We start from the raw sequence: 72,089 nt of genomic DNA on the forward strand, positions 1-72,089 counted from the left end.
CTTGTACATGGGGGCGGTATTATAGTAGTTATATTCTTGTAAACAGGAGGCAGTATTATACTTCTATCTTTCTACATGGGGTGTTTTGATATCGTTTATCCTCACCTCTTCTGACAGTGAATCTATTTGGTTGTGCTGCAGCTTCAGCATTTTCAGCCTCTCCAGCCCCGTGAAGGCGTTGTCCTCGATGGTGGAGATCTGGTTGTTGGAGAGTTGCAGTGTAGTTAGTGCTGGCAGCAGTGACACCTTTGGCAGTTTTCTCAGTGAGTTGTTGGCCAGGTTGAGATCTTCTATCATTATTGGTATGTCTATGTCAAAGTTGGTCATCCCATTATCAGTAACTTCCAGCTCTGTCAAATCCTTAAAGCCTTTAAACATGGAGGTGGAGAGAGACTGGAAGTGGTTGTAGGACAGGAGGAGGATGGCGGTGTTCTTTGGAATGTCGGTCACGGGGAGGACGGACAAGCCAAGATTAGTACAAGACGTTTCTTCCATATTTTTGCTATTCTTCTCTGAGGAGCAAGAAGGTTTAGAAAATACTTTACTAACTACGACGAGACCGAAGAGGCCGACGTGAAGGAGGAAATTCATGAGGAAGTTGAAGAAAAGTCTGTGACCTGGAAGACAAAGATGGAGAACAGTAAATACATCAGTCTCATCTTACAACATCATCTCTGCATTCTACCCTAAGCCAACCACCATCTCCTCCACAGCTTTCATCTTCTTTCATGATGTCTTCTCCTGGCCATGATGAAAGCCAAGACTGGCTCTCCAGATATCAGTTATATTATACAGCATTGACATCACCGCTCTCCAGATATCAGTTATATTATACAGCGGTGACATCACCGCTCTCCAGATATCAGTTATATTATACAGCAGTGACATCACCACTCTCCAGATATCAGTTATATTATACAGCAGTGACATCACCGCTCCCCAGATATCAGTTATATTATACAGCAGTGACACCACCGCTCCCCAGATATCAGTTATATTATACAGCAGAGACATCACCGCTCTCCAGATATCAGTTATATTATACAGCAGTGACATCACCGCTCTCCAGATATCAGTTATATTATACAGCAGTGACATCACCGCTCTCCAGATATCAGTTATATTATACAGCGATGACATCACCGCTCTCCAGATATCAGTTATATTATACAGCAGTGACATCACCGCTCTCCAGATATCAGTTATATTATACAGCAGTGACATCACCGCTCTCCAGATATCAGTTATATTATACAGCGATGACATCACCGCTCTCCAGATATCAGTTATATTATACAGCAGTGACATCACCGCTCTCCAGATATCAGTTATATTATACAGCAGTGACATCACCGCTCTCCAGATATCAGTTATATTATACAGCAGTGACATCACCGCTCTCCAGATATCAGTTATATTATACAGCAGTGACATCACCGCTCCCAGATATCAGTTATATTATACAGCAGTGACATCACCGCTCTCCAGATATCAGTTATATTATACAGCGATGACATCACCGCTCTCCAGATATCAGTTATATTATACAGCAGTGACATCACCGCTCTCCAGATATCAGTTATATTATACAGCAGTGACATCACCGCTCTCCAGATATCAGTTATATTATACAGCAGTGACATCACCGCTCTCCAGATATCAGTTATATTATACAGCAGTGACATCACCACTCTCCAGATATCAGTTATATTATACAGCAGAGACATCACCGCTCTCCAGATATCAGTTATATTATACAGCGGTGACATCACCGCTCTCCAGATATCAGTTATATTATACAGCGGTGACATTACCGCTCTCCAGATATCAGTTATATTATACAGCAGTGACATCACCGCTCTCCAGATATCAGTTATATTATACAGCAGTGACATCACCGCTCTCCAGATATCAGTTATATTATACAGCAGTGACATCACCGCTCTCCAGATATCAGTTATATTATACAGCAGTGACATCACCGCTCTCCAGATATCAGTTATATTATACAGCAGTGACATCACCGCTCTCCAGATATCAGTTATATTATACAGCAGTGACATCACCGCTCTCCAGATATCAGTTATATTATACAGCGGTGACATCACCGCTCTCCAGATATCAGTTATATTATACAGCAGTGACATCACCGCTCTCCAGATATCAGTTATATTATACAGCGATGACATCACCGCTCTCCAGATATCAGTTATATTATACAGCGGTGACATCACCGCTCTCCAGATATCAGTTATATTACACAGCAGTGACATCACCACTCTCCAGATATCAGTTATATTACACAGCAGTGACATCACCGCTCTCCAGATATCAGTTATATTATACAGCAGTGACATCACCGCTCTCCAGATATCAGTTATATTATACAGCAGTGACATCACCGCTCTCCAGATATCAGTTATATTATACAGCAGAGACATCACCACTCTCCAGATATCAGTTATATTATACATCAGTGACATCACCGCTCTCCAGATATCAGTTATATTATACAGCAGTGACATCACCGCTCTCCAGATATCAGTGATATTATACAGCAGAGACATCACCGCTCTCCAGATATCAGTTTTATTATACAGCAGTGACATCACCACTCTCCAGATATCAGTTATATTATACAGCAGAGACATCACCGCTCTCCAGATATCAGTTATATTATACAGCGGTGACATCACCGCTCTCCAGATATCAGTTATATTACACAGCAGTGACATCACCGCTCTCCAGATATCAGTTATATTATACAGCAGTGACATCACCGCTCTCCAGATATCAGTTATATTATACAGCAGAGACATCACCACTCTCCAGATATCAGTTATATTATACAGCAGAGACATCACCGCTCTCCAGATATCAGTTATATTATACAGCAGTGACATCACCGCTCTCCAGATATCAGTTATATTATACAGCAGAGACATCACCGCTCTCCAGATATCAGTTATATTATACAGCAGTGACCTCACCGCTCTCCAGATATCAGTTATATTATACAGCAGTGACATCACCGCTCTCCAGATATCAGTTATATTATACAGCAGAGACATCACCGCTCTCCAGATATCAGTTATATTATACAGCAGTGACATCACCGCTCTCCAGATATCAGTTATATTATACAGCAGTGACATCACCGCTCTCCAGATATCAGTTATATTATACAGCAGTGACATCACCGCTCTCCAGATATCAGTTATATTATACAGCAGTGACATCACCGCTCTCCAGATATCAGTTATATTATACAGCAGTGACATCACCGCTCTCCAGATATCAGTTATATTATACAGCAGAGACATCACCGCTCTCCAGATATCAGTTATATTATACAGCGGTGACATCACCGCTCTCCAGATATCAGTTATATTATACAGCAGAGACATCACCGCTCTCCAGATATCAGTTATATTATACAGCAGAGACATCACCGCTCTCCAGATATCAGTTATATTATACAGCAGAGACATCACCGCTCTCCAGATATCAGTTATATTATACAGCAGAGACATCACCACTCTCCAGATATCAGTTATATTATACAGCAGAGACATCACCGCTCTCCAGATATCAGTTATATTATACAGCAGAGACATCACCGCTCTCCAGATATCAGTTATATTATACAGCAGTGACATCACCGCTCTCCAGATATCAGTTATATTATACAGCAGAGACATCACCGCTCTCCAGATATCAGTTATATTATACAGCAGAGACATCACCGCTCTCCAGATATCAGTTATATTATACAGCAGAGACATCACCGCTCTCCAGATATCAGTTATATTATACAGCAGTGACATCACCGCTCTCCAGATATCAGTTATATTATACAGCGATGACATCACCACTCTCCAGATATCAGTTATATTATACAGCGATGACATCACCGCTCTCCAGATATCAGTTATATTATACAGCAGAGACATCACCGCTCTCCAGATATCAGTTATATTATACAGCAGTGACATCACCGCTCTCCAGATATCAGTTATATTATACAGCAGTGACCTCACCGCTCTCCAGATATCAGTTATATTATACAGCGGTGACATCACCGCTCTCCAGATATCAGTTATATTATACAGCAGTGACATCACCGCTCTCCAGATATCAGTGATATTATACAGCAGAGACATCACCACTCTCCAGATATCAGTTATATTATACAGCAGTGACCTCACCGCTCTCCAGATATCAGTTATATTATACAGCAGAGACATCACCGCTCTCCAGATATCAGTTATATTATACAGCAGTGACATCACCGCTCTCCAGATATCAGTTATATTATACAGCAGTGACATCACCGCTCTCCAGATATCAGTTATATTATACAGCAGTGACATCACCGCTCTCCAGATATCAGTTATATTATACAGCGGTGACATCACCGCTCTCCAGATATCAGTTATATTATACAGCAGTGACATCACCGCTCTCCAGATATCAGTGATATTATACAGCAGAGACATCACCGCTCTCCAGATATCAGTTATATTATACAGCAGTGACATCACCGCTCTCCAGATATCAGTTATATTATACAGCAGTGACATCACCGCTCTCCAGATATCAGTTATATTATACAGCAGTGACCTCACCGCTCTCCAGATATCAGTTATATTATACAGCGGTGACATCACCGCTCCCCAGATATCAGTTATATTATACAGCAGTGACATCACCGCTCTCCAGATATCAGTTATATTATACAGCAGTGACCTCACCGCTCTCCAGATATCAGTTATATTATACAGCAGTGACATCACCGCTCTCCAGATATCAGTTATATTATACAGCGGTGACATCACCGCTCTCCAGATATCAGTTATATTATACAGCAGAGACATCACCGCTCTCCAGATATCAGTTATATTATACAGCAGAGACATCACCGCTCTCCAGATATCAGTTATATTATACAGCGGTGACATCACCGCTCTCCAGATATCAGTTATATTATACAGCGGTGACATCACCGCTCTCCAGATATCAGTTATATTATACAGCGGTGACATCACCGCTCTCCAGATATCAGTTATATTATACAGCAGTGACATCACCGCTCTCCAGATATCAGTTATATTATACAGCAGTGACATCACCGCTCTCCAGATATCAGTTATATTATACAGCAGTGACATCACCGCTCTCCAGATATCAGTTATATTATACAGCAGTGACATCACCGCTCTCCAGATATCAGTTATATTATACAGCAGTGACATCACCGCTCTCCAGATATCAGTTATATTATACAGCAGAGACATCACCGCTCTCCAGATATCAGTTATATTATACAGCAGTGACACCACCGCTCTCCAGATATCAGTTATATTATACAGCAGTGACATCACCGCTCTCCAGATATCAGTTATATTATACAGCAGTGACATCACCGCTCTCCAGATATCAGTTATATTATACAGCAGAGACATCACCGCTCTCCAGATATCAGTTATATTATACAGCAGTGACACCACCGCTCTCCAGATATCAGTTATATTATACAGCAGTGACATCACCGCTCTCCAGATATCAGTTATATTATACAGCGGTGACATCACCGCTCTCCAGATATCAGTTATATTATACAGCAGTGACATCACCGCTCTCCAGATATCAGTTATATTATACAGCAGTGACATCACCGCTCTCCAGATATCAGTTATATTATACAGCAGTGACATCACCGCTCTCCAGATATCAGTTATATTATACAGCAGTGACATCACCGCTCTCCAGATATCAGTTATATTATACAGCAGTGACATCACCGCTCTCCAGATATCAGTTATATTATACAGCAGTGACATCACCGCTCTCCAGATATCAGTTATATTATACAGCAGAGACATCACCGCTCTCCAGATATCAGTTATATTATACAGCAGTGACATCACCGCTCTCCAGATATCAGTTATATTATACAGCAGAGACATCACCGCTCTCCAGATATCAGTTATATTATACAGCAGTGACACCACCGCTCTCCAGATATCAGTTATATTATACAGCAGTGACATCACCGCTCTCCAGATATCAGTTATATTATACAGCAGTGACATCACCGCTCTCCAGATATCAGTTATATTATACAGCAGTGACATCACCGCTCTCCAGATATCAGTTATATTATACAGCAGAGACATCACCGCTCTCCAGATATCAGTTATATTATACAGCAGTGACATCACCGCTCTCCAGATATCAGTTATATTATACAGCAGAGACATCACCGCTCTCCAGATATCAGTTATATTATACAGCAGTGACATCACCGCTCTCCAGATATCAGTTATATTATACAGCAGAGACATCACCGCTCTCCAGATATCAGTTATATTATACAGCAGAGACATCACCGCTCTCCAGATATCAGTTATATTATACAGCAGAGACATCACCGCTCTCCAGATATCAGTTATATTATACAGCAGTGACATCACCGCTCTCCAGATATCAGTTATATTATACAGCAGAGACATCACCGCTCTCCAGATATCAGTTATATTATACAGCAGTGACACCACCGCTCTCCAGATATCAGTTATATTATACAGCAGTGACATCACCGCTCTCCAGATATCAGTTATATTATACAGCAGTGACATCACCGCTCTCCAGATATCAGTTATATTATACAGCAGAGACATCACCGCTCTCCAGATATCAGTTATATTATACAGCAGTGACATCACCGCTCTCCAGATATCAGTTATATTATACAGCAGAGACATCACCGCTCTCCAGATATCAGTTATATTATACAGCAGTGACATCACCGCTCTCCAGATATCAGTTATATTATACAGCAGTGACATCACCACTCTCCAGATATCAGTTATATTATACAGCAGAGACATCACCGCTCTCCAGATATCAGTTATATTATACAGCAGTGACATCACCGCTCTCCAGATATCAGTTATATTATACAGCAGTGACATCACCGCTCTCCAGATATCAGTTATATTATACAGCAGTGACATCACCGCTCTCCAGATATCAGTTACAGCAGCTGCTCCACCTGTATAGATGAAGACTCTCATCTTCCAGTACATACACATATATAGTATATACTGTTAGGTTATTGTGCAGCGTCTCACCTGTCACAGACGCTCCTCTCCTCGCCGTCCTCCGCTGCGTTCTTCTCTTCTTCTTCTGCCTCTCTGTGGTCTTCACAGTTCTTCCCTGGAGCTTATCTCATGGCGCTGACGCTTCCTGGCGTTATATTTGTATGTGCTGGTAACTCATAGAATGTTCTTGTGGTTTCTAAGAAGGAGCCACTGTCTCCCTGCCTTATATATTATATACCATGGCTCCTGCATCCCTATATAAAAGCACATTTATATATCCTTGAATTACTTCAAAGGGAACGTCCAATCCGTTTCCTAATCCCGGTGATCCGCTTCTGTGTACAGTGGATATAAAAAGTCACCCTCTTATAATTGTGAATGTGGTTGTGTTCAGAATCAGCCAATCACATTTATCCTCATGTTACATAATAGTCAGTGCACGGCCGCCATCAGTTACAGCGATTCTCATTATTCCCATGAAAAGTTTCGCTGTTCTCTGAGCATTTTCCTGATATTTTTTTTAGTTGGATTTTACAACAAAAGTCAAGATTCGAAAACAGCTGACAACACAGCAAAGGGATTTAATTGCAGAAAATTATAAGTCAGAAGAAAGGTAGGATTATTTTACACGACAAAAACTCGTCATTTTAATAGGGGTGTGTAGACTTTTCATATCCACTATATAGTGATTGATCCCTGGTGATCTTCTTGTGTATAAGGTGATTGATCCCCTAGTGACTCACTGGTATATATACTTCATGCTTCATCCAATGTTATAGAGTATATAGACTGGTAATCTAGGATGGGTATTTTTCAAAGGAAGAAGGTTTCGGGTGGTTTTCATTAGGAGCTTGATGAGTTTACACTTTAAGGAAGAATTTGGAAGATGTCCAACGGCCAACAGAGAAGAGATGGAGGAAGATTGTACCAGGACTATGATAGTTCTGTTTGGGCTGAGTTTCTAGGTCCTCAGGACTATTAATTTTCTTGTGCAGAAATGTAATCCTAGGACAGTGGTGGGGGATCGTCGGGTAGTACCAAGCAGGACCACCTTTGGAGCTGATTTCGTAGCGTTTCGAATAAATCTAATCTGGCATAGTGAATGACCATCACAAGCCTCCTTGAGTATGTGTCTGACATGTCTCAGTTTTGGTTGGAGGAATTTACTTATTTCCTTTACTGGTGTCCTAGGAAAAAGTCATCTTGATCAAGATCGGGTGCCATATTTGCGATAATGCCATAGAGTAGTTGTTATTTTTATGGAACCGTCATTTCCCAACAAGTTTCTTTACAATAAGACAATGCATTGAGAGGCAGATTATCCGATGTACGACCAGAAGAGTAAGAGAAACTATGCTCAATGTTCAGGATATTATATGGTAGAGATAATCTAGTCTACCATAGAAAATAAACTGCAAAATGGAGGACATCCAAAGAAAAAACCAAGACCCCCCAAATCAGACGTCGCACTAAAGACTCTGAATGTAAAATTCAACATTCTTCATCAGAAACTCAAGGGTATAATGGTTTGAGGACCTGGAACTTGTCTTTCCAACCGGACTCACTCCCCAGTGCTCCCAGTATATAAAAACCATAAGAACCAATGAGGATTTTTGGCGACTTTCCACTTCTAAAAAAAGTTTTTCAAAGATATTTTGGGCAACAAGATTCTACAATGCAAGAACATGGGTAGAGGGTGATCTTACTATGAGTGTAATATAATGTGCTGCTTAGAGGAGAAGATCTCATATCTAATGCTATTTTAAGACTTCATTAACCTTGAAGAACTCAAGAAGGAGACTCGATAAGACTCTTGCTTCCTCTCCCCCCATTTATTCCTTCTGTCCAGACGCCGTTCTGAAGTTCATCTGCCTCGCAATAAGCCATTTGTCGTAAATGCAGGCTGCTGCACACATCCCTGTCAATCAACATTTGCAGAAGGAAAGTCTCTGTATTCTTGAAGAAGAAAAAAAAAAAACAAAGACAGGATCATAATACGCAAATACCCTGCAAAAAATAAATGAACAACAACAGTGCATGAAAATAATATAGGGTACTTAGATAACACCATCCAAAATAATGCAAAAGCCATCCCACCTCGTCACGGTGACCCCATTTGGGACAGTTCTTGTTGAGGAAGAAGGCAAAAAGAAAATTAAGACAATGATACACCTGTATAATAATATAACTACTATAATACTGCCCCTATGTACAAGAATATAATTACTATAATACTGCCCCCTATGTACAAGAATATAACTACTATAATACTGCCCCCTATGTGCAAGAATATTACTACTATAATACTGCCCCTATGTACAAGAATATAACTACTATAATACTGCTCCTATGTACAAGAATATAACTACTATAATACTGCCCCTATATACAAGAATATAACTACTATAATACTGCCCCTATATACAAGAATATAACTACTATAATACTGCTCCTATGTACAAGAATATAACTATTATAATACTGCCCCCTATGTACAAGAATATAACTAATATAATACTGCCCCTATGTACAAGAATATAACTACTATAATACTGTCCCCTATGTACAAGAATATAACTACTATAATACTGCTCCTATGTACAAGAATATAACTACTATAATACTGCCCCTATGTACAAGAATATAAATACTATAATACTGCTCCTATGTACAAGAATATAACTACTATAATACTGCCCCTATGTACAAGAATATAACTACTATAATACTGCCCCTATGTACAAGAATATAACTACTATAATACTGCCCCCTATGTACAAGAATATAACTACTATAATACTGCCCCTATGTACAAGAATATAACTACTATAATACTGCTCCTATGTACAAGAATATAACTACTATAATACTGCCCCCTATGTACAAGAATATAACTACTATAATACTGCTCCTATGTACAAGAATATAACTACTATAATACTGCCCCCTATGTACAAGAATATAACTACTATAATACTGCTCCTATGTACAAGAATATAACTACTATAATACTGCCCCTATGTACAAGAATATAACTACTATAATACTGCTCCTATGTACAAGAATATAACTACTATAATACTGCCCCCTATGTACAAGAATATAACTACTACAATACTGCCCCTATGTACAAGAATATAACTACTATAATACTGCCCCTATGTACAAGAATATAACTACTATAATACTGCCCCCTATGTACAAGAATATAACTACTATAATACTGCCCCTATGTACAAGAATATAACTACTATAATACTGCCCCTATGTACAAGAATATAACTACTATAATACTGCTCCCTATGTACAAGAATATAACTACTATAATCCTGCCCCTATATACAAGAATATAACTAATATAATACTGTCCCCTATGTAAAAGAATATATCTACTCTAATACTGACCCCTATGTACAAGAATATAACTACTATCATACTGCCCCTATGTACAAGAATATAACTACTATAATACTGCTCCTATGTACAAGAATATAACTACTATAATACTGCTCCTATGTACAAGAATATAACTACTATAATACTGTCCCCTATGTACAAGAATATAACTACTATAATACTGCCCCTATATACGAGAATATAGCTACTATAATACTGCCCCTATGTGCAAGAATATAACTACTGTAATACTGCCCCCTATGTACAAGAATATAACTACTATAATACTGCCCCCTATGTACAAGAATATAACTACTATAATACTGCCCCCTATGTACAAGAATATAACTACTATAATACTGCCCCCTATGTACAAGAATATAACTACTATAATCCTGCCCCTATATACGAGAATATAACTACTATAATACTGCCCCTATGTACAAGAATATAACTACTATAATACTGCCCCCTATGTACAAGAATATAACTACTATAATACTGCCCCCTATGTACAAGAATATAACTACTATAATACTGCCCCTATGTACAAGAATATAACTACCATAATACTGCTCCTATATACAAGAATATAACTGCTATAATACTGCTACTATGTACAAGAATATAACTACTATAATACTGCCCCTATGTACAATAATATAACTACTATAATACTGCCCCTTATGTACAAGAATATAACTACTATAATACTGCCCCTATGTACAAGAATATAACTACTATAATACTGCCCCTATGTACAATAATATAACTACTATAATACTGCCCCTTATGTACAAGAATATAACTACTATAATACTGCCCCTTATGTACAAGAATATAACTACTATAATACTGCCCCCTATGTACAAGAACATAACTACTATAATACTGCTCCTATGTGAAAGAATATAACTACTATAATACTGACCCCTATGTACAAGAATATTACTGCTATAATACTGCTCCTATGTACAAGAATGTAACTACTATAATAATGCCCCTATGTACAAGAATATAACTACTATAATACTGCCCCTATGTACAAGAATATAATACTATAATACTGACCCCTATGTACAAGAATATAACTACTATAATACTGCCCCTATGTACAAGAATAAAACTACTATAATACTGCTCCTATGTACAAGAATATAACTACTATAATACTGCCCCTATGTACAAGAATATAACTACTATAATACTGCCCCTTATGTACAAGAATATAACTACTATAATACTGCCCCCTATGTACAAGAATATAACTACTATAATACTGCCCCTATGTACAATAATATAACTACTATAATACTGCCCCTTATGTACAAGAATATAACTACTATAATACTGCCCCTTATGTACAAGAATATAACTACTATAATACTGCCCCCTATGTACAAGAATATAACTACTATAATACTGACCCCTATGTACAAGAATATTACTGCTATAATACTGCTCCTATGTACAAGAATGTAACTACTATAATACTGCCCCTATGTACAAGAATATAACTACTATAATACTGCCCCTTTGTACAAGAATATAATACTATAATACTGACCCCTATGTACAAGAATATAACTACTATAATACTGCCCCTATGTACAAGAATATAACTACTATAATACTGCCCCCTATGTACAAGAATATAACTACTATAATACTGTCCCTATGTACAAGAATATAACTACTATAATACTGCCCCCTATGTACAAGAATATAACTACTATAATACTGCCTCTATGTACAAGAATATAACTTCTATAATACTGCTCCTATGTACAGGAATATAACTACTATAATACTGCTCCTATGTACAAGAATATAACTACTATAATACTGCCCCCTATGTACAAGAATATAACTACTATAATACTGCCCCCTATATACAAGAATATAACTTCTATAATACTGCCCCCTATGTACAAGAATATAACTACTATAATACTGCCCCCTATGTACAAGAATATAACTACTATAATACTGCCTCTATGTAGAAGAATATAACTTCTATAATACTGCTCCTATGTACAGGAATATAACTACTATAATACTGTCCGTTATGGACAAGAATATAACTACTATAATACTGCCCCCTATGTACAAGAATATAACTACTATAATACTGCCCCTATGTACAAGAATATAACTACTATAATACTGCCCCCTATGTACAAGAATATAACTAATATAATACTGCCTCTATGTGCAAGAATATAACTTCTATAATACTGCTCCTATGTACAGGAATATAACTACTATAATACGGCTCCTATGTACAGGAATATAACTACTATAATACTGCTCCTATGTACAAGAATATAACTACTATAATACTGCCCCCTATGTACAAGAATATAACTACTATAATACTGCCCCTATGTACAAGAATATAACTACTATAATACTGCCCTCTATGTACAGGAATATAACTACTATAATACTGCTCCTATGTACAAGAATATAACTACTATAATACTGCCCCCTATGTACAAGAATATAACTACTATAATACTGCCCCCTATGTACAAGAATATAACTACTATAATACTGCCCCTATATACGAGAATATAACTACTATAATACTGCCCCTATTTACAAGAATATAACTACTATAATACTGTCCCCTATGTACAAGAATATAACTACTATAATACTGCCCCCTATGTACAAGAATATAACTACTATAATACTGCCCCCTATGTACAAAAATATAACTACTATAATACTGCCCCTATATACGAGAATATAACTACTATAATACTGCCCCTATGTACAAGAATATAACTACTATAATACTGCCCCCTATGTACAAGAATATAACTAATATAATACTGTCCCCTATGTAAAAGAATATATCTACTCTAATACTGCCCCTATGTACAAGAATATAACTACTATAATACTGCTCCTATGTACAAGAATATAACTACTATAATACTGCTCCTATGTACAAGAATATAACTACTATAATACTGCCCCTATGTACAAGAATATAACTACTATAATACTGCTCCTATGTACAAGAATATAACTACTATAATACTGTCCCCTATGTACAAGAATATAACTACTATAATACTGCTCCTATATACGAGAATATAGCTACTATAATACTGCCCCTATGTGCAAGAATATAACTACTGTAATACTGCCCCCTATGTACAAGAATATAACTACTATAATACTGCCCCCTATGTACAAGAATATAACTACTATAATACTGCCCCCTATGTACAAGAATATAACTACTATAATACTGCCCCCTATGTACAAGAATATAACTACTATAATCCTGTCCCTATATACGAGAATATAACTACTATAATACTGCCCCTATGTACAAGAATATAACTACTATAATACTGCCCCCTATGTACAAGAATATAACTACTATAATACTGCCCCCTATGTACAAGAATATAACTACTATAATACTGCCCCTATGTACAAGAATATAACTACCATAATACTGCTCCTATATACAAGAATATAACTGCTATAATACTGCTACTATGTACAAGAATATAACTACTATAATACTGCCCCTATGTACAATAATATAACTACTATAATACTGCCCCTTATGTACAAGAATATAACTACTATAATACTGCCCCTATGTACAAGAATATAACTACTATAATACTGCCCCTATGTACAATAATATAACTACTATAATACTGCCCCTTATGTACAAGAATATAACTACTATAATACTGCCCCTTATGTACAAGAATATAACTACTATAATACTGCCCCCTATGTACAAGAACATAACTACTATAATACTGCTCCTATGTGAAAGAATATAACTACTATAATACTGACCCCTATGTACAAGAATATTACTGCTATAATACTGCTCCTATGTACAAGAATGTAACTACTATAATAATGCCCCTATGTACAAGAATATAACTACTATAATACTGCCCCTATGTACAAGAATATAATACTATAATACTGACCCCTATGTACAAGAATATAACTACTATAATACTGCCCCTATGTACAAGAATATAACTACTATAATACTGCTCCTATGTACAAGAATATAACTACTATAATACTGCCCCTATGTACAAGAATATAACTACTATAATACTGCCCCTTATGTACAAGAATATAACTACTATAATACTGCCCCCTATGTACAAGAATATAACTACTATAATACTGCCCCTATGTACAATAATATAACTACTATAATACTGCCCCTTATGTACAAGAATATAACTACTATAATACTGCCCCTTATGTACAAGAATATAACTACTATAATACTGACCCCTATGTACAAGAATATTACTGCTATAATACTGCTCCTATGTACAAGAATGTAACTACTATAATACTGCCCCTATGTACAAGAATATAACTACTATAATACTGCCCCTTTGTACAAGAATATAATACTATAATACTGACCCCTATGTACAAGAATATAACTACTATAATACTGCCCCTATGTACAAGAATATAACTACTATAATACTGCCCCCTATGTACAAGAATATAACTACTATAATACTGTATCTATGTACAAGAATATAACTACTATAATACTGCCCCTATGTACAAGAATATAACTACTATAATACTGCCCCCTATGTACAAGAATATAACTACTATAATACTGCCTCTATGTACAAGAATATAACTTCTATAATACTGCTCCTATGTACAGGAATATAACTACTATAATACTGCTCCTATGTACAAGAATATAACTACTATAATACTGCCCCCTATGTACAAGAATATAACTACTATAATACTGCCCCCTATATACAAGAATATAACTTCTATAATACTGCCCCCTATGTACAAGAATATAACTACTATAATACTGCCCCCTATGTACAAGAATATAACTACTATAATACTGCCTCTATGTAGAAGAATATAACTTCTATAATACTGCTCCTATGTACAGGAATATAACTACTATAATACTGTCCGTTATGGACAAGAATATAACTACTATAATACTGCCCCCTATGTACAAGAATATAACTACTATAATACTGCCCCTATGTACAAGAATATAACTACTATAATACTGCCCCCTATGTACAAGAATATAACTAATATAATACTGCCTCTATGTGCAAGAATATAACTTCTATAATACTGCTCCTATGTACAGGAATATAACTACTATAATACTGCTCCTATGTACAAGAATATAACTACTATAATACTGCCCCCTATGTACAAGAATATAACTACTATAATACTGCCCCTATGTACAAGAATATAACTACTATAATACTGCCCTCTATGTACAGGAATATAACTACTATAATACTGCTCCTATGTACAAGAATATAACTACTATAATACTGCCCCCTATGTAAAAGAATATAACTACTATAATACTGCCCCCTATGTACAAGAATATAACTACTATAATACTGCCCCTATATACGAGAATATAACTACTATAATACTGCCCCTATTTACAAGAATATAACTACTATAATACTGTCCCCTATGTACAAGAATATAACTACTATAATACTGCCCCCTATGTACAAGAATATAACTACTATAATACTGCCCCCTATGTACAAAAATATAACTACTATAATACTGCCCCTATATACGAGAATATAACTACTATAATACTGCCCCTATGTACAAGAATATAACTACTATAATACTGCCCCCTATGTACAAGAATATAACTACTATAATACTGCCCCCTATGTACAAGAATATAACTACTATAATACTGCCCCTATGTACAAGAATATAACTACCATAATACTGCTCCTATATACAAGAATATAACTACTATAATACTGCCCCTATGTACAAGAATATAACTACTATAAAACTGCTCCTATGTACAAGAATATAACTACTATAATACTGCCCCTATGTACAATAATATAACTACTATAATACTGCCCCTTATGTACAAGAATATAACTACTATAATACTGCTCCTATGTACAAGAATATAACTACTATAATACTGACCCCTATGTACAAGAACATTACTGCTATAATACTGCTCCTATGTACAAGAATATAACTACTATAATACTGCCCCTATGTACAAGAATATAACTACTATAATACTGCCCCTATGTACAAGAATAAAATACTATAATACTGACCCCTATGTACAAGAATATAACTACTATAATATTGCCCCTATGTACAAGAATATAACTACTATAATACTGCCCCCTATGTACAAGAATATAACTACTATAATACTGCCCCCTATGTACAAGAATATAACTACTATAATACTGCCCCTATGTACAAGAATATAACTACCATAATACTGCTCCTATATACAAGAATATAACTACTATAATACTGCCCCTATGTACAAGAATATAACTACTATAATACTGCCCTCTATGTACAAGAATATAACTACTATAATACTGCTCCTATGTACAAGAATATAACTACTATAATACTGCCCCCTATGTACAAGAACATAACTACTATAATACTGCTCCCTATATACAAGAATATAACTACTATAATACTGCCCCTTATGTACAAGAATATAACTACTATAATACTGCCCCCTATGTACAAGAACATAACTACTATAATACTGCTCCCTATATACAAGAATATAACTACTATAATACTGCCCCCTATATACAAGAATATAACTTCTATAATACTGCCCCCTATGTACAAGAATATAACTACTATAATACTGCCCCCTATGTACAAGAATATAACTACTATAATACTGCCCCTATGTACAAGAATATAACTACTATAATACTGCCCCCTATGTACAAGAATATAACTACTATAATACTGCCCCCTATATACAAGAATATAACTGCTATAATACTGCCCCCTATGTACAAGAATATAACTACTATAATACTGCCCCCTATGTACAAGAATATAACTACTATAATACTGCCCCCTATGTACAAGAATATAACTACTATAATACTGCTCCCTATATACAAGAATATAACTACTATAATACTGCCCCCTATATACAAGAATATAACTTCTATAATACTGCCCCCTATGTACAAGAATATAACTACTATAATACTGCCCCCTATGTACAAGAATATAACTACTATAATACTGCCCCTATGTACAAGAATATAACTACTATAATACTGCCCCCTATGTACATGAATATAACTACTATAATACTGCTCCTATGTACAGGAATATAACTACTATAATACTGCTCCTATGTACAAGAATATAACTACTATAATACTGCCCCCTATGTACAAGAATATAACTATGTTAATACTGCCCCCTATGTACAAGAATATAACTACTATAATACTGCTCCTATGTACAGGAATATAACTACTATAATACTGCTCCTATGTACAAGAATATAACTACTATAATACTGCCCCCTATGTACAAGAATATAACTACTATAATACTGCCCCCTATGTACAAGAATATAACTACTATAATACTGCTCCCTATATACAAGAATCTAACTACTGTAACATACCCGGCGGCGTCCTTGCATGGTGGTCCATCTCCCACTGTGCAAGAGCGCGCACTTGATCTCCAGTCTAGAATGTCTCTCTGGCTTCCCTCCATGCTGTCTGTTTGTGTCTGTTTCTGCTGCTTAAGGGCGGCGCCCGATCACTTCCTGCTTTTTGTACCTGCTGTGGGTCACACCCCTTGTGCGTCCTCAGGCTATTGCTGTCTGTCACCTGGTATATAACCCAGCTGCTCCAATCATTCCCTGCCTGAGCATTGTGTTTCATTCAGTGTGTGCTTGCACTCTGAAGGTGCCAGGTCCCGTTCTGTGTTCTCTTGTCTGCCTATCCTGGAGGCTGTTTTTCCAGGCCTGTCTGAACACGCTCCTAGCCTGTTCCTCCTGCCTTCTAGGGGCCGATTACCTAGACCCGTTCCTGTATCTTGTCTGACCTGTCTGAACACGCTCCTAGCCTGTTCCTCCCGCCTTCTAGGGGCTGATTACCTAGACCCGCTCCTGTATCTTGTCTGTCCTGTCTGAACACGCTCCTTGCCTGTTCGTCCCGCCTCTCTGGGGACCGTATTCCCAGACCCGCTCCTGTATCCCGCTGCAGTGTCGGTCTCCTCTGTACACTCAGTTCCAGTCTGAACTCTCTCCTATCCTTTACCTGTTTTGCCTCTATGTCCGTTCCCTTCCTTTTTCTGCAGAGTCTGAACTCGTACCTAACTCCTGCTTGTTGTCTCTGTACTCCCGTTTGTGAGTTTTTGGTCCACTCGCTACTTCTCTGCTAGTACCCTGTGGGTGTCTGGCTCTGCCTTTCCCTTCCTGTCTGTTCCGTGTGAACAGAGCCCTGTCCCCCCTACTCAGCCTAGCCTGCTCTGACTCCTTTGCTCACCGCTCTGGCGGTTCTAGTCTGCTCTGACTCCTTTGCTCACCGCTCCGGCGGTTCTAGTCTGCTCTGACTCCTTTGCTCACTGCTCCGGCGGTTCTAGTCTGCTCTGACTCCTTTGCTCACCGCTCCGGCGGTTCTAGTCTGCTCTGACTCCTTTGCTTACCGCTCCGGCGGTTCTAGCCTGCTCTGACTCCTTGCTCACTGCTCCGCAGCCTTGCTCCGCTCTGACCCTTTTGCTCACTGCTCCGGCAGCCTTGCTCCGCTCTGACCCATTTGCTCACTGCTCCGGCAGTCCTGTCCTGCCCTACTTCTGCCCGCTGCTCCGGCAGTCCTGTCCTGCCCTGCTTCTGCCCGCTGCTCCGGCAGTCCTGTCCTGCCCTGCTTCTGCCCGCTGCTCCGGCAGTCCTGTCCTGCCCTGCTTCTGCCCGCTGCTCCGGCAGTCCTGTCCTGCCCTGCTTCTGCCCGCTGCTCCGGCAGTCCTGTCCTGCCCTGCTTGTGCTCGCTGCTCCTGCAGCCCCGTCCTGCTCTGTTCTTGCCCACCGCTTCGGGCGTTCCCTCTCTGCTGTGGTTGTCTACCGCATCTGCGGTTCTGTGACCCAGTCTGTACTGGGTCTTAACCTTTCTGTGCTCCAGCCCGTCCTTTCGGCCAGTACCTCCCTGCCTGCATACTCGCCTGTATCCACCCATCTGCATACCTGCCGTGTTTGCTTACATCCACCAGTCTGTGCCAGCCTAACCTGCCTGCTCCTGAGTCCCAGTGTGTACTGGGTCCTATCCCGCCTGTGTTCCTACCTGCTAGTGCCTCCCTGTCTGCACTCTAGCTGTGCTTGCCTGTACCCCTCTGCCTGTATTGTTCCTGAGTCCCAGTGTGTACTGGGTCCTATCCCGCCTGTGTTCCTACCTGCTAGTGCCTCCCTGTCTGCACTCTAGCTGCGCTTGCCTTTACCCGCCTGCCTGCATACCAGTCGTGCCTGCCTATACCCTCCAGTCTTTGCGCCAGCCTAACCAGCCTGTTCCAGTAATCCCTGTGTGGGTCAACCCCCGTGTCCGGAGTTTGACCTGGAGTAGCACCTGGTCCCTCTGCCCGGTTTCTCCCTGGTGCACTGGCGTCGTATGCCGTCGTGCCATCTTGGTCGGATCGGCCAGATACTTAGTCACGCCCCTCCAGGCACTCTCCGGTTAATGGTCCAGTGGAACCACAACACCCGCACACGCCAGTCAGTCCGGGCGTGTGCATAACAACTACTATAATACTGCCCCTATGTACAAGAATATAACTACTATAATACTGCCCCCTATGTACAAGAATATAACTTCTATAATAGTGCTCCTATGTACAGGAATATAACTACTATAATACTGCTCCTATGTACAGGAATATAACTACTATAATACTGCTCCTATGTACAAGAATATAACTACTATAATACTGCCCCCTATGTACAAGAATATAACTACTATAATACTGCCCCCTATGTACAAGAATATAACTACTATAATACTGCTCCTATGTACAGGAATATAACTACTATAATACTGCTCCTATGTACAAGAATATAACTACTATAATACTGCCCCCTATGTACAAGAATATAACTACTATAATACTGCCCCCTATGTACAAGAATATAACTACTATAATACTGCCCCCTATGTACAAGAATATAACTACGGTACTATAATACTGCTCCCTATATCCAAGAATATAACTACTATAATACTGCCCCCTATATACAAGAATATAACTTCTATAATACTGCTCCTATGTACAGGAATATAACTTCTATAATACTGCTCCTATGTACAAGAATATAACTACTATAATACTGCCCCCTATGTACAAGAATATAACTACTATAATACTGCCCCCTATGTACAAGAATATAACTACTATAATACTGCCTCTATGTACAAGAATATAACTTCTATAATACTGCTCCTATGTACAGGAATATAACTTCTATAAAACTGCTCCTATGTACAAGAATATAACTACTATAATACTGCTCCTATGTACAAGAATATAACTACTATAATACTGCCCCTATGTACAAGAATATAACTACTATAATACTACCCCCTATGTACAAGAATATAACTACTATAATACTGGCCCCTATATACAAGAATATAACTGCTATAATACTGCCCCCTATGTACAAGAATATAACTACTATAATACTGCCCCCTATGTACAAGAATATAACTACTATAATACTGCTCCCTATATACAAGAATATAACTACTATAATACTGCCCCTATGTACAAGAATATAACTACTATAATACTGTCCCCTATGTACAAGAATATAACTTCTATAATACTGCTCCTATGTACAGGAATATAACTACTATAATACTGCTCCTATGTACAGGAATATAACTACTATAATACTGCTCCTATGTACAAGAATATAACGACTATAATACTGCCCCCTATGTACAAGAATATAACTACTATAATACTGCCCCCTATGTAAAAGAATATAACTACTATAATACTTCTCCTATGTACAGGAATATAACTACTATAATACTGCTCCTATGTACAAGAATATAACTACTATAATACTGCCCCCTATGTACAAGAATATAACTACTATAATACTGCCCCCTATATACAAGAATATAACTACTATAATACTGCCCCTATATACAAGAATATAACTACTATAATACTGCCCCCTATGTACAAGAATATAACTACTATAATACTGCCCCCTATGTACAAGAATATAACTACTATAATACTGCCTCTATGTACAAGAATATAACTTCTATAATACTGCCCCTATGTACAAGAATATAACTACTATAATACTGCCTCTATGTACAAGAATATAACTTCTATAATACTGCCCCTATGTACAAGAATATAACTACTATAATACTGCCTCTATGTACAAGAATATAACTACTATAATACTGCCTCTATGTACAAGAATATAACTTCTATAATACTGCCCCCTATGTACAAGAATATAACTACTATAATACTGCCTCTATGTACAAGAATATAACTACTATAATACTGCTCCTATGTACAGGAATATAACTACTATAATACTGCTCCCTATATACAAGAATATAACTGCTATAATACTGCTCCCTATGTACAAGAATATAACTACTATAATACTGCTCCCTATATACAAGAATATAACTACTATAATACTGCTCCTATGTACAAGAATATAACTACTATAATACTGCTCCTATGTACAAGAATATAACTACTATAATACTGCTCCTATGTACAAGACTATAACTACTATAATACTGCCTCTATGTACAAGAATATAACTTCTATAATACTGCTCCTATGTACAAGAATATAACTACTATAATACTGCCCCCTATGTACAAGAATATAACTACTATAATACTGCCCCTATGTACAAGAATATAACTACTATAATACTGCTCCCTATATACAAGAATATAACTACTATAATACTGCTCCTATGTACAAGACTATAACTACTATAATACTGCCCCCTATGTACAAGAATATAACTACTATAATACTGCCCCTATGTACAAGAATATAACTACTATAATACTGCCTCTATGTACAAGAATATAACTTCTATAATACTGCTCCTATGTACAAGAATATAACTACTATAATACTGCCCCCTATGTACAAGAATATAACTACTATAATACTGCCTCTATGTACAAGAATATAACTTCTATAATACTGCTCCTATGTACAGGAATATAACTACTATAATACTGCCCCCTATGTACAAGAATATAACTACTATAATACTGCCCCTATATACAAGAATATAACTACTATAATACTGCCCCCTATGTACAAGAATATAACTACTATAATACTGCTCCTATGTACAAGAATATAACTACTATAATACTGCCTCTATGTACAAGAATATAACTTCTATAATACTGCTCCTATGTACAAGAATATAACTACTATAATACTGCTCCCTATGTACAAGAATATAACTACTATAATACTGCTCCTATGTACAAGAATATAACTACTATAATACTGCCTCTATGTACAAGAATATAACTTCTATAATACTGCTCCTATGTACAAGAATATAACTACTATAATACTGCCCCCTATGTACAAGAATATAACTACTATAATACTGCCCCTATGTACAAGAATATAACTACTATAATACTGCCTCTATGTACAAGAATATAACTTCTATAATACTGCTCCTATGTACAAGAATATAACTACTATAATACTGCCCCCTATGTACAAGAATATAACTACTATAATACTGCTCCTATGTACAAGAATATAACTACTATAATACTGCCCCCTATGTACAAGAATATAACTTCTATAATACTGCTCCTATGTACAAGAATATAACTACTATAATACTGCCCCCTATGTACAAGAATATAACTACTATAATACTGCCCCTATATACAAGAATATAATTACTATAATACTGCCCCCTATGTACAAGAATATAACTTCTATAATACTGCTCCTATGTACAGGAATATAACTACTATATTACTGCTCCTATGTACAAGAATATAACTACTATAATACTGCCTCTATGTACAAGAATATAACTTCTATAATACTGCTCCTATGTACAGGAATATAACTTCTATAATACTGCTCCTATGTACAAGAATATAACTACTATAATACTACCCCCTATGTACAAGAATATAACTACTATAATACTGCCCCTATGTACAAGAATATAACTACTATAATACTACCCCCTATGTACAAGAATATAACTACTATAATTCTGCCCCCTATATACAAGAATATAACTACTATAATACTCCTCCATATATACAAGAATATAACTACTATAATACTGGCCCTATGTACAAGAATATAACTACTATAATACTGCTCCTATGTACAAGAATATAACTACTATAATACTGCCCCCTATGTACAATAATATAACTACTATAATACTGCCCCTATGTACAAGAATATAACTACTATAAAACTGCCTCTATGTACAAGAATATAACTTCTATAATACTGCTCCTATGTACAAGAATATAACTACTATAATACTGCCCCCTATGTACAAGAATATAACTACTATAATACTGCTCCTATGTACAAGAATATAACTACTATAATACTGCCTCTATGTGCAAGAATATAACTTCTATAATACTGCTCCTATGTACAAGAATATAACTACTATAATACTGCCCCCTATGTACAAGAATATAACTACTATAATACTGTCCCCTATGTACAAGAATATAACTACTATAATACTGCTCCTATGTACAAGAATATAACTACTATAATACTGCCTCTATGTGCAAGAATATAACTACTATAATACTGCCCCTATGTACAAGAATATAACTACTATAATACTGCCTCTATGTACAAGAATATAACTTCTATAATACTGCTCCTATGTACAGGAATATAACTTCTATAATACTGCTCCTATGTAGAGGAATATAACTACTATATTACTGTTCCTATGTACAAGAATATAACTACTATAATACTGCCTCTATGTACAAGAATATAACTTCTATAATACTGCTCCTATGTACAAGAATATAACTACTATAATACTGCTCCTATGTAGAAGAATATAACTACTATAATACTACCCCCTATGTACAAGAATATAACTACTATAATACTGCCCCTATGTACAAGAATATAACTACTATAATACTACCCCCTATGTACAAGAATATAACTACTATAATACTGCCCCCTTTATACAAGAATATAACTGCTATAATACTGCTCCCTATATACAAGAATATAACTACTATAATACTGCCCCTATGTACAAGAATATAACTACTATAATACTGCCCCCTATATACAAGAATATAACTGCTATAATACTGCTCCCTATATACAAGAATATAACTACTATAATACTGCCCCTATGTACAAGAATATAACCACTATAATACTGCTCCCTATATACAAGAATACAACTACTATAATACTGCCCCTATGTACAAGAATATAACTACTATAATACTGCCCGCTATGTACAAGAATATAACTACTATAATACTGCTCCCTATATACAAGAATATAACTACTATAATACTGCCCCTATGTACAAGAATATAACTACTATAATACTGCCCGCTATGTACAAGAATATAACTACTATAATACTGCTCCCTATATACAAGAATATAACTACTATAATACTGCCCGCTATGTACAAGTATATAACCACTATAATACTGCTCCCTATATACAAGAATATAACTACTATAATACTGCTCTCTATGTAGAAGAATATAACTACTATAATACTGCTGCTATGTACAAGAATATAACTACTATAATACTGCCTCTATGTACAAGAATATAACTTCTATAATACTGCTCCTATGTACAAGAATATAACTACTATAATACTGCCCCCTATGTACAAGAATATAACTACTATAATACTGCCCCTATGTACAAGAATATAACTACTATAATACTGCCTCTATGTACAAGAATATAACTTCTATAATACTGCTCCTATGTACAAGAATATAACTACTATAATACTGCCCCCTATGTACAAGAATATAACTACTATAATACTGCTCCTATGTACAAGAATATAACTACTATAATACTGCCCCCTATGTACAAGAATATAACTACTATAATACTGCTCCTATGTACAGGAATATAACTTCTATAATACTGCTCCTATGTACAGGAATATAACTACTATATTACTGCTCCTATGTACAAGAATATAACTACTATAATACTGCCTCTATGTACAAGAATATAACTTCTATAATACTGCTCCTATGTACAGGAATACAACTTCTATAATACTGCTCCTATGTACAAGAATATAACTACTATAATACTACCCCCTATGTACAAGAATATAACTACTATAATACTGCCCCTATGTACAAGAATATAACTACTATAATACTACCCCCTATGTACAAGAATATAACTACTATAATTCTGCCCCCTATATACAAGAATATAACTACTATAATACTCCTCCATATATACAAGAATATAACTACTATAATACTGGCCCTATGTACAAGAATATGACTACTATAATACTGCTCCTATGTACAAGAATATAACTACTATAATACTGCCCCCTATGTACAAGAATATAACTACTATAATACTGCCCCTATGTACAAGAATATAACTACTATAATACTGCCTCTATGTACAAGAATATAACTTCTATAATACTGCTCCTATGTACAAGAATATAACTACTATAATACTGCCCCCTATGTACAAGAATATAACTACTATAATACTGCTCCTATGTACAAGAATATAACTACTATAATACTGCTCCTATGTACAAGAATATAACTACTATAATACTGCCTCTATGTGCAAGAATATAACTTCTATAATACTGCTCCTATGTACAAGAATATAACTACTATAATACTGCCCCCTATGTACAAGAATATAACTACTATAATACTGCCCCTATGTACAAGAATATAACTACTATAATACTGCCTCTATGTACAAGAATATAACTTCTATAATACTGCTCCTATGTACAGGAATATAACTTCTATAATACTGCTCCTATGTACAGGAATATAACTACTATATTACTGCTCCTATGTACAAGAATATAACTACTATAATACTGCCTCTATGTACAAGAATATAACTTCTATAATACTGCTCCTATGTACAAGAATATAACTACTATAATACTGCTCCTATGTAGAAGAATATAACTACTATAATACTACCCCCTATGTACAAGAATATAACTACTATAATACTGCCCCTATGTACAAGAATATAACTACTATAATACTACGCCCTATGTACAAGAATATAACTACTATAATACTGCCCCCTATATACAAGAATATAACTGCTATAATACTGCTCCCTATATACAAGAATATAACTACTATAATACTGCCCCTATGTACAAGAATATAACTACTATAATACTGCCCCCTATATACAAGAATATAACTGCTATAATACTGCTCCCTATATACAAGAATATAACTACTATAATACTGCCCCTATGTACAAGAATATAACCACTATAATACTGCTCCCTATATACAAGAATACAACTACTATAATACTGCCCCTATGTACAAGAATATAACTACTATAATACTGCCCGCTATGTACAAGAATATAACTACTATAATACTGCTCCCTATATACAAGAATATAACTACTATAATACTGCCCCTATGTACAAGAATATAACTACTATAATACTGCCCGCTATGTACAAGAATATAACTACTATAATACTGCTCCCTATATACAAGAATATAACTACTATAATACTGCCCGCTATGTACAAGTATATAACCACTATAATACTGCTCCCTATATACAAGAATATAACTACTATAATACTGCTCTCTATGTAGAAGAATATAACTACTATAATACTGCTGCTATGTACAAGAATATAACTACTATAATACTGCCCCTATGTACAAGAATATAACTACTATAATACTGCCCCTATGTACAAGAATATAACTACTATAATACTGCCCCTATGTACAAGAATATAACTACTATAATACTGCCCCTATGTACAAGAATATAACTACTATAATACTGCCCGCTATGTACAAGAATATAACTACTATAATACTGCCCCTATGTACAAGAATATAACTACTATAATACTACCCCCTATGTACAAGAATATAACTACTATAATACTGCCCCCTATATACAAGAATATAACTGCTATAATACTGCTCCCTATATACAAGAATATAACTACTATAATACTGCCCCTATGTACAAGAATATAACTACTATAATACTGCTCCTATGTACAAGAATATAACTACTATAATACTGCCTCTATGTGCAAGAATATAACTACTATAATACTGCCCCTATGTACAAGAATATAACTACTATAATACTGCCTCTATGTACAAGAATATAACTTCTATAATACTGCTCCTATGTACAGGAATATAACTTCTATAATACTGCTCCTATGTAGAGGAATATAACTACTATATTACTGTTCCTATGTACAAGAATATAACTACTATAATACTGCCTCTATGTACAAGAATATAACTTCTATAATACTGCTCCTATGTACAAGAATATAACTACTATAATACTGCTCCTATGTAGAAGAATATAACTACTATAATACTACCCCCTATGTACAAGAATATAACTACTATAATACTGCCCCTATGTACAAGAATATAACTACTATAATACTACCCCCTATGTACAAGAATATAACTACTATAATACTGCCCCCTATATACAAGAATATAACTGCTATAATACTGCTCCCTATATACAAGAATATAACTACTATAATACTGCCCCTATGTACAAGAATATAACTACTATAATACTGCCCCCTATATACAAGAATATAACTGCTATAATACTGCTCCCTATATACAAGAATATAACTACTATAATACTGCCCCTATGTACAAGAATATAACCACTATAATACTGCTCCCTATATACAAGAATACAACTACTATAATACTGCCCCTATGTACAAGAGTATAACTACTATAATACTGCCCGCTATGTACAAGAATATAACTACTATAATACTGCTCCCTATATACAAGAATATAACTACTATAATACTGCCCCTATGTACAAGAATATAACTACTATAATACTGCCCGCTATGTACAAGAATATAACTACTATAATACTGCTCCCTATATACAAGAATATAACTACTATAATACTGCCCGCTATGTACAAGTATATAACCACTATAATACTGCTCCCTATATACAAGAATATAACTACTATAATACTGCTCTCTATGTAGAAGAATATAACTACTATAATACTGCTGCTATGTACAAGAATATAACTACTATAATACTGCCTCTATGTACAAGAATATAACTTCTATAATACTGCTCCTATGTACAAGAATATAACTACTATAATACTGCCCCCTATGTACAAGAATATAACTACTATAATACTGCCCCTATGTACAAGAATATAACTACTATAATACTGCCTCTATGTACAAGAATATAACTTCTATAATACTGCTCCTATGTACAAGAATATAACTACTATAATACTGCCCCCTATGTACAAGAATATAACTACTATAATACTGCTCCTATGTACAAGAATATAACTACTATAATACTGCCCCCTATGTACAAGAATATAACTACTATAATACTGCTCCTATGTACAGGAATATAACTTCTATAATACTGCTCCTATGTACAGGAATATAACTACTATATTACTGCTCCTATGTACAAGAATATAACTACTATAATACTGCCTCTATGTACAAGAAAATAACTTCTATAATACTGCTCCTATGTACAGGAATATAACTTCTATAATACTGCTCCTATGTACAAGAATATAACTACTATAATACTACCCCCTATGTACAAGAATATAACTACTATAATACTGCCCCTATGTACAAGAATATAACTACTATAATACTACCCCCTATGTACAAGAATATAACTACTATAATTCTGCCCCCTATATACAAGAATATAACTACTATAATACTCCTCCATATATACAAGAATATAACTACTATAATACTGGCCCTATGTACAAGAATATAACTACTATAATACTGCTCCTATGTACAAGAATATAACTACTATAATACTGCCCCCTATGTACAAGAATATAACTACTATAATACTGCCCCTATGTACAAGAATATAACTACTATAATACTGCCTCTATGTACAAGAATATAACTTCTATAATACTGCTCCTATGTACAAGAATATAACTACTATAATACTGCCCCCTATGTACAAGAATATAACTACTATAATACTGCTCCTATGTACAAGAATATAACTACTATAATACTGCTCCTATGTACAAGAATATAACTACTATAATACTGCCTCTATGTGCAAGAATATAACTTCTATAATACTGCTCCTATGTACAAGAATATAACTACTATAATACTGCCCCCTATGTACAAGAATATAACTACTATAATACTGCCCCTATGTACAAGAATATAACTACTATAATACTGCCTCTATGTACAAGAATATAACTTCTATAATACTGCTCCTATGTACAGGAATATAACTTCTATAATACTGCTCCTATGTACAGGAATATAACTACTATATTACTGCTCCTATGTACAAGAATATAACTACTATAATACTGCCTCTATGTACAAGAATATAACTTCTATAATACTGCTCCTATGTACAAGAATATAACTACTATAATACTGCTCCTATGTAGAAGAATATAACTACTATAATACTACCCCCTATGTACAAGAATATAACTACTATAATACTGCCCCTATGTACAAGAATATAACTACTATAATACTACCCCCTATGTACAAGAATATAACTACTATAATACTGCCCCCTATATACAAGAATATAACTGCTATAATACTGCTCCCTATATACAAGAATATAACTACTATAATACTGCCCCTATGTACAAGAATATAACTACTATAATACTGCCCCCTATATACAAGAATATAACTGCTATAATACTGCTCCCTATATACAAGAATATAACTACTATAATACTGCCCCTATGTACAAGAATATAACCACTATAATACTGCTCCCTATATACAAGAATACAACTACTATAATACTGCCCCTATGTACAAGAATATAACTACTATAATACTGCCCGCTATGTACAAGAATATAACTACTATAATACTGCTCCCTATATACAAGAATATAACTACTATAATACTGCCCCTATGTACAAGAATATAACTACTATAATACTGCCCGCTATGTACAAGAATATAACTACTATAATACTGCTCCCTATATACAAGAATATAACTACTATAATACTGCCCGCTATGTACAAGTATATAACCACTATAATACTGCTCCCTATATACAAGAATATAACTACTATAATACTGCTCTCTATGTAGAAGAATATAACTACTATAATACTGCTGCTATGTACAAGAATATAACTACTATAATACTGCCCCTATGTACAAGAATATAACTACTATAATACTGCCCCTATGTACAAGAATATAACTACTATAATACTGCCCGCTATGTACAAGAATATAACTACTATAATACTGCCCCTATGTACAAGAATATAACTACTATAATACTACCCCCTATGTACAAGAATATAACTACTATAATACTGCCCCCTATATACAAGAATATAACTGCTATAATACTGCTCCCTATATACAAGAATATAACTACTATAATACTGCCCCTATGTACAAGAATATAACCACTATAATACTGCTCCCTATATACAAGAATATAACTACTATAATACTGCCCCTATGTACAAGAATATAACTACTATAATACTGCTCCTATGTACAAGAATATAACTACTATAATACTGCCCCCTATGTACAAGAATATAACTACTATAATACTGCTCCTATGTACAAGAATATAACTACTATAATACTGCTCCTATGTACAGGAATATAACTTCTGTAATACTGCTCCTATGTACAGGAATATAACTACTATAATACTGCTCCTATGTACAGGAATATAACTACTATATTACTGCTCCTATGTACAAGAATATAACTACTATAATACTGCTCCTATGTAGAAGAATATAACTACTATAATACTGCTCCTATGTACAAGAATATAACTACTATAATACTGCTCCTATGTACAGGAATATAACTACTATATTACTGCTGCTATGTACAAGAATATAACTACTATAATACTGCTCCTATGTACAGGAATATAACTTCTATAATACTGCTCCTATGTACAGGAATATAACTACTATATTACTGCTCCTATGTACAAGAATATAACTACTATAATACTGCTCCTATGTAGAAGAATATAACTACTATAATACTGCTCCTATGTACAAGAATATAACTTCTATAATACTGCTCCTATGTACAGGAATATAACTTCTATAATACTGCTCCTATGTACAGGAATATAACTACTATATTACTGCTCCTATGTACAAGAATATAACTACTATAATACTGCCTCTATGTACAAGAATATAACTTCTATAATACTGCTCCTATGTACAAGAATATAACTACTATAATACTGCTCCTATGTAGAAGAATATAACTACTATAATACTACCCCCTATGTACAAGAATATAACTACTATAATACTGCCCCTATGTACAAGAATATAACTACTATAATACTGCCTCTATGTACAAGAATATAACTTCTATAATACTGCTCCTATGTACAAGAATATAACTACTATAATACTGCCTCCTATGTACAAGAATATAACTACTATAATACTGCTCCTATGTACAAGAATATAACTACTATAATACTGCCCCCTATGTACAAGAATATAACTACTATAATACTGCTCCTATGTACAGGAATATAACTTCTATAATACTGCTCCTATGTACAGGAATATAACTACTATATTACTGCTCCTATGTACAAGAATATAACTACTATAATACTGCTCCTATGTACAAGAATATAACTACTATAATACTACCCCCTATGTACAAGAATATAACTACTATAATACTGCCCCTATGTACAAGAATATAACTACTATAATACTACCCCCTATGTACAAGAATATAACTACTATAATACTGCCCCCTATGTACAAGAATATAACTACTATAATACTGCTCCTATGTACAAGAATATAACTACTATAATACTGCCCCCTATGTACAAGAATATAACTACTATAATACTGCCTCTATGTACAAGAATATAACTTCTATAATACTGCTCCTATGTACAGGAATATAACTTCTATAATACTGCTCCTATGTACAAGAATATAACTACTATAATACTGCCCCTATGTACAAGAATATAAATACTATAATACTACCCCCTATGTACAAGAATTTAACTACTATAATACTGCCCCTATGTACAAGAATATAACTACTATAATACTACCCCCTATGTACAAGAATATAACTACTATAATTCTGCCCCCTATATACAAGAATATAACTACTATAATACTGCTCCCTATATACAAGAATATAACTACTATAATACTGGCCCTATGTACAAGAATATAACTACTATAATACTGCCCCCTATGTACAAGAATATAACTACTATAATACTGCTCCTATGTACAAGAATATAACTACTATAATACTGCCTCTATGTGCAAGAATATAACTTCTATAATATTGCTCCTATGTACAAGAATATAACTACTATAATACTGCCCCCTATGTACAAGAATATAACTACTATAATACTGCCCCTATGTACAAGAATATAACTACTATAATACTGCCTCTATGTACAAGAATATAACTTCTATAATACTGCTCCTATGTACAGGAATATAACTTCTATAATACTGCTCCTATGTACAGGAATATAACTACTATATTACTGCTCCTATGTACAAGAATATAACTACTATAATACTGCCTCTATGTACAAGAATATAACTTCTATAATACTGCTCCTATGTACAAGAATATAACTACTATAATACTGCTCCTATGTAGAAGAATATAACTACTATAATACTACCCCCTATGTACAAGAATATAACTACTATAATACTGCCCCTATGTACAAGAATATAACTACTATAATACTACCCCCTATGTACAAGAATATAACTACTATAATACTGCCCCCTATATACAAGAATATAACTGCTATAATACTGCTCCCTATATACAAGAATATAACTACTATAATACTGCCCCTATGTGCAAGAATATAACCACTATAATACTGCTCCCTATATACAAGAATACAACTACTATAATACTGCCCTTATGTACAAGAATATAACTACTATAATACTGCCCGCTATGTACAAGAATATAACTACTATAATACTGCTCCCTATATACAAGAATATAACTACTATAATACTGCCCCTATGTACAAGAATATAACTACTATAATACTGCCCGCTATGTACAAGAATATAACTACTATAATACTGCTCCCTATATACAAGAATATAACTACTATAATACTGCCCGCTATGTACAAGAATATAACCACTATAATACTGCTCCCTATATACAAGAATATAACTACTATAATACTGCTCTCTATGTAGAAGAATATAACTACTATAATACTGCTGCTATGTACAAGAATATAACTACTATAATACTGCCCCTATGTACAAGAATATAACTACTATAATACTGCCGCTATGTACAAGAATATAACTACTATAATACTGCCCGCTATGTACAAGAATATAACTACTATAATACTGCCCCTATGTACAAGAATATAACTAGTATAATACTACCCCCTATGTACAAGAATATAACTACTATAATACTGCCCCCTATATACAAGAATATAACTGCTATAATACTGCTCCCTATATACAAGAATATAACTACTATAATACTGCCCCTATGTACAAGAATATAACCACTATAATACTGCTCCCTATATACAAGAATATAACTACTATAATACTGCCCCTATGTACAAGAATATAACTACTATAATACTGCTCCTATGTACAAGAATATAACTACTATAATACTGCTCCTATGTACAGGAATATAACTTCTATAATACTGCTCCTATGTACAGGAATATAACTACTATATTACTGCTGCTATGTACAAGAATATAACTACTATAATACTGCTCCTATGTACAGGAATATAACTTCTATAATACTGCTCCTATGTACAGGAATATAACTACTATATTACTGCTCCTATGTACAAGAATATAACTACTATAATACTGCTCCTATGTAGAAGAATATAACTACTATAATACTGCTCCTATGTACAAGAATATAACTTCTATAATACTGCTCCTATGTACAGGAATATAACTTCTATAATACTGCTCCTATGTACAGGAATATAACTACTATATTACTGCTCCTATGTACAAGAATATAGCTACTATAATACTGCCTCTATGTACAAGAATATAACTTCTATAATACTGCTCCTATGTACAAGAATATAAGTACTATAATACTGCTCCTATGTTGAAGAATATAACTACTATAATACTACCCCCTATGTACAAGAATATAACTACTATAATACTGCCCCTATGTACAAGAATATAACTACTATAATACTGCCCCTATGTATAAGAATATAACTACTATAATACTGCCCTCTATGTACAAGAATATAACTACTATAATACTACCCCCTATGTACAAGAATATAACTACTATAATACTGCCCCCTATGTACAAGAATATAACTACTATAATACTGCTCCCTATATACAAGAATATAACTACTATAATACTGCCCCTATGTACAAGAATATAACTACTATAATACTGCTCCTATGTACAAGAATATAACTACTATAATACTGCCCCCTATGTACAAGAATATAACTACTATAATACTGCTCCTATGTACAAGAATATAACTACTATAATACTGCTCCTATGTACAGGAATATAACTTCTATAATACTGCTCCTATGTACAGGAATATAACTACTATATTACTGCTGCTATGTACAAGAATATAACTACTATAGTACTGCTCCTATGTACAGGAATATAACTTCTATAATACTGCTCCTATGTACAGGAATATAACTACTATATTACTGCTCCTATGTACAAGAATATAACTACTATAATACTGCTCCTATGTAGAAGAATATAACTACTATAATACTTCTCCTATGTACAAGAATATAACTTCTATAATACTGCTCCTATGTACAGGAATATAACTTCTATAATACTGCTCCTATGTACAGGAATATAACTACTATATTACTGCTCCTATGTACAAGAATATAACTACTATAATACTGCCTCTATGTACAAGAATATAACTTCTATAATACTGCTCCTATGTACAAGAATATAACTACTACAATACTGCTCCTATGTAGAAGAATATAACTACTATAATACTACCCCCTATGTACAAGAATATAACTACTATAATACTGCCCCTATGTACAAGAATATAACTACTATAATACTGCCCCTATGTATAAGAATATAACTACTATAATACTGCCCTCTATGTACAAGAATATAACTACTATAATACTACCCCCTATGTACAAGAATATAACTACTATAATACTGCCCCCTATGTACAAGAATATAACTACTATAATACTGCTCCCTATATACAAGAATATAACTACTATAATACTGCCCCTATGTACAAGAATATAACCACTATAATACTGCCCCCTATGTACAAGAATATAACTACTATAATACTGCTCCCTATATACAAGAATATAACTACTATAATACTGCCCCCTATGTACAAGAATATAACTACTATAATACTGCTCCCTATATACAAGAATATAACTACTATAATACTGCTCCTATGTACAGGAATATAACTTCTATAATACTGCTCCTATGTACAGGAATATAACTACTATATTACTGCTCCTATGTACAAGAATATAACTACTATAATACTGCTCCTATGTAGAAGAATATAACTACTATAATACTGCTCCTATGTACAAGAATATAACTTCTATAATACTGCTCCTATGTACAGGAATATAACTTCTATAATACTGCTCCTATGTACAGGAATATAACTACTATATTACTGCTCCTATGTACAAGAATATAACTACTATAATACTGCCCTCTATGTACAAGAATATAACTACTATAATACTGCCCCCTATGTACAGGAATATAACTACTATAATACTGCCCCCTATGTACAGGAATATAACTACTATAATACTGCCTCTATGTACAAGAATATAACTTCTATAATACTGCTCCTATGTACAAGAATATAACTACTATAATACTGCTCCTATGTAGAAGAATATAACTACTATAATACTACCCCCTATGTACAAGAATATAACTACTATAATACTGCCCCTATGTACAAGAATATAACTACTATAATACTGCCCCTATGTATAAGAATATAACTACTATAATACTGCCCTCTATGTGCAAGAATATAACTACTATAATACTACCCCCTATGTACAAGAATATAACTACTATAATACTGCCCCCTATGTACAAGAATATAACTACTATAATACTGCTCCCTATATACAAGAATATAACTACTATAATACTGCCCCTATGTACAAGAATATAACTACTATAATACTGCCCCCTATGTACAAGAATATAACTACTATAATACTGCTCCCTATATACAAGAATATAACTACTATAATACTGCCCTCTATGTACAAGAATATAACTACTATAATACTACCCCCTATGTACAAGAATATAACTACTATAATACTGCCCCTATATACAAGAATATAACTACTATAATACTGCCCCTATGTACAAGAATATAACTACTATAATACTGCCCCCTATGTACAAGAATATAACTACTATAATACTGCTCCCTATATACAAGAATATAACTACTATAATACTGCCCCCTATGTACAAGAATATAACTACTATAATACTGCTCCCTATATACAAGAATATAACTACTATAATACTGCTCCCTATATACAAGAATATAACTACTATAATACTGCTCCCTATATACAAGAATATAACTACTATAATACTGCCACCTATGTACAAGAATATAACTACTATAATACTGCTCCCATGTTCAAGAATATAACTACTATAATACTGCTCCCTATATACAAGAATATAACTACTATAATACTGCTCCCTATATACAAGAATATAACTACTATAATACTGCTCCCTATATACAAGAATATAACTACTATAATACTGCTCCCTATATACAAGAATATAACTACTATAATACTGCCCCCTATGTACAAGAATATAACTACTATAATACTGCTCCCTATATACAAGAATATAACTACTATAATACTGCTCCCTATATACAAGAATATAACTACTATAATACTGCTCCCTATGTACAAGAATATAACTACTATAATACTGCTCCCTATATACAAGAATATAACTACTATAATACTGCTCCTATGTACAAGAATATAACTACTATAATACTGCTCCCTATATACAAGAATATAACTACTATAATACTGCTCCCTATATACAAGAATATAACTACTATAATACTGCTCCCTATATACAAGAATATAACTACTATAATACTGCTCCCTATATACAAGAATATAACTACTATAATACTGCCCCTATGTACAAGAATATAACTACTATAATACTGCCCCCTATGTACAAGAATATAACTACTATAATACTGCTCCCTATATACAAGAATATAACTACTATAATACTGCTCCCATGTTCAAGAATATAACTACTATAATACTGCCCCCTATGTACAAGAATATAACTACTATAATACTGCCCTCTATGTACAAGAATATAACTACTATAATACTGCTCCCTATATACAAGAATATAACTACTATAATACTGCTCCCTATATACAAGAATATAACTACTATAATACTGCTCCCTATGTACAAGAATATAACTACTATAATACTGCTCCCTATATACAAGAATATAACTACTATAATACTGCTCCTATGTACAAGAATATAACTACTATAATACTGCTCCCTATATACAAGAATATAACTACTATAATACTGCTCCCTATATACAAGAATATAACTACTATAATACTGCTCCCTATATACAAGAATATAACTACTATAATACTGCTCCCTATATACAAGAATATAACTACTATAATACTGCCCCTATGTACAAGAATATAACTACTATAATACTGCCCCCTATGTACAAGAATATAACTACTATAATACTGCTCCCTATATACAAGAATATAACTACTATAATACTGCTCCCATGTTCAAGAATATAACTACTATAATACTGCCCCCTATGTACAAGAATATAACTACTATAATACTGCCCTCTATGTACAAGAATATAACTACTATAATACTGCTCCCTATATACAAGAATATAACTACTATAATACTGCTCCCTATATACAAGAATATAACTACTATAATACTGCTCCCTATGTACAAGAATATAACTACTATAATACTGCTCCCTATATACAAGAATATAACTACTATAATACTGCTCCTATGTACAAGAATATAACTACTATAATACTGCTCCCTATATACAAGAATATAACTACTATAATACTGCTCCCTATATACAAGAATATAACTACTATAATACTGCTCCCTATATACAAGAATATAACTACTATAATACTGCTCCCTATATACAAGAATATAACTACTATAATACTGCCCCTATGTACAAGAATATAACTACTATAATACTGCCCCCTATGTACAAGAATATAACTACTATAATACTGCTCCCTATATACAAGAATATAACTACTATAATACTGCTCCCATGTTCAAGAATATAACTACTATAATACTGCCCCCTATGTACAAGAATATAACTACTATAATACTGCCCTCTATGTACAAGAATATAACTACTATAATACTGCTCCCTATATACAAGAATATAACTACTATAATACTGTCCGTTATGGACAAGAATGGAATTGGCATAATGGTTTGTACATACAGCACAGACCAAAAGTTTGGACACACCTTCTCATTTAAAGATTTTTCTGTATTTTCATGACAGGACAATGACCCCAAACACCTCCAGGCTGTGTAAGGGCTATTTGACCAAGAAGGAGAGTGATGGGGTGCTACGCCAGATGACCTGGCCTCCACAGTCACCAGACCTGAACCCAATCGAGATGGTTTGGGGTGAGCTGGACCGCAGAGTGAAGGCAAAAGGGCCAACAAGTGCTAAGCATCTCTGGGAACTCCTTCAAGATTGTTGGAAGACCATTTCCGGTGACTACCTCTTGAAGCTCATCAAGAGAATGCCAAGAGTGCGCAAAGCAGTCATCAAAGCAAAAGGTGGCTACTGTGAAGACCCTAGAATATAAGACATATTTTCAGTTGTTTCACACTTTTTTGTTAAGTATATAATTCCACATGTGGTAATTCATAGTTTTGATGCCTTCAGTGTGAAGGTACAATTTTCATAGTCATGAAACTACAGAAAAATCTATAAATGAGAAGGTGTGTCCAAACTTTTGGTCTGTACTGTACATACATAGAGTCACATACCATATATGTTATGAGTAGGGGGCGCGGTCTGTCAGTGGCAGTGATACTAGTGACAGCTGTGCATTGCATTTAGGGTCAGGGGGCGTCACGGAGAAATGTCTCTGGGGACATTTTTTTGTAGGAGACACCGGATCCTGTCGTTAGATATCTTGCTCCATTCTCCTGCTCTGTCCTGGTCTCGCTCCTGTATTACAGCCCTATTTTGCTGGGCGTGAAGCTGACAATCTAATCATGCATTGGTGGTTGAGAACTTTCTTGCTGCTTCCACTTCTGAGCTGTGAGTCTTCCTCTCCGTCTATGTATAGAGCTACCAGTGTGTTGTGTGTCTCTCTTGTTTTCCTGCTCACTGTCTGCACCATATATGTGATCGCTGTGGGGGTAGTTTCCACCGCCTTGTGTAGCCCACCATACCTGGGATGTTTAGTAAGGTGTAACAACTATCTTGAAATAGGACAATGCACCTTATGGAGTAAACTATTGTCTGCCATCATTCTGCACAACCATTATCTGTGCAAGCAATCAGTTGTCTAAGTGCGTACTGTACTTACTGGACCATGGTTCTTGTAGATTTGGGCCAATCTGGTGACTAGCTTGTGCAATAAGAATTATCAGTCCTTTTTGACCTTAGGTCATTTCCTTTGAAGTATTAGATAGCTACAGAAGCAGAAGGCCAATGGAGGAAATGATGTGTTGAGTCTTCCAACAAAAAAATGTTCACTGATCTTAAGGAGTCGGTCTACTGTAATGTGGTCAATGGTCAATCTTCAAGTCACCCAGGGAAAAGCCACAGTAAATCTTCTGTAATTAGTAATAATGGTTGGAGGCACCTCAAGTCCATGTTCACTGAAATCAAGGTCCAAAACCTTGAACCAAGCTTGATGGAGCTCTAACCATGAAATATTCACCTGTGGCTGGCCTTCCAACTCCTTTAATAGCTTCTTATTTAGATAGCCATTGGAAGGCTTTGATCAAACATGAAGTCCTTTCTTAATGAGGTGTCCATTTTGGTTAATGTTCAAACTTCAAGTCCCTCAGGGGCAAACTCCTGGGATCTTTTATATTATATTTATAGCTAATCTGGTGGAGGAACTTCAGTGTCCATGTCCATTGAAATCTGTGGGTCCAACAAAACTGTAAACAGTACTTGATGAAGCTCCCGATTCTAACAGTCAAACTGAGGTTCTATAATGGACAATTCATTTAATAGCTACTCATTTAGTTGCCAAGTAGTTGGCATAGTTTGGAGCTTCTATCCGTTTCAGACAACAGTCAGACATTAAGTACGTGAAGGACAAGCTGCTGACATCTTCTATCTGAAGCTGTTATGATCGGAGGAACCGCAATGTCCATGCCCACTAACATAGTGAAGCCCCCGAACCTATCAAACAGGGGTCCCCATAATGGAGAAACCCCATATTAGTTACTTATTCAGGCATCTAGTTATTGGAATATTTATCTTTGCATTTTCAGTCCACCAGGACTTTTATGAGTATCCACTACTGTCGAATTTAAATCATTGGGTCCAACTCTTCCAAGAATCACAAAAGTGTTCCTGTATGTGACCAATAAACAAGGGTCTCTATGGTAAAATACCTTCTATAAATTGGACGACACTTGCAATACCTACTCATTCAGACATTTAATATTTAGGATATCTAAACATGTGGTCAAATATCAGGTTCAAATATCAGGTTCCCTGGGACAATCTGCTGAGATGTTCTATGAATGGCAACTAAAGTGATAGGAACCATAATGTTCATCGATCTGAATTAGTCCAATGCCCCATAGTCACTGGGATGGAAAACTGATATTCTTGATACCCATTCAAACTTCAAGTAATTGGGGTACTCCTAAACCTTGGTTGACCAATCTAAAGTCAACCATCCATGGAGACTTTAAATATACAAGCTCCATGTAGAGTAATGTCAGAGAACAGCCGAGACATCCCACAGATATCTCCCCACCATTGCCAGACGCTCAAGAACAAGCTCTCCACCGCCTCCAATCATCAAGACAATTACTGGCTGACAATTGACGGATGAGGCCGCGGTGGCTTTCACTACTAGGCTGGATATTCTTGAGCTCACAGGGAATGTATAGTATATACACATCCGATTCCAACGCATGGAATATATATATACTCTGGTACAGTCACTGCTAAGCTTCCCAATAACCCACGAAAAACTAGCTGCCACCACCAAACATTTATACAGGCCAATTGGACACCCGACAGGTAGCGTATGGCTTCAGTGGTGCGGTTTACAGAGCAAGAGGAACAAAGTTTTCCATTTTAGATATTTAATCCGGAAAAGGTAGGCAGTGTTTAAAGAAATATACAAAAGAGGTTACAAAATGGACAAAACAATACAATGTAAACAATTACCGTACAAAAAATAAAAAGGATATACAGAAAAAAATGTACTAAACCTGAGGTCGCAGCATTGGCCCTGGCTTTTATGAAGGGAAGTACTTTTATTTTGAGGGACAACAGACAAAACTACAGTAAACTGCATCTCCCAGGACTGACAAAGATTATAATTTGGCTTTAGCTTTTATTAACACAAGTTACGCCCACATACCTCCCCTCCAGTAACTTATAACAGGGCTGGTCTTCAGAAAACCATAGGATGTGGCTCAGTCTTAGAAAATTGTGAGATTCCCAAATTCTATGGTATCTTCATCCCTGGAGGTCCCAGGTGGGAGATATTACTGTCATGTTTCCTATCACGATTATACCTTTACATAGGTAGGAAACATGGCATGGATAGCATCATCCATCTTACCGATATTTCATTTAAAGGTGTTATGGTAACCAGCCCGTGATGTAAGACATTTACCACTTCGTCACAAATATGAAAATATGACTTGCATAACTGTCGGACCCCTGCTGTTCATAAAAACCCCAATATTCATAATTTGGATTGGGAACAAAGCATTCTGTTTTCAGTTGCAGTCTGTTTTCAGTTCTCTGTAAACAGGGGAACGAGGGCCATAGGGCATCTCCACAGGCCATAAATCTGTCGCCTTCTACATTCTTCTGCAAAAGAAGAGAAATGCAATGGTGTATGTGATCTATTAGATAACCCCCTTTAATTACCTGTTCCTAGCAAGGGGGTCTCAGCCACAGTTAAGGATCATCTGGAGGTAATGGAGCCAGACTTCGCTCCATTCAATCCATACTTCAATGTTAATATGAGAACTCCATAGATTTTACAATTATATCTATAACAAATTATATTTGCAGTTGTTTCCTCTTGTCCTAGGTTCATTGGCCAGTGAGGCCCGACTGATAGAGGACCTCTTCTCCAACTATGACAAACAATGCCGTCCAGTAAAATCCATCAAGGATAACCTTGAAGTACATCTGAAACTCACATTGACCAACCTCATCTCCCTGGTAGGTGTCCTCCATGTCTTAATTTATGCCAGACCCATGAAGTTGGATAACACTTTGTTCTCATTCACTTATTTTGGCAGAAAGAAAGAGAAGAGACCCTGACGACCAACGTGTGGATATTAATCGTGAGTAATATATACACTTGGTTAAAGCCTGATTCTCAAAAACGCAGTCCAAAAGTTCTTTAGACTTTCCTGGCCTAGACATACATGAGAGTGTCCAACTACTGAAATTCAAACTGACCCCAAGAAAAGGAAAGCCCAGTTCATAGTCCTTGCAAAACTACGGAGCTGCTGAAAGGTAGTGGGTAACACAGTGGCATTCCTATAGTGGGTGCAGAATCGCAGTCACACCTGAGCCCTGGTATCTTTAGGGTTCCAGAGGTTCTCCTACCAATGAAGAAGACACCAGTATTATAAATAGCTCAAGGCAGGTGTGGGGCCCTACTACAGTTCTTGTCTTGGGACCCAAAAGCTTCAAGCCATCAATATCTGTAAATTAATGATATCCCCCCCACCAGTAACCCAGTAAATTAACTGGGACCTCTTAATGGTCACACCACCACTAATTTTAGCCAGTTGATAATAGCCCATAGGGTGTAACTCCCTCAGAGTCATGCTTGAAATTAAAGTTATAAAATTATAGGGGCAGAGGTCCAGGTAGCTGAGACTTGATCTATTGTGTACGGGGACCTCACATTTGTGACCCTGGTAATTTTTCAATCTCCTAAAGACTTGGGACGATTACCGACTGACCTGGAATATATCGGACTATGGCGGCATTAACGTTGTACGGGTTCCATATCACATGGTATGGCTTCCAGATATAGTCCTGGAGAACAAGTAAGTGTAGAAATATGAGCTTGTCCTTTTTGGGGGAATTTATTATTTTTACCTTCACTGGGCAATTTTTTACTTTCTTTCAGTATTGATGGTCAGTTTGATGTGGCGTACTATGCCAATGTACTGGTGTACAGCACTGGATTTATGTACTGGCTTCCTCCAGCCATTTTCAGGAGTACCTGCAGCGTTGATGTGAAGTACTTCCCATTTGATTGGCAGAACTGCTCGCTGGTGTTCAGGTAATATCATCGATTCTTATGGTGCCAGCTTTAGTTAAGGTTGGACCTCCATAATTGGGTGTATGGTTACATATAAGCCACTTATGGGTCACTTAACTTGACTTCCTCATCTGTGGCCCATTAAGCCCCTTAATAACTAAGGGGCAAAAGAAGACATGCTTTAGAAATCTGGGTTCAAGATTTCTGGGTCATTTTTTTTTCAGATCTAAAACCTACAATGCACAAGAGGTTGACCTACAGTTGGCTCTTGATGATGCAGGAGTTGAAAAGATTGAGTGGGTGGACATTGACCCGGAGGCTTTTACAGGTGACTCTACTGGACTTGATGTTGCTTCTCTTCCAGGTGACCATTTACACATGTCCTGATTGTGAAGCCCGTAAGAGAGACTCCAAAACCGCAGTTCTTCCACAACCCGATCCCTGATGGTGTAACTCCTACATGTTTCCTCCCAAAGGGTGTTCTACAAATATGATCTCAGGGGTCATATTTTTATACAAGAACCTCTTAGACTAGATGTTCTTCAGTAGAACTAGTCCTTCTACATTTACCGTATATCTTTGTGGGCAATTCCACTCATGGGTAGTCCATAAATCACCAGTTGAGTAACATTCTAATGAAGGAGTCCTCATGTGGGCAGAACATCTCAAGGTGGTATCTGAAATGTTCATGGTGGTTCTACAGAGATCACCTGCTACATGCATTATCTAATAGATGATCTCTGCCATGTGTTCTACCAAAAAGTTGAAGCCATCCCAATCGGTTGACTATAAAATGTGTATCAAGGAGCAAAAGGTCTTATGTTTTGTGAGGTCCTAAATTAGCTTCTAAAGAAGATTTACAGCAAAGTTTTGCCTACTGGTGTGAGACAACAAGATTTCTTGACTCATACTGCATCTTATTAGTCCTTATATCCAGACCACACATTGTCACTATGATCTATATATTCTCTCTAGAGAATGGAGAGTGGGCGATCAAGCACCGTCCTGCAAAGAAGGTTATAAACAAGGTGTACACCCCAGAAGATGTGGAGTACCAGGAGATACGCTTCTACTTGATTATCCAGCGAAAACCCTTGTTTTACATCATCAATGTTATTGTACCATGTGTGATGATATCATCCCTGGCCGTACTAGTGTACTTCCTTCCAGCTAAAGGTGAGGTGGACATGTACCACGACGTGATGACCAATACCTTGAGGAGCAATTCCACGCTTAAACCACCAGTTGAGTAATGAAGGTTTCCCCATCTGGGAAGAACATCTGAGAGTGGTACCTGAATTTTTTTGTAGATACCAAAGTCATTGAGGGTGTTTCTCGTAATACCGCCTCTATCCATACTGGTGGAGTTGCTCTTCTTACTTTATAGATGTAAATTGGTTGCATTTCCTTTTCATCTCCATCTTCTCCAGCTGGTGGTCAGAAGTGCACATTATCCATCTCGGTTCTCCTGGCCCAGACTGTGTTTCTGTTCCTCATTGCTCAGAGTGTCCCAGAGACATCGCTCAGTGTCCCGCTCATCGGCAAGTGGGTGACATTGTCTTCTACCAACATGGTTGCTTGGAAACTCTCGTTGACCTAAATGCAGCATTTATCTTCCAGGTATCTGATCTTTGTAATGCTCGTATCAACGCTCATCGTTCTCAGCTGCGTCATCGTCTTGAACGTGTCTCTACGAACGCCAAGTACCCACAACCTGACTGCCAGCGTGAAACGCGTGAGAACCTTAATCATGGCAAAGTATTGACTCCCAACTTAGAGGATTACTTCCCACTTACATACCCTCCGAAATACCAAAAATCAATGGGACAGGTTAAAGCTTAAAATAGCCAGACTACCATAGACTCCAACAGACAATGCAGGAGTCATTAATAGTAGATGTTTCCTAATGCAACATCTCATTAGAAACTTTTGTTGCGCCACTTATTTTACCAGGAAAGCCGCGGCAAACCTGGCACCCTCTATGATGTAACGTCTTCCTGAGAGCCAGACTTCCATTGACTCCAACAGATAATTCAGGAGTCACAGACTATGACTATCCAACAGTGTTGCAGTTGATATTAATGTAAAATATAGTAATTCATTGTTACCCAAAATCATAGATTTAGATGTAATTTTTGGGGCCACATTTGGGCACTCGGACCCCAGACATGAGCTCCTGGGTGATACTTTATACACTAATGATCTCAGTTGGGTGCTCTTTATCCATCAGATGCTCCTGGAGGTGCTACCACGTTACTTGCACATGGAGATAGCGCCGTGCGATGAGACGGAGGAGACCCCACGAGAGAGAAGACGGAGCTCGCTTGGAATCATGCTAAAGGCTGAGGAGTATGTTCTGAAGAAACCCCGGAGCGAGTTGATGTTTGAAAGGCAGAGAGACAGACACGGGATAATCAGGGGTCACAAAGGTGAGAAGTACAAGGAAGGAACCACAGAGGTCTCGTAATGACAGAGGAGATGCAATGATGACCAAATGTGTTGTAGAAACATCAGAACGTATCACAACTCCACAAAGCCGAATACTAATGGCCCCCCATCTCTCTTCTAGATCATCTGTTCGATGCCGATGTGACCACCACTTTGTATAGAAACTTGGCCCAATGCGCTCCAGAAATCAAGGACTGTGTAGACGCCTGCAATTTCATCACCGCCAGTACAAAGGAGCAGAATGCCACCGGAGCCGTAAGCATCCAGCCATTTATCCATGAAGTGGTCTTTTCCTTTGGTCCTAGATAACGCAGTGGGCAATGTATAGTCCCTGGTGGACTTGTGGTTAAATGAAAACTCTCACTAACCTACTGTAGTTATTGGCAGCAGGCGTGGGTGAGCTGCCGCTCCATGTCTCCCTGGCACTCTACTGGGAACTTTGTGTCCCAGTCCAAATGTGCTGTCAAGTGTAGGGTGCGTTGCACTCTCTTGTAGGCTGCAGACCTCAGCTGTCTCCAAGTCTTCAATTTCAGGAGCTGCTGCACATGGATCAGGCGACATTCAGTTCGTTTCATGATAAAGAAGTTTACTCAACAGTCTGTTCGCATCATATGGCGAGACGCAGCATCGGGCCCAGCACTTTCCGTTTCTTGCTTCCCCCATCATAGTTCCCGATTTTCCTTCCGTTCTACCTGGACTATCCCTGATTTCACTGCTCCTGTCAGTCCCAGGGATCCCCAGCCCAGTCCCGCAGTACGTCCGAAGTCCGTTACTTCTCCCACCTGCGACTCCATATCAATCTTCCTATGTAAGGAAAGGGTTAGGGTGCCCGCCCTCGCACCTGGATTGAGCCTTGAGCTCCAGACATTACAGGAGTATATCCATCCAGGGAGTTCTAGTAAGGCCTCATACTGCCCAGAACACTGTGTACTCTCACCTTGCTATACAACCCTCACCAACCTGGCCCTATCTGCCTAACTACAGAAAGCAGTCACTTGCCCTAGCACTATGCCCCTCCCACTATGGGCTAGTCCCAAACTTTAACTCTTACCTAACGCTAACGTTACTACTTAACTACAGTTACTATCTTATACTACCTACCTTGTGTCCTAAACTATGTCTTACCCTAAGCTATCCTATACAGTACACTTATGTATTACCTTTACATTCCTTATACTCTATACATATTATAGGTAAACATCACATACCACAATATATATAAAAGATGCATGACACTATACACATTATGCACATGACAACGTGATTGGTGTCTTCATGACAGCCCAGTCCACACCTCTGTACACTACCTCCAGAGAGGCATTATAGGCAGTTCATATGCCCGATGTCCTGCAAACTCAGACAGACCTAGTAGTGATAGAGTTGTCTAATAAGGACTGTGAGGGTCCTGTTATTTAGCAGATGGTGTCCCTGGTGGTCCAGTGGTTTATCAAATATTATCACTAGTTGTTACGATACTGGAGTAGAACTGCTGGAATCCAGTGGCCGAAGGAGCACGAGCAAGGAACAAGAAGCGTTATTAGTAGTCCTGCCATCTGTAGCGCAAGCAATCAGAAGATCGCAGCTTCAAGTTTCCTAAGGAGACTATTGAAGCAAGTAAAGTGTAAAAAAAAAGGTTTTAAAAATATTAAATTAAATTATTTTTTTGCCCAATACAAAATAAAACAATAAAAAAATAAATACACATATTTGGTGTCGCCGCGTTCAGAATCGCCCGATCTATCAACATATAAAAAGAATTAATCCGATCAGTAAACGGGTAATGAGAAAAAAATATCAAAACGTCATAATTACGGGTTTTTTGGGTCGCTGCAACATCACAATAAAATGCCATAACGGGCGATCAAAACATTGGATCTACCCCAAAATGGTATCAATAAAAATATCAGCCCGGCACGCAAAAATTAAGCCCTCAACCGGCCCCAGATCCCGAAAAATGGAGACGTTACGGGTCTCGGAAAAGGGCGCCATTTTTTAAAAAAACTTTTTTACAAACTTTGGATTTTTTTTTCATGACTTAAATAAAAAAAGAACCTATACATGTTTGGTGTCTACAAACTCGTAATGACCTGGGGAATCATAATGGCAGGTCAGTTTTATCATACAGTGAACATGATAAATAAAAAACCAAAAAAATAATTGTGGAATTGCACTTTTTTTGTAATTTCGCCGCACTTAAATTTTTTTTTTTCCGTTTTCCAGTACATGATATGGCAAAATCAATGATGTCGTTCAAAAGTATAACACATCCCTCAAAAAATAAGCCCTCACATGGCCATATTGACCAAAATATAAAAAAGGTATGACTCTGGGAAGACGGGGAGCAAAAAAAACAAAAACGCAAAAACGGAAAATCCCAAGGTGATGAAGGGGTTAAGTAGGTACAAACAGGAAACAAGATGGATTCCACAAGTTCACAATCTGCCATCTTAGTAAAGGGCAATTGCAGGATACAACAGCAGCCTCCAGTGGTAAGGAGTGGAATTGCAGCACAATTATCGAGGTGCAATAGCAGCCACTAGTGGTCAAACTGTAGAAGGACAACAGGAATCCTGACACTGGTTTATACAGTACTATCCCAGGTAATCTGGTGGTTTATTACATAATAACCCACTGCTTTACCCTGGTTTAAGAAATACCTTTGTATTTGATGGTACGAAGTTGGATCCGTAATATCCCTGGTGGTCCACTAATGTCTAGAATTTTCCTGGAAGTCTATTGGATACAAAATTGTTGTCTAGTAGTTTGGCAACTAATACATGTGATCTTGTCAATTAGCCAATATTATCCCTGGTGGACTAGAGGGGAAGCCAGTAATGTCTTTGAGGGGTCTAGAGGCTTAATTCGGAGTTTTCCTGGTAATCTATTGACAATTGTCTAATAGGTTGGCAACTAATATATGTGATCTTGTGGGTTAGCCAGTATTATCCCTGGTGGTCTAGTGATCTAGTTTATAGCATGCCTGGATGTCTGGTGGATAAGTAATAACATCCGTAGAACTCTAATGAGTAAACGAGCCCTCTGATGGTCTAGTGGTAAAATGAATGAAATCCCTGGTGGACTAGTGGTTATTTTATATTTCTGGTGTTTCCGTCATCACTTGCCTGTGCAGGTTGCAGCATTTTTCACCTCCCGCCTGTCACTCCTCATGGATGTAACGTAATATATAATCCTCTTTATCTCGCAGGAAATGGAGAACTGGGTGATGGTTGGAAAGGTGTTGGATGTCCTGTGTTTTTCGGTCGCCCTTCCACTCTTCATGGTGGGGACTCTCGCCATCTTCCTTATGGGACATTTTAATAGCGCCCCAGATCGCGCCTTTGCTGGCGACAGTCGTCTGTATGAACCGTCTGCATGAAAAAATCTCAAGACGTTGAGAATCTCAAGACGCTGAGAATCCCGATCTTGTGCCTTTAGGGTGAATGATCTCCGTAGCCGACACGGGCAAATATCTGCGCTGTCCGAAGGGTTTGCCGCCATGTTGTATTCTGTCTATGAAGTTCACCGATTCTGACTCAATTAAATGTATATTTGTAAATTCTACTCGGTTTTCTTATCAATGTCTTTCTTCGGAAGTTCAAGATGTTTTCCTCTTTGGAGCAATAATTGTGTGTATCCCTTTAAATAAATTTAATCAGTGTTTTTTTTCCATCGTGAATCTTGCTCTATAGTGAGAAGATAATGAGAAGTTAAGTGCTTAAAGGGGTATTCCCAAAATCACGACGTGCTCTTATAATGAAGTGCACATATATTTATTACTTTGTGCCAAGGTAACCCATTTCTAAATTTGCCTCGTTTTGCACATATCACCCTCTTAAGGCTGCACCTCTAGTATTTACCGGAGCGCAGTGCAGTCTCTCATCTAGGAGAGGAGCAATGTACTGCAGGATGGTAGAGTATATAGAGGGGCTGAGAGGAGAGATGTACTGCAGTATGGTACAGTATACGGAGGGGCTGAGACGAGAGATTTACTGCAGGATGGTACAGTATATAGAAGGGCTGAGAGGAGAGATGTACTGCAGGATGGTACAGTATAGAGAGGGAGTGAGAGGAGAGATGTACTGCAGAATGGTACAGTATACGGAGGGGCTGAGACGAGAGATTTACTGCAGGATGGTACAGTATATAGAACGGCTGAGAGGAGAGATGTACTGCAGGATGGTACAGTATAGAGAGGGAGTGAGAGGAGAGATGTACTGCAGGATGGTACAGTATACGAAGGGGCTGAGAGGAGAGATGTACTGCAGGATGGTACAGTATACAGAGGGAATGAGAGGAGATATGTATTGCAGGATAGTACAGTATACAGAGGGACTGAGAGGAGAGATGTACTGCAGGATGGTAAAGTATATAGAGGGGCTGAGAGGAGAGATGTACTGCAGGATGGTACAGTATACAGAGGGGCTGAGAGGAGAGATGTACTGCAGGATGGTACAGTTTACAGAAAGGTGGAGAAGAGAGATGTACTGCAGGATGGTACAGTATATAGAGGGGCTGAGAGGAGAGATGTACCGCAGGATGGTACAGTATACAGAGGGGCTGAGAAGAGAGATGTACTGGAGGATGGTACAGTATAAAAAGGGGCTGAGAGGAGAGTTGTACTGTAGGATGGTACAGTTTATAGAGGGGCTGCAAGGAGAGATGTACTGCAGGATGGTATAGTATACAGAGGGACTGAGAGGAGAGATGTACTGCAGGATGGTACATTTTATAGAGGGGCTGAGAGGAGAGATGTACAGCAGGATGGTACAGTTTATACAGGATCTGAGAGGAGCGATGTAATGCGAGTTGGTATAGTATATAAAAGGCTCAAAGGAGAGATGTACTGCAGGATGGTACAGTATATAGAGGGGCTGAGAAGAGAGATGTACTGCAGTATGGTACAGTATGCTGAAGGGCTGAGAGGAGAGATGTACTGCAAGACGGTAGAGTATACGGAAGTGCTGAGAGGAGAGATATACAGCAGGATGGTACAGTATACGGAGGGGCTGAGAGGAGAGATGTACTGCAGGATGGTACAGTACAGAGGGTCTGAGAGGAGAGATGTACTGCGGGATGGTACAGTATTTAGAGGGGCTGAGAGAAGAGATGTACTGCAGGATAGTACAGTATATAGAGTGGCTGAGAGGAGACATGTACTGCAGGATGGTACAGTATACGGAGGTGCTGAGAGGAGAGAGGTACTGCAGGATGGTACAGTATTCAGAGGGGCTGAGAGGAGAAATGTACTGCAGGATGGTGAAGTATATAGAGGGGCTGAGAGGAGAGATGTACTGCAGGATGGTACAGTATTTAGAGGGGCTGAGAGGAGAGATGTAATGCAGGATGGTATAGTATATATAGGGGCTGCGAGGAGAGATGTACTGCAGGATAGTACAGTATACTGAGGGGCTGAGAGGAGAGGTGTACTGCAGGATGGTACAGTATACAGAGGGGCTGAGAGGAGAGATGTACTGCAGCATGGTACAGTATATAGAAAGGCTGAGAGAAGAGATGTACAGCAGGAAGGTACAGTATATAGAGGAGCTGAGAGGAGAGATGTACTGCAGGATTGTACAGTATACAAAGGGTCTGAGAGTAGAGATGTAATGCAGGATGGTACAGTATAGAGGGGCTGAGAGGAGATATGCACTGCAGGATGGTACAGTATATAGTGGGGCTAAGAGGAGAGATGTACTGCAGGATAGTACAGTATACAGAGGGGCAGAGATGAGAGGTGTACTGCAGGATGGTACAGTATACAAAGGGGCTGAAAGGAGGGATGTACTGCAGGATGGTACAGTATATAGAGGGGCTGAGAGGAGAGATATACTGCAGGATGGTACAGTATTCAGAAGGGCTGAGGGGAGATATGTACTGCAGGAAAGTACAGTATATAGAGGGGCTGAGAGGAGAGATGTACTGCATGATGGTACAGTATAGAGAGGGACTGAGAGGAGAGATGTACTGCAGGATGGTACAGTATATAGAGGCACTGAGAGGAGATATGTACTGCAGGATGGTACAGTAAACGGAGGAGCTGAGAGGAGAGATGTACTGCAGGATGGTACCGTATATAGAGGGACTGAGAGGAGACATGTACTGCAGGATGGTACAGTATACCGAGGGGCTGAGATGAGAGATATACTGCAGGATGGTACAGTATTCAGAGGGGCTGAGAGGAGAGATGTACTGCAGGATGGTGCAGTTTATAGAGGGGCTGAGAGGAAAGATGTACTGCAAGATGGTACAGTATACGGAGGGGCTGAGAGGAGAGATGTACTGCAGGATGGTACAGTATACGGAGGGGCTGAGAGCAGAGATGTACTGCAGGATGGTAAAGTATATAGAGGGGCTGAGAGGAGAGATGTACTGCAGGAAGGTAACGTTTATAGAAAGGTGGAGAAGAGAGATGCACTGCAGGATGGCACAGTATACAGAGGGGCTGAGAGGAGAGATGTACTGGAGGATGGTACAGTATAAAAAGGGGCTGAGAGGAGAGTTGTACTGTAGGATGGTACAGTTTATAGAGGGGCTGAGAGGAGAGATGTACTGCAGAATGGTACAGTATACAGAGGGGCTGAGAAGAGAGATGTGACGCGCCCCTGGGCCTGTGTCGCGCTGCGTTGCGCACGCGGGAGCTTACCCGGAGCCGGATCTGTTTAGGGTTGTAGTCTCGTGGCGGTGACCCGGTCCGTGCCCAGGGAGTCAAACTGGACGGCAGTCTGTTAGCGGTAGAAAATGGTTGATGACTACGCCACCCGTTGAATGCAGCCAGGGGGCTGCTGCTGCAGGGCAGACCGCTGAGGCCGGTGGAAGGATGGTGCAGCGTGATAGTATAACCCCCAACGGGAGGGGTATGGCCTCAGGGCAGCCGACGTGGATGATGGGGGTAGCAGGAACCACTCAGAGACGGTATGGTAGCGTTCAGGGTCTTTACTGGTAACAACGATAGACCCTCCCGGAGTACTTGCTAGCGAACGGGGCCTGGTCAGTCCTTGAGCAGATGGGATCTCCCCTGGCCAGGCATAGTTGTAGGCCTCCCAAGCTGACTGTACTCTTCTGGCTACCTTGCTAGAAGCTGATGTAAGTAGCCCACGTCCCTGAGTGTACCGTGTGGTGCTCACCCGTATGGCCGGTGACTCGGGGCCTTCTAATGGCTTCCGCTCCACGATGGCGGTGCTGGTCCCACGCGTGTGACCGGGCCTTCGGGCTTCTGGGCCAGGGGACCTGAAATCCCCTGCCTGACGGATTCTGCTGCTGGGTAGAAGTTAGTCCCCACAGCCTCGGACTCCGGGTCCGGTAAAGAATCTTCTTAGTCAGGGCGAGCTCTTTAGCTGCCAGCCCCTGACTCCTTGTGACTCTGCTGCTTCCTATGCTGCTCTTGTCTCTACTCTTCCTGGACTCCCTCACCCTGCCTCAGCCCCGGGTTTATACAGGGGAAGTTCTTCCCCTCCCAAGGCTGGGCAGGAGGTGTGGCATGCACAGGATCCCTGACCAAAGGACCTCCCACCTGCTCTCAGACGTAATATCTCTATCACTGTGACAACCAGACCCCTGGGGTGTCACACTCCCCCCTAGTGAAATTTAGTACTCCGGGACTAAACACTTTTTAGAAAAATATAACAAGGTATATCAAAGAACAATAAAATACAATAAGGAAACACAATAAGATGGTCACGGATGTCCGCAACCGGGTGCAGTCTTTGAAGAAAAGCAAAGGTGTCCATTTCACCAACACAGGGAGACGTAACCAGGTAGGGGTCTGTCCTACCCCGAGTCCTTAACAGTCTCTAGTCCATCCTGGGTTACGCTCCAACTATATACAAAGGATTCCCGGTAAATCCACCGAAGACTCCTAAAAACAACTAGAAACACAAAATTACACACAAGCAACAATAAACAGGTAAACATTGTAAAACAACTTAAACATTTAGATCCTCCAACGTGCGGGTAACTGGCCTCTAGTGGCCCTAGTGGACCTACGGAGCTGACTGTCTGGCCCTGAACTACAGGGTGTAGGAGCTGTCAAGGGTAAACTGGGCAGCTGTCTACCGGCTCTTTGTCTCACTAGGGGTACGGCAGGCTCACTATAAGCAGAGGGTGGATTCTCCTGTTCCGCTTGGGTGGAGTCTTCTGCCTCCTGGACCGGCTGCTCTTCCAGCTCTACCCGTTGCTCCGTAGGTTCTTGGGATGATGGTTGGAGGAAGGTGAGTACGGGTACCACAACTGCACCATTGACTTGAGTCCAAGACCGAGGGAAGTCCCCGAGCACGGTACTAACCATATCTTCCCTTTCTTCCACGGGTCGATGGTCTTCCTGTTCCTCCTCAGGGTTCCTCAGTTGTTCGGGGCACTTCTTCAGGTGGTCCCGGGATACAATGGCTGTGGTTTCCCCTCCGTCTTTACTGATGGTACAGACCTTCGGGTTCTCGTGGCTTGAGGGCAGTACGGTGTACGGGTCCTTCTCCCACTGGTCGTCCAACTTGTGGAGCCGTCTCTTCCTCTTCAAGACCTGCTCTCCGGGTACCAGGGGAACAGCGGGAGCATACTGGTTGTAAGTCTTCTCTTGTCTTTCCCTAGCCTGACAGAGACTTCGCTCCACGCTCTCCTGTACTTTCCGGTACTGCTGCTGCCTCTCTGTGTCCCAGTCCGTTTCTGGTGAAGTGTCCTCGGGCGTCAGGACTCCCATTTCCAGGTCAACAGGTAACTTACCAGGTCTTGCCCTCATTAGGTAAGCCGGGGTACAGTTGGTAGAACCTACCGGGATGTGGTTGTATAGGTCCACCAGATCGGGCAACTTCTCAGGCCACAGACTGCGTTCTTCCAGGGGCAACGTTTTTAGAAGATCCATTACCACCTGGTTCATTTTCTCACAAAGTCCATTAGTTTGCGGATGGTAGGGTGTCGTCCTTATCTTCCGGCAGCCATACAGATTGCAGAATTCCTGGAAGACCTCCGCTTCAAAGGCAGGTCCCTGGTCCGTCAGCACTTGGTCCGGGTACCCGTGTGGACGGCAAAAGTGCTGCTGGAAGGCTCTAGCTGCTGTTCGAGCCGTTAAGTCCTTGACGGGGACGACAACCAGAAACCGGGAGTAATGATCCACGATGGTTAACGCGTAGACGTAGCCACTTCTGCTGGGGGTCAGTTTTACATGATCCAAGGCTACCAGTTCCAACGGTTGCCGGGTGACGATGGACTGCAGGGGAGTCTTCTGGCTGGCCCGGTCCTTCCTTCTCAGATTGCACGGGCCACAGTCTCTGCACCACTTCTCGATGGTTCCCCTCATGCCTACCCAGTGGAACCGCTCGCGCAGCAGGAACTCCAGCTTTTTCCACCCGAAGTGTCCAGCTCCGTCGTGGTATGCCTCCATCACCATGGCTGCGTCTCTTCGTGGCACCACTACTTGCCAGAGTAGTTCATGCGTCCTGGAGTTAACCATTCTGCGGCACAACTTCCCCTTGTAAAGGAACAGTCGACTCTTCTCTGCCCATAGTTGTTTGGCTTCCTCTGGAGCGTCTGATTCCAGGCTAGCCTCCGGGCGAGTCAGCATCTCCTTCACCAGTCGGACGGCAGGGTCGCTGTCTTGCGTTTCCGCCCAGTTGTAGTGAGGTAAGGGGTTCAACGTAGCAGCCTGCTTACTCCTTACCCGGTGGGAATACTGGATAGTCCCATGACGGTGGAACGCAGGGAGTTCAACTTCTTCCAGTCCCTCCGGATCTTCTCCTCCGTCCGGCAGGTTGGGCATCCTGGACAGGGCGTCCGCGTTGGTATTGGAGCGCCCTGCCCGGTATTTAATTGTGAACTCGTAGTTGGACAGACGGGCCATCCACCTCTGCTCCAGGGCACCGAGTCTTGCCGTGTCCAGGTGTGTCAGCGGGTTGTTATCCGTGTATACGGTGAACCGGGAAGAAGCGAGGTAATGCCTAAAGCGCTCGGTGACTGCCCATACCACGGCCAGGAACTCTAGCTTAAATGAGCTGTAATTTTCGGGGTTCCTTTCGGTGGGTCGCAGTTTTCGGCTGGCATAGGAGATTACTCGTTCTCTCCCCTGCTGAATCTGGGACAGTACGGCTCCTAGCCCGATGTTACTGGCGTCGGTGTAGAGGATGAAGGGCTGGCTATAGTCCGGGTACGCCAAGATTTCATCCCCCGTGAGGGCCATCTTCAGCTGGCGGAAGGACTCTTCTTCTAGCTTTTCCCATTTGAAGGGCGGCTTCTGGTTCTTGGCCTTCCGGGACTGGCCTATCAGGAGGTCCTGCATAGGTGCTGCCTTTTTGGTGAAACCGGGAATAAACCTTCGGTAGTAGCCTACCAACCCTAGGAACTGCCGCACTTCTTTTACGCTGGAGGGGCTTGGCCATCCCTTAATTGCGGTGATCTTATCGGGGTCGGGAGCCACTCCGTCAGCGCTCACCACGTGTCCCAGGTATTGCACCTTTGGTTTCAGGAGGTGACACTTGGAGGGTTTCACCTTTAGGCCGTAACTCGCCAGAGCTTCGAACACCTCCGCCAGGTGTTTCAGGTGGTCCTCATAAGTTTTGGAGTATACGATGACATCGTCCAGGTACAACAGGACCGTCTCGAAGTTTCTGTGGCCCAGACAGCACTCCATTAATCGTTGGAAGGTTCCTGGGGCGTTGCAGAGTCCGAACGGCATGCAGGTGAACTCGCTAAGTCCCATCGGGGTGGTGAATGCGGTCTTCTCCCGGTCCGCCTCTGCTACAGGAACCTGCCAGTACCCGCTAGTGAGATCCAAGGTAGAGAAGAAGTTAGCAGATCTTAAAGCAGCCAATGACTCCTCTATCCTTGGTAAGGGGTACGCATCCTTGTGTGTGATACGGTTGATTTTCCGGTAATCTACACACATCCTCATGGTGTTGTCTTTCTTTTTGACTAAAACTAGTGGGGCTGCCCAGGGGCTACAGCTATCCCGGATTACCCCAGCCTCCTTCATGTCTCTAAGCATCCCCTTGGCGTGTTGGTAATGTGCAGGGGGTACGGGTCGATACCTCTCTTTTATGGGAGGATGATCTCCCGTGGGGATGCGGTGTTCTACCCCCTTGACTCGCCCGAAGTCTAACGGGTGTTTACTAAACACTCTCTCATACTCTTGAACCACCCGATAGACTCCTTGTTTCTGGTGTGAGGGAGTGGAGTCAGTACCCAGATGTAGTTGCTGACACCAGTCCTCCATGTCTTTCTTAGAGCCGTTACCTTCCTCCGGGTGAGATGGAGGCAAGGGTTCCACAGATTGTATAGAATTTTGATTAGTGGTATATAATTTGGCTAGCGTGGCATACCGGGGCAGGTACACTTCCCTCTCCCCGATATTTATTATGCGAACGGGCACCCTCCCATGGCGTACATTGACCACCCCCCGTGCTGTCAAAATGGTGGGCCTACTGTCTGAGTAAACTGGTTCTACCATTGCCTGGTAATCTCTACCTCTCAGACCAATAGCTGCCCGGCACCAAATCATCATTTCACTTTTTGGGGGCATGGCAATAGGAAAAGGGTCACACATTCTTACGCTACCAATCTCACCGCCGGAGAGTTCCACTTGTTGCCGTTGCATCAGTGCCCGGATCTCTTTCTGGAGCACCCGCTGCTCGCCGGAGCTGGCATTCTTGGCAACCTGCTGTAAAAGGAAAATCACCTCTGCAAGACAATTTTCAATTACATTAGTTCCTAGAGTTATTTTTGGGTGACTCTCATGTTTGTCAATATCTACAATGATCAGTCCCTGTGCGGCCAGTTCGACTCTACCAATTTTGATGGTCACCTCTTTAAATCCGATCTGTGGCACGGGCTGACCATTGCTGGCGATGATACTCAAGTCGTCGTCAGGGTAGCGGGTAATATCCGAGTCATTCCAGTACTGCTTGAAGAGCACGTACGGGATGGTGGTGACCTGTGACCCGGTGTCCAGTAGGGCACTCATGGGAATGCCATCCAGTACCACAGGCAAGACTGGACGTCCTCCCACATATCTGTCGCGCCAGTTCGATGGGCCTGGTGATCTTTTTCCTGGGGGTTGGCCCTCTACCCCAGGTTGTGCCCGTTTAAAGAACAGTACCTTTCCATATGTCCGGGTTGATTGCAGCGGCGGCAGATGGGTCGTCCGTCCTCGCTGTATCGGTCACTGGGTCTTCCTCTGGCCGGTGGGGTCCTCCTTGGTCGACGCCACGGGATGTCCTCCGGTCCGGATGCCAGCTGGATCTTCCCTGGAGTGGAAACCTGTAAAGACTGCACAGTTCGGGTTAGCGCAGCAACGCTTTTAGCTAGCTCTTGGACCTGATGGTGTAGGTCTGGAGCCGGGTCATTGTCCAAAGCCTGCGCATCAGCTCCCACAGGCCCTGCTGACAAGGGCGCCGCCTCCTGGTAGTAAGTGGTAGTGGGGCGTCTGTGGGTCACAACGCCACCTGGTGCCGGTTCTCGGAGCACCCGGATGGCTCTGTCCTTGAACTGTGCAAATTCTAGATGAGGGTCCTGTAAGGCCATTGCCCGCAACTGGGTGCGGTGGGCATTGCAATATAAACCCTCTATAAATTGTTCGGTCAACAGCCTGTCCTCGTTTCCCACTCCATTAGGGTCGGTCTGCTTAATGGCCCTCAGGGCCTCTTGTAGGTTGAGTGCATAGTCCCTTATACTCTCATGCGCTCGCTGCTTGCACCCGTAGAATCTAAGTTTAATCTCGGCTGAGGTGCGGGTATCAAAGGTGTCCTTCAGCCGGGTTAGTATCCCTGCGACAGTCTTCCTCCCAGGTGGCCAGGATTTTACTTCCCTTTTGGCTGCCCCAGTTAGTTGGGCCACCAGGATGCTCACTTTTTGCTCTTCTGTGAGGGGGTACACCTGGAAGAGGCTATCCAGCTTTTCTCTAAAGTCATGCAGGGTATGTGACTCCCCTGAGTACTGGGGTAGCCAAGCTGCTCCCGGGATATAGGGCATGGTGAAGGGCATAACTGCAACAGCGGTAGCGCTGGCGGGGGTTGAGGCAGTGGAGCTCTCCTCCGTATCCGACATCTTCCTCCCCCCTAGTGGACCGTGGCCTACCTTGCGATGATCCTGTTCCGTAGGCCGCGGCTCCGCAGTGGATCGTCAGGGTTGAGGACCTTCCGTCGCACTCCTGTGACGTCGGCGTCTGCTGGGCTCCTTCCAGGACCTTACGCAACGTCCGGACGTGAGGCGGGGCTTCAGTTCTCGCGCGCTTTCGGAGTCCACGCCCCTCTTCTTCCCGCGCGGCGTCCTCAAGATGGCGTCCAATGGCGGGAAAACTCCACGGATGGCGGGAAGAAGGCTGAAGATGGCGCCGGATGGCGGGAAACTTCACCGATGGCGGGAAGAAGGCTGAAGATGGCGCCGGATGGCGGGAATCTTCACCGATGGCGGGAATCTTCACCACTGGTAAGTTTGAACAGTCTTTGCTTTTCAGGCACGCAGTACCCGGTGGTTGTGGGCACGTGATCCTGCCGACTACGCCAAAGTTGACGCGCCCCTGGGCCTGTGTCGCGCTGCGTTGCGCACGCGGGAGCTTACCCGGAGCCGGATCTGTTTAGGGTTGTAGTCTCGTGGCGGTGACCCGGTCCGTGCCCAGGGAGTCAAACTGGACGGCAGTCTGTTAGCGGTAGAAAATGGTTGATGACTACGCCACCCGTTGAATGCAGCCAGGGGGCTGCTGCTGCAGGGCAGACCGCTGAGGCCGGTGGAAGGATGGTGCAGCGTGATAGTATAACCCCCAACGGGAGGGGTATGGCCTCAGGGCAGCCGACGTGGATGATGGGGGTAGCAGGAACCACTCAGAGACGGTATGGTAGCGTTCAGGGTCTTTACTGGTAACAACGATAGACCCTCCCGGAGTACTTGCTAGCGAACGGGGCCTGGTCAGTCCTTGAGCAGATGGGATCTCCCCTGGCCAGGCATAGTTGTAGGCCTCCCAAGCTGACTGTACTCTTCTGGCTACCTTGCTAGAAGCTGATGTAAGTAGCCCACGTCCCTGAGTGTACCGTGTGGTGCTCACCCGTATGGCCGGTGACTCGGGGCCTTCTAATGGCTTCCGCTCCACGATGGCGGTGCTGGTCCCACGCGTGTGACCGGGCCTTCGGGCTTCTGGGCCAGGGGACCTGAAATCCCCTGCCTGACGGATTCTGCTGCTGGGTAGAAGTTAGTCCCCACAGCCTCGGACTCCGGGTCCGGTAAAGAATCTTCTTAGTCAGGGCGAGCTCTTTAGCTGCCAGCCCCTGACTCCTTGTGACTCTGCTGCTTCCTATGCTGCTCTTGTCTCTACTCTTCCTGGACTCCCTCACCCTGCCTCAGCCCCGGGTTTATACAGGGGAAGTTCTTCCCCTCCCAAGGCTGGGCAGGAGGTGTGGCATGCACAGGATCCCTGACCAAAGGACCTCCCACCTGCTCTCAGACGTAATATCTCTATCACTGTGACAACCAGACCCCTGGGGTGTCACAGATGTACTGGAGGATGGTACAGTATAAAAAGGGGCTGAGAGGAGAGTTGTACTGTAGGATGGTATAGTTTATAGAGGGGCTGCAAGGAGAGATGTACTGCAGGATGATATAGTATACAGAGGGACTGAGAGGAGAGATGTACTGCAGGATGGTACATTTTATAGAGGGGCTGAGAGGAGAGATGTACAGCAGGATGGTACAGTTTATACAGGATCTGAGAGGAGCGATGTAATGCGAGATGGTATAGTATATAAAAGGCTCAAAGGAGAGATGTACTGCAGGATGGTACAGTATATAGAGGGGCTGAGAAGAGAGATGTACTGCAGTATGGTACAGTATGCTGAAGGGCTGAGAGGAGAGATGTACTGCAAGACGGTACAGTATACGGAAGGGCTGAGAGGAGAGATATACTGCAGGATGGTACAGTATACGGAGGGGCTGAGAGGAGAGATGTACTGCAGGATGGTACAGTACAGAGGGGCTGAGAGGAGAGATATACTGCAGGATGGTACAGTATTTAGAGGGGCTGAGAGAAGAGATGTACTGCAGGATAGTACAGTATATAGAGTGGCTGAGAGGAGACATGTACTGCAGGATGGTACAGTATACGGAGGGGCTGAGAGGAGAGAGGTACTGCAGGATGGTACAGTATTCAGAGGGGCTGAGAGGAGAGATGTACTGCAGGATGGTGAAGTATATAGAGGGGCTGAGAGGAGAGATGTACTGCAGGATGGTGCAGTATTTAGAGGGGCTGAGAGGAGAGATGTAATGCAGGACGGCAAAGTATATATAGGGGCTGCGAGGAGAGATGTACTGCAGGATAGTACAGTATACTGAGGGGCTGAGTGGAGAGGTGTACTGCAGGATGGTACAGTATACAGAGGGGCTGAGAGGAGAGATGTACTGCAGCATGGTACAGTATATAGAAAGGCTGAGAGAAGAGATGTACTGCAGGATAGTACAGTATACAGAGGGGCAGAGATGAGAGGTTTACTGCAGGATGGTACAGTATACAAAGGGGCTGAAAGGAGGGATGTACTGCAGGATGGTACAGTATATAGAGGAGCTGAGAGGAGAGATGTACTGCAGGATGGTACAGTATTCCGAGGGGCTGAGAGGAGAGATGTACTGCAGGATGGTACAGTATTTAGAGGTGCTGAGAGGAGACATGTACTGCAGGATGGTAGAGTATACAGAGGGGCTGAGAAGAGAGATGTACTGCAGGATGGTACCGTATTCAGAGGGGCTCAGAGGAGAGATGTACTGCAGGATGGTGCAGTTTATAGAGGGGCTGAGAGGAAAGATGTACTGCAGGATGGTACAGTATACGGAGGGGCTGAGAGGAGAGATGTACTGCAGGATGGTACAGTATAGAGAGGGAGTGAGAGGAGAGATGTACTGCAGGATGGTTTGGTATATGGAGGGGCTGAGAGGACAAATGTTCTGCCGGATGGTACAGTATATAGAGGGACTAAGAGGAGAGATGTACTGCAGGATAGTACAGTGTACAGAGTGGCTGAGAGGACAGATGTACTGCAGGATGGTACAGAATATGGAGGGGCTGAAAGGAGAGATATACTGCAGGATGGTACAGTATTCAGAGGGGCTGAGAGAAGAGATGTACTGCAACATGGTACAGTATATAGAGGGGCTGATAGGAGAGATGTAATGCAGGATGGTATAGTATATAGAGGGGCTGCTAGGAGAGATGTACTGCAGGATAGTACAATATACAGAGGGGCTGAGATGAGAGGTGTACTGCAGGATGGTACAGTATACAGAGGGGCTGAAAGGAGAGATGTACTGCTGGATGGTACAGTATATAGAGGGGCTGAGAGGAGAGATGTACTCCAGGATGGTACAGTATTCAGAAGGGCTGAGGGGAGATATGTACTGCAGGAAAGTACAGTATATAGAGGGGCTGAGAGGAGAGATGTACTGCAGGATGGTACAGTATTCAGAGGGGCTGAGAGGAGAGATGTACTGCAGGTTGGTTTAGTATACGGAGGGGCGGAGAGGAGAGATGTACTGCATGATGGTACAGTATAGAGAGGGACTGAGAGGAGAGATGTACTGCAGGATGGTACAGTATACGCAGGTGTTGAGAGGAGAGATGTACTGCAGGATGGTACAGTATATAGAGGCACTGAGAGGAGATATGTACTGCAGGATGGTACAGTACACAGAAGGGCTGAGAGGAGAGTTGTACTGCAGGATGGTGCAGTATACAGAGGGAATGAGAGGAGAGATGTACTGCAGGATGGTACCGTATATAGAGGGACTGAGAGGAGACATGTACTGCAGGATGGTACAGTATACAGAGGGGCTGAGATGAGAGATATACTGCAGGATGGTACAGTATTCAGAGGGGCTGAGAGGAGAGATGTACTGCAGGATGGTACAGTATTTAGAGGTGCTAAGAGGAGACATGTACTGCAGGATGGTACAGTATACGGAGGGGCTGAGAGGAGAGATGTACTTCAGGATGGTACAGTAATCAGAGGGGCTGAGAGGAGAGATTTACTGCAGGATGGTTCAGTTTATAGAGGGGCTGAAAGGAAAGATGTACTGCAGGATGATACAGTATACAGAGGGGATGAGAGGAGAGATATACTGCAGGATGGTTTGGTATATGGAGGGGCTGAGAGGAGAGATGTACTGCCGGATGGTACAGTATACAGAGGGGCTGAGAGGACAGATGTACTGAAGGATGGTACAGAATATGGAGGGCCTGAAAGGAGAGATATACTGCAGGATGGTACAGTATTCAGAGGGACTAAGAGGAGAGATGTACTGCAGGATGGTACAGTATACGGAGGGGCTGAGAGGAGAGATGTACTGGAGGATGGTACAGTATATAGAGGAACTGAGAGGAGAGATGTGCTGCAGTATGGTACAGTATATAGAGGGACTGAGAGGAGAGATGTACTGCAAGATTGGACAGTATAAAGAGCGGCTGAGAGGAGAGATGTTCTGCAGGATGGTACAGAATATGGAGGGGATGAGAGGAGAGATGTACTGCAGGATGGTACAGTATACGGATGGGATGAGAGGAGAGATGTACTGCAGGATATAACAGTTTTCAGAGGCGCTGAGAGGAGATATGTACTGCAGCATGGTGCAGTACATAAAGGGACTAAGAGGAGATATATACTGCAAGATGGTACAGTATATAGAGTGGCTAAGAATAGAGGTGTACTGCAGGATGGTACAGTATAAAGTGGGGCTGAGAGGAGAGATGTACTGCAGAATGGTACAGCATATAAAGGGACTGAGAGGAAAGATGTACTGCAGGATGGTACAGTATTGAGAGGGGCTGAGAGGAGAGATGTACTGCAGGATGGTACAGTATACTGAGGGGCTGAGAGGAGAGATGTACTTCAGAATGGTACAGTACATAAAGGGGCTGAGAGGAGAGATGTACTGCAGGATGGTACAGTACACAGAGGGGCTGAGAGGAGAGATGTACTGCAGGATTGTACAGTTTAGAGAGGGACTGAGAGGAGAGATGTACTGCAGAATGGCACAGTATAAAGAGGGGCTGAGAGTAGAGATGTTCTTCAGGATTGTACGGTTTATACAGGAGGTGAGAGGAGCGATGTAATGGGAGATGGTACAGTATATAAAAGGCTCAAAGGAGAGATGTACTGCAGTATGGTGAAGTATACAAAGGGGCTGAGAGGAGAAATGTACTGCAGGATGGTATAGTATTCAGTGGGGCTGGGAGGAGAGATGTACTGCTGGATGATACAGTATAGAGAGGGACTGAGAGGAGAAATGTACTGCAGGATGGTACAGTATACGGAGGGGCTGAGAGGAGAGATGTACTGCAGGATGGTGCAGTATATAGAGGGACTGAGAGGAGAGATATACTGCAAGATGGTACAGTATATAGAGTGGCTAAGAATACAGGTGTACTGCAGGATGGTGCAGTATATAGAGGGGCTGAGAGGAGAGATGTACTGCAGGATGGTACAGCATATAAAGAAACTGAGAGGAAAGATGTACTGCAGGATAGCACAGTATTGAGAGGGGCTGAGAGGAGAGATGTACTGCAGGATGGTACAGTATACTGAGGGGCTGAGAGGAGAGATGTACTTCAGAATGGTACAGTACATAAAGGGGCTGAGAGGAGAGATGTACTGCAGGATGGTACAGTATTGAGAGGGGATGAGAGGAGAGATGTACTGCAGGATGGTACAGTATACTGAGGGGCTGAGAGGAGAGATGTACTTCAGAATGGTACAGTACATAAAGGGGCTGAGAGGAGAGATGTACTGCAGGATGGTACAGTATTGAGAGGGGATGAGAGGAGAGATGTACTGCAGGATGGTACAGTATACGGAGGGGCTGAGAGGAGAGATGTACTGCTGAATGGTGCAGCCTATAGAGGGACTGAGAGGAGAGATATACTGCAAGATGGTACAGTATATAGAGTGGCTAAGAATAGAGGTGTACTGCAGGATGGTACAGTATATAGAGGGGCTGAGAGGAGAGATGTACTGCAGCATGGTACAGCATATAAAGGGACTGAGAGGAAAGATGTACTGCAGGATGGTACAGTATTGAGAGGGGCTGAGAGGAGAGATGAACTGCAGGATGGTACAGTATCCTGAGGGTCTGAGAGGAGAGATGTACTTCAGAATGTTACAGTACGTAAAGGGGCTGAGAGGAGAGATGTACTGCAGGATGGTACAGTATACAGAGGGGCTGAGAGGAGAGATGTACTGCAGGATTGTACAGTATAGAGAGGGACTGAGAGGAGAGATGTACGGCAGAATGGTACAGTATAAAGAGGGGCTGAGAGTAGAGATGTTCTGCAGGATGGTACGGTTTATACAGGAGGTGAGAGGAGCGATGTAATGGGAGATGGTATAGTATATAAAGGGCTCAAAGGAGAGATGTACTGCTGTACGGTACAGTATACAAAGGGGCTGAGAGGAGAGATGTACTGCAGGATGGTATAGTATTCAGTGGGGCTGAGAGGAGAGATGTACTGCTGGATGATACAGTATAGAGAGGGACTGAGAGGAGAAATGTACTGCAGGATGGTACAGTATATGGAGGGGCAGAGAGGAGAGATGTACTGCAGGATGGTAAAGTATATAGAGGGACTGAGAGGAGAGATGTACTGCAGGATGGTACAGTATTCAGAGGGGCTGAGAGGAGAGATGTACAGCATGATGGTACAGTATACAGAGGGGCTGAGAGGAGACATGTACTGCAGGATGGTACAGTATACAGAGGGGCTGAGAGAAGAGATGTACTGCAGGATGGTACAGTATTCACAGGGGCTGAGAGGAGAGATGTACTGCAGGATTGTACAGTATATAAAGGGTCTGAGAGTAGAGATGTAATGCAGGATGGTACAGTATAGAGGGGCTGAGAGGAGATATGCACTGCAGGATGGTACAGTATATAGTGGGGCTAAGAGGAGAGATGTACTGCAGGATAGTACAGTATACAAAGGGTCTGAGAGTAGAGATGTAATGCAGGATGGTACAGTATAGAGGGGCTGAGAGGAGATATGCACTGCAGGATGGTACAGTATATAGTGGGGCTAAGAGGAGAGATGTACTGCAGGATAGTACAGTATACAGAGGGGCTGGAATGAGAGGTGTACTGCAGGATGGTACAGTATATAGTGGGGCTGAGAGGAGAGATGTACTGCAGGATGGTACAGCATATAAAGGGACTGAGAGGAAAGATGTACTGCAGGATGGTACAGTATTGAGAGGGGCTGAGAGGAGAGATGTACTGCAGGATGGTACAGTATACTGAGGGGCTGAGAGGAGAGATGAACTTCAGAATGGTACAGTACATAAAGGGGCTGAGAGGAGAGATGTACTGCAGGATGGTACAGTACACAGAGGGGCTGAGAGGAGAGATGTAATGCAGGATTGTACAGTTTAGAGAGGAACTGAGAGGAGAGACGTGCTGCAGAATGGTACAGTATAAAAAGGGACTGAGAGTAGAGATGTTCTGCAGGATTGTACGGTTTATACAGGAGGTGAGAGGAGCGATGTAATGGTAGACGGTACAGTATATAAAGGGCTCAAAGGAGAGATGTACTGCTGTACGGTACAGTATACAAAGGGGCTGAGAGGAGAGATGTACTGCAGGATGGTATAGTATTCAGTGGGGCTGAGAGGAGAGATGTACTGCTGGATGATACAGTATAGAGAGTGACTGAGAGGAGAAATGTACTGCAGGATGGTACAGTATACGGAGGGGCAGAGAGGAGAGATGTACTGCAGGATGGTAAAGTATATAGAGGGACTGAGAGGAGAGATGTACTGCAGGATGGTACAGTATTCAGAGGGGCTGAGAGGAGAGATGTACAGCATGATGGTACAGTATACAGAGGGGCTGAGAGGAGACATGTACTGCAGGATGGTACAGTATACAGAGGGGCTGAGAGAAGAGATGTACTGCAGGATGGTACAGTATTCAGAGGGGCTGAGAGGAGAGATGTACTGCAGGATGGTGCAGTTTATAGAGGGGCTGAAAGGAAAGATGTACTGCAGGATGGTTCTGTTATGATAGGCTACAATCACCAAGGAAAGACAGGAGATCTGTCCCTACAATAGAACTAAGCTAGATCCCTACGATGTAACGGGGAACCTGATCCTGCGATCAGACCCGCTAAAGTCCTCAGCTAGTCTGAACGAAGACCTATAGATGTGAGGGAGGGATCCCTACCACAACTAGGGACTGGGAGAAAGATGGACACCCCCTAGCAGAAATTGTAGCAGTAAAAAGACAAACAAACAACATAGAACATAGAGGTCAAAAGACCTAGCTAATCTGACTGAGAAAGGTTACAAAGCACCTGGCTAGCTTAAGAGTAGAAATTACAATGAAGTACAGCATGTTCAGAAGGGCGGAGCAGGATTAAATAGGCAAAAAAGGTCATGTGACCAGCAAAATAGAAAAAACCTAACAGGAGAGTTCTAACAGTACCCCCTCTTCTATGAGGATCCTCCGGATCCCCTAAGCCCAGGCTTATTTGGAAACCTCTTGTGAAACGCTCTGACAAGTCTGGAAGCAGAAACATCATCCGCCCTCACCCATGAGTTATCCTCGGGACCGAAACCCTTCCAAGCGACGAGATACTGCAAACTCCCCCTATACCGTCTAGAATTAAGGATGCGGTAAATTTCATATTCCCCGTCCTCCACCACCGGAGGAACAGTGGCAGTGGCGTCTCTATCTGATACATCAGCTTTTTTCAATAGAGAAACATGAAACACCGGATTAATCTTCCAGGAGGTAGGAACCTCCAACCTAACAGCAGATTGGTTAACTACCTGAAGCACCTTAAAGGGCCCTACAAACTTGGGACCCAATTTTTTAGAAGGAATCCTCAACCGCAGATTCTTAGAGGACAACCAAACCATGTCACCAACCGTAAACAAAACCTCTTGACGTTTCCTGTCAAAGTACCTCTTAGATTTTTTGTTAGCCTCCTGAAGATTACCACGCACATCCGTCCAAACTCTCTCCAAATCACCGGAAAAACTCTCCTCCTCAGGTACAGCCGATACCAATTTGGAGAATGACCCAAAAGACGGATGTCTCCCAGAACAACAAAAAAAAGGCGAACACCCAGCAGAAGAGGATGTATGGTTGTTAAGAGCAAATTCAGCAAGTGGCAGAAACTCAGACCACCCCTCTTGATTGTCTGCCACAAAACAACGCAAGAACTGCTCAACATCCTGGTTCTTCCTTTCTGTCTGGCCATTAGACTCAGGATGATATCCAGATGAAAATGACAAATGAACTCCCAACCTGTCACAAAAAGCACGCCAAAAACGAGCCACGAACTGAGGTCCCCTATCAGAAACAATGTCAGTAGGAACACCATGGAGTCTGACAATTTCCTTGACAAAGGCCTTAGCGAGTGTCTTAGCGCAGGGCAGTTTGATGAAGGGAACCAAGTGACACATCTTGCTAAAACGGTCCACAACCACCCAGATGACCGTGAAACCCTCGGACTCAGGGGCATTCTCCTGTGCTTTAAGAATCTCATCTTCCAAAACGGAGTCCAATGCAGCAATCACAACTCCTTCCTGTAAAATGCTCTCCTCCTCCTCAGCGCCGACCATGGCAGAAAAGCTGCGAGACAACGCATCAGCTTTAACATTCTTGGTACCCGGGATGTAAGTAACGGAAAAATTAAATCGCGAAAAAAAAAGTGCCCACCTAGCCTGACGGGCATTCAAGCGCTTGGCAGCATCAAGATAGATCAGATTTTTATGATCAGTGAAAACCTGAATGGGAAATTCCGCACCTTCCAAGAGATGACGCCAGTGTTCAAATGCGAGTTTAATCGCCAGCAATTCCCGATTACCAATATCGTAATTAAGTTCAGTCTTAGAAAATTTTTTTGAAAAAAAGGCACAGGGATGTACTCCATCCTTGCTTTCCTGAGACAACACCGCACCAACCCCCACCGAAGAAGCATCAACCTCAACCAAAAACGGCTTAGTCACATCAGGCTGCATAAGGATGGGAGCAGAGGTGAACCTCTCCTTTAGAAACACAAAAGCTTCAATGGCCTCAGAAGTCCACTGAACCGCATCAGCACCTTTCCTGGTGAGATCGGTCAGAGGTTTGACAATAATAGAAAATTTTTTAATGAATTTTCTGTAATAATTGGTGAAACCCAACAACCTCTGTATCGATTTCAAACCAATAGGCCTAGGCCATTCCTGCACAGCTTGAACTTTAACCGGGTCCATCTCAAAGCCCTCGCTGGAGACAATGTAACCCAAAAAACTAATTCTCTGTACAGCGAACTCACATTTCTCCAGCTTAGCAAAAAGCGAATTGTCCATTAATAACTGTAAAACCTCACGTACGCTCCGCCAATGAGACTCCAGATCCGGCGAATAAATCAAAATGTCATCCAAATACACAACCACATTTTTGTCGATTAAAGGTCTAAGGATGTCATTAATAAGATTCTGAAAAAATGCAGGAGCATTGGTAAGACCAAAAGGCATCACCAGATTCTCAAAATGACCCACAGGAGTGTTAAAAGCAGTCTTCCATTCGTCACCCTCCTTCATGCGCAACAAATTGTATGCCCCCCGGAGATCAATTTTAGAGAACCACTTGGCCCCCACTAACTGGTTAAATATTTCAGGAATCAATGGCAGTGGGTAAGGATTGCGTACAGTAATTTTATTAATCTCACGAAAATCCAGACAAGGACGTAAACCGCCGTCCTTTTTTTTAACAAAAAAAAATCCAACAGCCACAGGAGACTTAGAGGGTCTGATGTGACCGGCGGCCAAGCTCGTCTGTATGTATTCCTCCAAAGCCTTCCTCTCAGGAATAGTAAGGTTAAATAAACGACTTTTAGGAAGAGTCGCTCCAGGGACAAATTCAATGGTACAATCATAGTCTCTATGGGGAGGCAAAATTTGCGACTCCTCCTCAGAAAAAAATTTCCAAAAATCCTGAATAGGTACAGGTAATTCCCCTTTATCCACAGCAGCAATGAGCCCGTTACAACACTTGTCATAACACTTAGGGCTCCAGGACTTAATTTCATTGGTAGACCAATCCAGTACAGGATTGTGCAATTTTAACCAGGGTAACCCCAATATTACTGGAGAAGGCAAATTATTTAATACTACCAAATCCAAATTTTCTTGGTGAATACCATTAATAGTGAGGGGAAATTCATAAACCTTGTGAGTAACACATTTCAAGGGAAAGCCATCGACAGAAACCACGGCAATAGGGGATGACAAAGGTTTGGGTTTTAATTTAAGTTTTTCCAAGAATCCCCCATCAATCACATTCAGAGTAGAACCACAATCCACAAATACCCGAAATTCAATTAATTCTTCCTGAGCTGCAGTAGTAGCAGAAAGAAATACCCCCTTAGTGTTTAAACAGGTTATACGGGCGTAACTGACCTTTTTTTTTTTTTATTTGTTCATACGAAGCACACAGTTTTTAATGAAATGGTCAGATTTTCCGCAATAAAAGCACAAACCTTCAGAAAACCTGCGGTCTTTTTCCTGAGAGCGGGGTGACATCGCCCCAATATCCATTGGCTCTCCAATGTCAGTACAGACCCTCTCAAGATTAGGAGCTGACATGGCAAAGGATTTACTCTCATTAACCCTTGCACGCAGTCTCCTGTCCACCCGTATAGCTAATTGCATTGCCTCCTGCAAGTTTCCAGGTGTAGGATAAGCAATAAGCAGATCCTTAACCCTTTCACCTAGCCCAGCAAGAAACAAACTTTTCAGAGCTGAATCGTTCCACCCCACCTGAGCAGACCACCGACGGAAGTGAGTACAATAATTTTCCACATTACCTGATCCCTGCCTCAAAAGTCTCAATTCCGTCTCAGCTGATGAGACACGATCAGGATCATCATAGAACAACCCCAAAGCAGAAAAAAAAATATCCACTGATCTAAAGCACGGATCACTAGGTTGGAGAGAAAAGGCCCATCCCTGAGGTTCTTTGCGCAAAAGTGACATTATGAACCCTATGCGCTGTGATTCATCACCAGAGGATCTGGGTCTCAAACGAAAATACAATAAACAAGCATTTTTAAAGGAAAAAAAATGTTGTTGTTCACCAAAAAATAAATCAGGCAATCGTACCTTTGGCTCCACAAAATGCGCTCCAGAACAGCTACTCACGTGTTGTTGGAGCTCGGCCACCTCCAGAGAGAGTCCCTACAGGCGTTGAGCCAAATCCTGAACCGACACCATGATGGAAACTGGAGGTCTTTCCTTAGAGATATATTTGGGCTGGACTTACTGTTATGATCTGCTACAAGCACTAAGGAAAGA

The 72,089-nt window shown here is 40.3% G+C and overlaps 2 protein-coding genes across 3 annotated transcripts in view; one reads left to right on the plus strand and one right to left on the minus strand.

Annotated features, from left to right (window-relative positions):
• GP1BA (glycoprotein Ib platelet subunit alpha) overlaps nucleotides 1-7,656 on the minus strand; it is a 17,030-nt gene extending 9,374 nt beyond the window's left edge. Inside the window, exons 1-2 of the mRNA XM_073651007.1 lie at nucleotides 7,137-7,656; nucleotides 106-617 (exon numbers count right to left, since the gene is read on the minus strand). Coding sequence (XP_073507108.1) covers nucleotides 106-591 — 486 coding nt within the window. The 5' untranslated portion in view covers nucleotides 592-617; nucleotides 7,137-7,656. The remainder of the gene's footprint in view (nucleotides 1-105; nucleotides 618-7,136) is intronic.
• A 32,309-nt stretch (nucleotides 7,657-39,965) lies between these two features.
• Nucleotides 39,966-50,364, plus strand: LOC141165408 (acetylcholine receptor subunit epsilon-like). Of its 2 annotated transcripts, XM_073651008.1 has the most exons (12): nucleotides 39,966-40,175; nucleotides 43,162-43,295; nucleotides 43,376-43,420; nucleotides 44,028-44,137; nucleotides 44,221-44,376; nucleotides 44,580-44,683; nucleotides 45,331-45,531; nucleotides 45,786-45,900; nucleotides 45,976-46,090; nucleotides 46,586-46,784; nucleotides 46,925-47,058; nucleotides 50,009-50,364. In XM_073651008.1, the coding sequence occupies exons 1-12, from the start codon at nucleotides 40,130-40,132 to the stop codon at nucleotides 50,177-50,179; spliced, it is 1,530 nt and encodes a 509-aa protein (XP_073507109.1). In that variant the 5' UTR covers nucleotides 39,966-40,129; the 3' UTR covers nucleotides 50,180-50,364. The 2 variants fall into 2 exon arrangements, with proteins under 2 accessions (XP_073507109.1, XP_073507110.1); XM_073651009.1 differs by lacking the exon at nucleotides 39,966-40,175 and having other exon boundaries at nucleotides 43,216-43,295; nucleotides 43,380-43,420.
• The last annotated feature ends 21,725 nt before the right edge of the window (nucleotides 50,365-72,089 follow it).

Source organism: Phyllobates terribilis, unplaced genomic scaffold (assembly GCF_046119375.1).
Source record: "Phyllobates terribilis strain yellow unplaced genomic scaffold, ASM4611937v1 Scaffold_11__3_contigs__length_659146591, whole genome shotgun sequence".
Lineage (NCBI taxonomy): Eukaryota > Metazoa > Chordata > Amphibia > Anura > Dendrobatidae > Phyllobates > Phyllobates terribilis.

Coding starts and splice junctions, on each gene's coding strand:
- LOC141165408 (XM_073651008.1), top strand. CDS start 40,130: ATGCATTGGTGGTTGAGAACTTTCTTGCTGCTTCCACTTCTGAGCT. Junction 43,421..44,027: donor CCAACGTGTGGATATTAATC/GTGAGTAATATA, acceptor AATCTCCTAAAG/ACTTGGGACGATTACCGACT. Junction 45,901..45,975: donor AGTGTCCCGCTCATCGGCAA/GTGGGTGACATT, acceptor TTTATCTTCCAG/GTATCTGATCTTTGTAATGC.